The following is a 68,066-nucleotide window of genomic DNA, read 5'->3' as shown; positions in this document are numbered from 1 at the left end:
AGGCCTGACAGTGGTATACAAAAGCAGTATTGATCTCTATTTCTATGTGATCGGCAGCTCCTATGAAAACGAGGTGAGAATCCCCACACTCTGCCATCTCTGCTCTCACCTCCTGAACTGCTGGCAGGCCCTTGTGACTGGTTCTGGGCCCAAGGACTGCCGTGTGCCTTTGGCTTCTGACTGATGAAGTTGTCCGAGATCCGTGCCAGCCTCACTAACATGGCAGAGCAACTGAATCAACCTGGAATGCAAGCTTTCCCAGCTTTCTCTCTATGTCCACATAGGACACACCATCTATGTTTTGATAACACACTAACATACAGTGTCAGTGACCTTCCCTGCATAGTGATTTTTAAGATGGATTTCTGAGTTGTGATCAGGGTTCACCTGTGAATGAGCCACACCTGCCCGAGTTTGGGCCAACTAGGCAATATTCCGGGTCATATGAAGCCATATATTCTGAGTGGCTCTTTGAAGACTGGGTATAGCCCTAACCTGCTTCTCATATGTAGGAAGAACTATTTACCTCCGGTCACAACTTTGAGGAGAGTAGATAAGTAAAAATAAGCCCCCACGTAATTTGAGGCAAAACTCACAGTTTGAGAAAACCAGTTCTTACTGAATTCTTATTGCTGTAAGTGCTTTGTATAATGCATTGTTATTTAAACCTTGTAGCACTTCTATGAGTTTTGGGCACTAGTGCCCTCATTTTATAGATGATTAAACCTTGAGGAACTGTATGAAATTACTTATATTTGACCACTGTTGGACTACAGAAGTGGCTGTTTCATGTGGTTCAGCCTGATAACTTTCCCCAGGTCACACATCTAGAAATGGTTCAGCGAGGATTTAAGTCCAGATCTCTCTGACTCCAAAGTCTGTGCTGTCTGCACAACCGACTTCAGCTATTGCTTGGTTAATGATTTTTCTAAGACATAGGGTAACACATATACAGTTGGGAAATACATGCAAAAGACTGACAGGAAAGTTCTGTTTGAACAGTCTGGTCAGAGAGACCTCAAATTACGAGATCATGAAGCAGAGTTTATTTTTGTCTTCTTCCTGTTTTGCTCTCACTTCCACCATATGCTGCTGGTCTTTTGTGAAAGCCTGTGTCTTTTGATCTTTAATGAGTTAGAGGGTTTTGTTTTCAGGTAGCAGCTTTTGGGGCCTTGAACTTTATCCTTCTGCTTCTTCTGTCTCCAAATAGCTGATGCTCATGACTGTTCTGAACTGCCTCTTCGACTCATTGAGCCAGATGCTGAGGTGAGCAGGCCATTCTTGACATCTGTTTGGGAGAGAAAGTCACTATTCTTCAGGCCCAGGGATTTGTGGGGGCTCAACAGAGGCTGCAAGGAGTTGATTTACCTTGAGAAGTTGGGCTTATTATTTCAGAGTAATTTCCACTGATGGGGAGGACTGGATGGGGGAGTGTGTTACTCCTGTGGAATAATTCTCCTGAGAAAAAAGATTGGGAGGGAGCAGAATCTTTGCCTCTGTGTCTGCTGTCACATCCTGCCGTGGCTGTCAGAGCTCCAAGCACCTCACAGTGTTCTCCTGGGCTTCATTCTTTACATTCAAGATAGAGAAAGGGCAAGCATAGGGAAATGTCCCGGATATGACATCAACACCTCGGGAATGGAGGCACCACTCCTAATTTTTCATGTGCGGCCCTTAGTTGTTCCTTCTGTAGAACAGGAAGAATGTGCCTTTTACCCTCTCCTCCCCATCTGCCTCCCCGCCGTCCTCTGCTCCCCACGTAGATGGGCCATAGAAGAGATATAAGATACTTTTCCTGAAAACATCCAGGGCTCCCCAGTGAGCCCAGTACAGACATCCATCCAGACGGAGCAGAACAGCAGGCGCTCTCAGCCCCACAAAATCAGCGGGGTGAATGGCTCAGATTTCCTCAGGAAGGGGATGATTTATTTCTCAGCCAGGTGAATGAATAGGCTTCATTTCAGTGATCTAGTGAAAGAGTCAAACTGACGGATGTGACTGGCCATGTGCACCAACCACCGGATCTGAGGCTGGTGGATGCTGGGCCCTGGCGGTTCCCAGCCCCCTAGTTGGGCTTCTTTTCAAGGCCTGCGCAGAGCTGGGGAAGGAGGCCGGGGGAGGGGAGTGTGGAGCAGAGAGTCTTAGAAGGCTTGTCAGAACTTGAGTGCAAGTGGAGTTTGCACTCAGCCCCTCCTCACCTCCCGCCACCTCCAGATTGAGTGTTAGCTCTGTGTATTTCCTGTTTTCCACCCACTGATGTCAGTGTTTGTGAGCAATGTTGTAAGCAGCATCATAGCAAATAGGAAAGAAAGCGTAGCTCTGGAAATGAGCCCTCGAATAGGCAGAAATTGACTGTATGTATATTTTGAATCTCTTTCCTGGCATTCCTGATCCTTATTCAGCAAAGAAGTGTAGGAAGGGTGTTAGGATGGATTAGCCAGAAAGTTCTTATTCACTTCTTTGTGTGCGTAGTGGAGACATATATTGGTCTAGCTGAAGCTCCCCCAACTCAGACCATGTCCTAGGATTCCTTTCACACCCAAGCTGGGTTTTCTCTTCTCTTGGGGACTCAGGAAAAATGTAGAAAAGCGAGCTCTGCTGGAGAACATGGAGGGGCTCTTCTTGGCTGTGGACGAAATCGTAGATGGCGGGTGAGTTCTCTTCTCTCCCTGGACCTCCCTGGATCTGGGGTGAGGGGTGGGGCTGCTGCCCCTGTCCTGAGGCAAGGGGGCTGAGTGACCAGAGTTCCCCCACAGGAAGTTGGTCCTTCAGGACAGAGTGAACAGTGGTCTCTTCTGTGTCTCTTCAGGGTGATCCTAGAGAGCGATCCCCAGCAAGTGGTACACCGGGTGGCATTAAGGGTAAGTAGGACTGTGCCCGTCCCCCACAGCCCCCATCCACTCATCCTCCAGGACCAAACCTCCTCAGTGATCTAAAGGGTTGGGTCTGATAGAATACAGGTAACTGTCTCCTTCCCTTTCAAATTGTCCTTATCCAAGGACAGGAAGCAGAAGGAAGGTGTTTCTGCCCCTAACCTGGTACCTAGCATCTCATACAGTCTGCACAGAGTGGACATTTAATACATACTTTTAAAATCAAAGATGAAATAAAGGGAATTTGAATATTGATGGTTCTAAAATGATAAAGGAATTTGAGGTTGGCTGCTTCTTCCTGGGGGAGTGAATCCAGTCATCTGAGGCAGAGGAGTGTCTTGCCTGTCTTTTAAAGTCTTAGGAAGCTGAGGACAGCACCTCTCCATCGGGAAGGATTTATTTGTCAGAACCTCTCTGCTCTTCGGTGCCAGAGGCTTCTGAGCTAACCATAGAAAGCCTCAGTCATCGAGGTGCAGAGGGTGCCCACCAGCAAATTGCAGGGCTACAGAGAGGCCTGAGCATAGCCAGTCTTCCCCACTCACAGAATGTCCCGGCTCTGACCTCCACAGAGTGAAGGCTGACACTGCCGGGTAATGGGAAATCTTCTCTCTTAACTGCCGTGGGCTCCATTTGCATAGTTTAATCTTCTCCTTTAACATATGTCTCTGTGTGGCAAGAGAGAAGGTCCCCCCACCCCTCAACCGACTCCCTTCTTCCCTTCCCAGGCTGCTGTTGCAGCAGTTTATTTCTCAAATTAACATGCTGTCGTTACCCATCAGGCCTTGCGGGATCCATTACACTACCCCGGGCTCCCCCTCATCCTCTCCCTAGCGATATTGATATTCAGGGAAGGTCTTCTCTGACTAGGGAATCAGGTCTCCCACCCCCAAGTTGAGAATCAGATAACCTGCTGATTACCTGGAATGGAATAAATCTTAAGAAGTCCTCCTGCCTTAAAAGAGAAGATGGATGAAATGACCCTTTTTTTTTTTTTTTGCTCACAGTCCCTTTGGCCATGTAAAATTGTGGCTAGCCAGGTAAAATTGTAGCTGCACTAACTAGTCCCTGGGAGGGACTGAGAAGGTTAGGGCATGTGCCCTTCACTTCAGTTTAAAGGACTACCTCTTCCTTCCTCACTGCCCAACCTCAGTCAGGTCTTACTCCAGCTTTTTTCCACACTGAACGCTTGTCTCTCTGTGCCGTAGGGAGAAGATGTACCCCTTACGGAGCAGACCGTGTCTCAGGTATGACTTTGTTTTTTCCTCCTCTCCAGAGGGACTGGGTCAATAAAGAGGCTAGCATAGCATTCCACCCCAGCCCACCAGGCCTGAACTCAGCAGACTAGAGACTGAAGACATGTCTTCTTTAGCTCCCACTTAATCCCGAGAACTGGGGCTCGTGGCTCATACAGCCCAGTGCTCCCTACCCACCGCAACTCCTGTCCCACTTTGCTGTGAGCAGTGGCTGTCAGCCTTGCTCTGCAGCCTTCAAACCCTCCCTGCCTGATGCCTCCTTCAGTGATTTATTCCCCAGCAGAGGCTTGCCTTAAGCAGATGGTCCGTGTGCATGCACACACACACTCTTTCTCTTATTATTCAAATGAGGGCTAAGCTGGCAACGCATACTCTGGAATATGCATGCAGGTTTTGCAGATCCATCTTGCTGCGTTGCAGATAGATTGTCTACCTGATGGGGGCAGGGGTGGGGGTGCAGGGAGGGATTGTTTTCTACCCACTTGAATTCCCGCCAAGAAGTCCATCTGGATGTGGTGACCCCCTCCTGTTAACATGTGTCCAGTAACCCCCAGTTTTTTCTTCCCTCCCAGGTACACCTCTTCTCTCTTCATCCCCCCAGTGGACTTGAATTTTTTTGGAATTTCCCAAACTGACAGTCCTCTAGGGCCTTAGAGAGCTTCTTTCCATCCCTCCGCCCTTGGGGATTTTCTGTTTGCCAATCTTCCAAGGACAGGGAAGGCAGGTGAGGGGAAGGAGAGCCCCATCCCTACCCCCGGCCTGCCCCTCAGCAAGCCCCTCAGTGCTGCCCTTGTCCCTGCAGGTGCTGCAGTCAGCCAAAGAACAGATCAAGTGGTCCCTCCTGCGGTGAAGACCCCACTGTTCCTGGCTCCTCACCCCCTCGAAAAATCCACGTCGGCTGTGACTTGTCATGCAGTCCCCCAAATGATGCTCTCAGGGTCATCTCGGGGATCACAGGGATCCTTAAATCTCCATCCTATCTGTTGTTGCCTCCTCATTCCCACCCCAAACCCATATACACTTCCCGTTCCTTCTCCCTCCTTTTGGCAGTTCTTGGAGTCAGTCAGGCTCAGTGGGTTTGGACATGGGCAGGAGCAGCACCCTCTTTCTTTCTCCACTGGATTAGGCTCCCCTGTATTTTCTCCATTTCTGTGCCCTTTGCTGCAGCTACGCTTCAAAGCAGGAGAAAGAATGTGCTGAGTGTTTTCCTCCCTTTGCCTTTATCCCAACAGCCTGTATGTCCAGCAAAGGGAGGGAGAGGGAATTCTTTTCTATTGAATGAGTGAGGGTGGGGAGAGGCATATCAGGCCTGTGCCGCAGCCTGGCTGGGCTTGGTATTTTCTCCCATTTCTTACTGCCCAGGTCGCCAGCCTTGGGAAAAAAGACTGGGAACAACTCATAGGCAGGGGACAGCGTGGAAGAAGCAGTGATTTACATTTTATTGGAGAGGGCCTATAAAATTCTTTATTTCAAACACAGCTGAGTTTTTTTTTTTTTTACCCCGATCCTGGTTTGTTACTTCAAAACTGCTGTGGTCTGTGAGTGTCTCTTGTGGGAGGGTCTGTTTCTTGGGCCAGTACCTTAACTCTCCACCTTCGCTACCCGTGGGATCTCCGCCTGGCTTGTCCTCTCCGTGCCCTGGAGCAAAGCCAGTCCCTGAACTAAAACTCCATTCTAGTCTTGGAAGGAGAGTTTCTGCTCAGAACAGGGACAGGGTGGGATTTATGACTTGGGCCTCTGGGCGCTCTCAGCCCCTTCTCCCCCACATGCATCTCACTCCTCTGCCTTGGGTCTACAGTCTCTGTCTGCTGCTTAACCCTGTCCTCTCTCTGCCTCAGCCTCACATCCAGGCAGTAGGTCTGGGCACCTCCCCGCCCTCGGTCACTGAGAGAGGCACCTTTCTTCAGAAAACCTTGGGGATTTGGATTCCCCCAGGAAGACAGAGGAAGGAACAGCCACTGTGTCGTCTCATCTCTCCACCGACCCAAAACTTCCCACAAAGAGCATCTCAAGAAATCTTCCTGAGACTTTGAGTTCTGGCCCACTGACTAACTGCCAGTTCTCCAAGAGCATGGGCGGATAACTGGGCACCCGTGAGGGGGCATTTCTGTGTAAGAGATCTGTGGAGTCAGGATGGTAGCCACCTTCACATACTGCTCTGTGCAAAGAGGAATAAAACATTTCTTTTTCCAAACTGCCTTTGTGTGATGTTTGTGTTCCTCTTCCTCTCTTTTTGGCAGCTGCTCCTATTCCTCTAAACACCCCCCCTTGCTCCCCATCTTATATTTCTTCCTTCCTACCTCAGAGACTCCCCAGCATTCTGCCCCCCCAACCCTAATTTACGGGGCTGTTTGCCTCCTTGGCATCTCTCCGTCCACTCTCCTGGAAATTGGCGCCAGGGGTGGGGTGGGGATGGTATTTTCTCAGTGGGAGTCCCAGGGAACCGAGTGCTCCCCCCACCACCCTCAAAGCCAGCTGCCTGCTCCCGCCTCAGCCATTAGTAACCCGGAGACGCGCACCTGCGTGGGGGCTCGCCTGCAGCCCCGGCTCCCTTCCTGCACCTCCCTCTCCCGCTCCGAAATGGCGCTGAGCGGGTTATTTATCGGAGCCAGCACTGCTCCAGAAGGTCAGGACGGTGGTGTAAATAACCTCTCCTCGCCATTTCCCCGTCCCTCCAGAGCCTGCTCCCCACCCCCTCCTCCACCTTTATTCGCACAAATGAATGTGGCTGGGCTGGCGCAGAGCCTGGCCCTGCATCTTAATGGGGCGGTGAGCTCACAAGATGGATTTAGCTGGGGGTTTTATGGTTGCCTCGGCGACAGGAGAATGCTTTGGTTTTCTTTCCCCCTTCCTCTGCAGGATTTGAAGGGGGGGGGTGGAGTGTGGGGAGCCCTTCTCTGCACTGCAATTTTAAGGGTCTCTGCAGTCACCTCTACTACTCATGAGATGGGCCTGTAACTTCAGGATTAGGCAACAGAGACAGGAAAGGTTGAGGGAAGGAAGGTAACCAGAGGGAGAAGCCTCCCTAGCATCAGTGATGCCTGAAACATAGAGGTGTCGCCTTGCCTGCTCTTTGAGAACCTGGCAATTCAGCTCTGCCACTGTGGGACCCCTGGGCCTGGGGTCCACCTCAGCAGAGAGGGAAAAAAATGCTTGGGTATAGCACTCTGCAATCCTGAATTGAGAGTTGGGGTACAGGGGGCTGGATAAGGGCTAGGGATTTTTGTCTTGCCCGTCTGAGCTCGGGGAAAAGCAGTGTTCAGGCGTTAAGGTCACCAACCTAATCCTCTGGGCTTCCCTTGTGGCTCAGCTAGCAAAGAATCCACCTGCAATGCAGGAGACCTGGGTTTGATCCCTGGGTTGGTAAGGTCCCCTGGAGAAGGGAAAGGGTACCCACTCTAGTATTCTGGCCTGGAGAATTGTCTATGGGGTTGCACAGAGCCTGGAGAATTGTCTGTGGGATCCCAGAGAGTCAGACACGACTAAGCCACTTTCACTTTCACCCTAATCCTCCTACTCATCACCCAACATGGACCCTGCTGGAGTTGGGAGTTGCCAGACATGACTGCAATGGCAAGCCACTCCAGTACTCTTGCCTAGAAAATCCCATGGACAGAGGAGCCAGGTGGGCTACAGTCCATGGGGCCGCTACTAGTCGTACACGACTGAGCGACTTCACTTTCACTTTTCACTTTCACGCACTGGAGGAGGAAATGGCAACCCGCTCCAGTGTTCTTGCCTAGAGAATCCCAGGGATGGCGGAGCCTGGTGGGCTGCCGTCTGTGGGGTCGCACAGAGTCGGACACGACTGAAGTGACTTAGCAGCAGCAGACATGACTGAGTACACACGAGATCAGCAATGGTGTGGAGAGTAGTGTTCTATCCAGTTCTCAAACTTGGAATTCTCTGAGCTTGTTTTCCCAGCCTGGCCTGCTGTGAACTTTTCCTGCCTTCTGTTTCGCACTAGGAATGGAACTCTGGTGCCCTGGCCTACACAGTCCTCTGGCCAACAATGTTCTTTCAGGACAATGAGCAAGCCCTCCCCCAGCACTGACTGAAGCAGAGACTGAGGAGTAGGGTCTGATTCTCCCCTTCCCTTGGTCTTTTTCTGTCTGAGTCTGGGCCTCTGTCTCTGTTTGTGAGCCCTTCCCTCTTCCCCAGGGGACCCTGGGAACCCCTCCTCCCTCCTGTCTCCCCCTCCTCCCCTTTGGCTGGGAAAGTGACTAGAGCCTGAACAGTGCCAGACACCTGCCTGCCAGATGTGGCGATTCCCTATTCTTCTCCACCCCCTCCCCAAATGTCTGTCCTTTCCCCACCCCACTGAGCTCAGGCAGAGGGAGCTCCCCTGCAGGGTGATTTAGTGCCACAGCCCCTCTTCCTCGGTGCCCCTCCAGCTCCTCGCTCTCCCCCTGGTGCCCATGCTCCCACTTTTTCCAACCTGGTACAGCCTCCTCCTGCTCCCACCCTGGGGTGCTGGCTTGTGTAAGCTTCAGCTCCTGGACTGGAGAATGAATGAGGGGGCAGAGGTGACTGGCCTCTTTTTCACCCATGGGAGAGTACATCAGCTGGGCTGAGGACAGTGGCAGCCAGAGCTGATGTCATTCTCACTGGTGAGGTGGGGAGACGGGAGGGGAGGAGGGAGTGAGTGGGGAGAGAACTAGCGCTTCAAGACTGACTGCAGAGGTCTGTGAGACCTCCCCAGGTAGGCACAAGAGCTCAAAATTGTGGCTGCCTGGTAGATATCACGTCTCTGGCTGGGTCTCCAGATCTTGTCTGGATCTGGGTCTCAATATGACTCAGTAAATGCCCTTCAGCTCCTCCCCTTCCGACTTATCCAAAACACACACTTAAAGGGAGCCCTTAGTCCCTACACGTCTCTCTTCAGTGTTTGCCCTTCGGTAGCTTTTCTCTATTAATCTCTCTTCCCTCCCATTTCACCCTCCTCAATTTGTTGAATTTTTCTCCCGGTCACCTGGCCTCCCGCAACTCCATCCATCCCATATCACAACACAATATGATCCCAGACCTCCTACCAAAGCAGAGACTCATACAAAGTCACTCATTTCTCCTTTCCATCCCTCTTTGCAATCTGACAGTCCCCCTGGGCCAGACAGAGAGCTCTGAGGTGGGGGTGGGGTAAAGGATGTCTGAGTTGAAGAACAGCAGAGGCAGGACAGGCAGATGAAGGGTCCAAGGAAGTAGGAGAGGTGGAAGGAGTGGGACAGAAAGATGGAAAGACAGAAAAAGACAACTGTGACACAAAGAGGGCTGAGGGTTAGCAGAAAGCCAGCATAGCAAACTGTGTAAGAGAAATCCACACAAAGAGAGCAAAGCTGGGAGCAGGGAGAAAAGGAAGGATGGAGACAGGAAAGTCATAGCAAGAGAAGGCAGCTAGGGAGGGGCCAGGCAAGGGGCAGCCTGGCCCTCCTGGGCCCCCTCACACTGCTGGGCCATAAATCTTGTGTATGCGTGCATGTGTGTGTGTCTGTCTGTCCGTCTGTGCACCTGAATGCAGGGCACAGGCATAGAAGGGTGTCTGGTGAGGGTAGAGATGACCCCCACATTATTATTCTATTTCTTACAGCCGCCTCTTTCCTTGAGGCACCCCACACCTATACACCCTCAGCCAGCATTCCTGATGCTCCAGGAGCCATCCCCAAGGTATTGCCAGGATTCCAAGGAATCTGGGCTTTTTCACTTGGAATGCAGGCCTGCTGGAATGTGCAGTTAGGATCTGTAGCATCAAGAGGCCCCATCACCTCACTGCCCACCCCCATGCCTGCTCACCAGCTGCTCCCGTCCATCTTCTCCTCCCACTCTCCTTGTATCTCTCCCTCCTCCGCACTGACCCCTCCCCCAGCCCCTGACCCCCAGCCGCCTGGGGCTTGGGTTGGAGGGGAGACAAAGACAGGATTTATCACCAGGATAGAGAAGCAGCCAGAGACCAGGGCTGAGGGCAATGGCTGACCTCCCTGGATGGGAGGGAGTGCTTGGCCAGATGCTGGGAGGTGGAAAGCCTGGGTTCTAGCAGCTCCTGCTCACAACTCTCACCCCTTCGCCCTTTCCCCCACTAAAACCTTGCTTTCTCCTTTGTCCCTGAAGATTGAGGAAAGAGAGGATGGCCTCAGGTGATTTTAGGCCTCTGAAGAACAACCTGGGAGAAGGGAAGACGGGAGATGGATGTCTTATGAATACTGGGGAGGATCTGGAAACCAGGCAGCAGTCATGTTCCTATTATTTCCTGGACTAGAAAGGAGTTCAGGTTTAGCAATGCAACAGATGAAATGAGATGGAGAGGTATCCCCCAGTCTGGAGGGTCTTCTCCAGAGCAGGCCCTGGTTGCCCACAAACAGGGAGACAAAGGTGACTGGGGCTCTTGAAAGATGGAAGATACCATCTCACCTGAAATCAAAGGAAGAAATGAAATTCCCCAAGAGTAACTAGCTCCTGATGGCTCAGATGGTAAAGAATCTGCCTGCAATGCAGGAGACCCGGGTTCAATCCCTGGAGCTGGAAGATCCCCTGGAGAAGGGAATGGCAACCCACTGCAGTATCCTTGCCAGGAGAATTCTATGGACGAGCCTGGTGAGCTATAGTCTAAAGAGTCAGAGTTGGACACGACTGAGCAATTAACACTTGCTAGTTCCAGTCCCTTTGAGAAGACCTGCCTCCCTGAGATCCTCCACTGCCCCCTGAGAGGATGGGGAGCAGCTGGACCCTGCCTTTACAGTAAATAGACTATTGGCCCGAAATTGTCTCCACTCAGCAGGCAGGGTGTGTGCTCAAGGAGAGGGAATGGTGTGATCCAGGAGTTTCCGAGAAACTAGACCATATATCTTTCAGTGGACAGCTCCTGCAGCTTCCCTAGCCGCCCTTGGAGGCCCACTAGCCCTCCAGAATCTCAGCATGTCAGACGCCTCCAAAAACCCAACTCTGAAGCTGCACCACTTCCAACTCCTACCCCCCCGCCCCCCCCCACCCCCGACATCCTGCTTTCTGCCTTCACCCCACTGTTCCAGGAGAAGAATGCTCGAATGAATTACCTCCAAGTGAAAAAAGGATGGAGGGAAGAGAAACCAAGGCAACTGGGAGCTTCTAGTCTGTCTACCAGTCTCTCAACACAGCCCCACCAAACCATTTCTACCCAGGGGCTGATGAAGGAGACCATCTCGTGGTTTCTTTTTAAATTCTGCAAGCTGAAACCATCCTCTCAATTCTCAATGGAAAGCCCAAATTTGTAAATTTCAGTGGGAAAGGCTCATGGGTTGGGAGCAGAGACTGGGAAAGGACAAAAGAATGGTGGGGCAGGGGTTGGGGGGGGGGTGGGATTTGCACAGGGTAAGGAAAAAAACAGGGAAAGGGAGAAGTGAGCATCTCCAGCATCTCGTTTTTCCTGGCTCCCCCTTCCCCCAGTTGAGAAGGCAGATTTACAGCCCTGGTTTGGGGAGGGGGGGTAAGCATAAGGAAGACAGATCTGCAGTTCTGCCCTCTGAGTGTCTGGGTACTTAGCTTTAACTCCCCCATTAGCATCAATCCCCATCTTGCTGCCCATCCGTCTTCTGACATCAGCTCCTTCCCCTCTCTGTAGCCCAGGCTTTCTGACCCTAAGTGGCTCTTAAAGGGCCAGTCTAGACCTTTCTCTCCCCCCCTTCTCCCACTCCAGGCAGCACAGTCTGGGGTGTGTGTGTGTTTATGTGCAGCCATCCTTGCTGAGGCCAGAGTGGATGGGAGGCCCACTGTGTACATGTGGAGGGAGGGGGCAGCTCTTCCCTAGCTCCCTCTGTTCTCTTTAGGTCCCTCTGTATCAGGGACCCCTGTCTTTGTTTACTACCTTCCCGAGCCCAGAGCAAGCCCTCCAGTTGAGCTGAGGGTCACAGACATGGGTCCTAAAGCTGAGGGCTGGAGAAGTCGTGTAGATCCACAGAGAAGATCCTCTCTCCCTTTCTCATTTCCTGGAGGCCCAGGGCAAGGGGTATCCTGAATTACTGGCTGTTTTTAATTCTCAGCCAGCAGTGGGGGTGGATAGGCTGAGACTCCTAGGAGATGCCCTGAGCCCCACATTCCTGGTCTCCTTTCCCAGGGACCCAGGCTGTGGTGGTGGTGGTGGGGTGGCATTTCAAATCTTCCTCTCTCTGTGAGGGAAATGACAAGCCAGAGAAACCCGCCTCTATATTTACCGGCTCCTCTTTCTTATTCCTCAGCAACTGAGTTTAGGGGGTAACAGGGGAAACTGGCTTCTCCCCATTTCTCTCTATTTTCTGCAGAAAATGCTGTAACTGCACTCCAGGGGCTATAAGAATGCCAGGATGATTGGAAAGTTCCTCCCCCATCAGCCTTCAATCCTTTCTGCTGCAAAGCTCTGCAGTCCTCTGAGGGGCTTTCCAGGATGGTCAAAGCCCCCTCCTGATATCTGAAACCCACTCCCCACCTCACTCAGTGTTCCCTTCTCTGGCTCAGGATGAGCGAGAACTGGTAGGTGGGGGGCTTGGGAAAGTGGCCACGCTAAAAACAGGAGCCCCCAGCTGCACCCCACCCACGGCCCCTTATTTATCACCTTCCAAACCTCACTCTCAAAGAAGCATAAATATTCCTAATTCCTGAAGGCCAGCCCTGAACTCATAAATTTAACTGGGGAGGTGGGCAAGGGGAGGAGTGAGGTATGGGGAAGGGGAGCCTACTGCAGCCTTGAGGAAGCCGAACATCTCCTGGGGGCGGTGTCTGACTTATTCCCAGGCAGACGCCTGTGGGTCTTCGTTGAGAGGAGGAGGAGTTGCGGCTCTCAATATTTCCTCTAGGAATTAGCCTTTTCTCACTCCCCGCCCCGAAATAAAAAACAAACTTAGTTCTGTCTTCTCGATTAGTTCTCCATCCTTCTCCATCCCTCTTTCCTTGCTATTACCTTCTAGTTCTTTCCTGCACCCCTCTTGCGTATCTGCTGAGCTTTTCTCTACGCCTTTGCTCCTCCAAGTCTCTCCCTTTTCAGAACCATTGTCTGAAGAGGAAATTTTCATCTCTTGTTCTGTCTGGATAGTGAGGTTTGAAGAGAAAAGTCCCCCTGAGTGCCCCCATCTCCCCGCTTCTGCCCATTAGCCCCCTCAAATGCGCCCTTTTCGGTCTCCTCAGACCCTCCCTTTCGCTCCCTCGGCCTTCCTTTCTCCTCAGTCTTCCTTTTCCTCTGTCACTCACTTCGCCTCCTCAGTTTCCCCTTCAGCTCCGGATTCTCTCTCCCTCTCCAATCTCCTTTTCTCTCCCTACTGTACCCCATTCTACCCCGCGGGTTCCTCAGGTCCTATTGACCCCTTCAGACCCCGTCATCTGCTTCAGTTCCTACCACCACCACACCCCATTTCCCTCTCCCAACGGATGAAAGAGGAGGAGAAAGCTTGAGGAATAGGTATAGGGAATGCGGTTCCAGGAGGGGAGGGAGAGCAAGGAGAGAAAAATCAGGGGAGAGGGAGACGGAAGCGGTGCAGAGGGGAGGGGCGTCCTCACTCCCCAAGCGGCGCCCCCCTCTCCCCGCCGCCACTGAGCCATAAATCAGCGCTAAGGCGGTTTGGCCAATGGTAGAGTGACTCGTAAATCGGCCTGTCAAGATCAGCCAATGAGAGGCGGCGTTAAATCAAGTCCTGTCAGCGCTTGGCCAATGAAAGGCCCTGGGCTGACCATAAATCTGCCTGTAAGAGACAGAGAAAGAGAGAGAGTGTGCGTGCGAGCGAGAGCTGCCGGGGCGGGGGACAGGGGAGGGGGCGTGGGGAGAGCGGGCGGGGGGCCGGCGCGAGAGAAAGAGCTGCGGAGGGAAAAAAGGCGATAACGGAGGTACAAGCGATGAAGACAGCCCCGAGGAGAGACGGACAGATGGAGAGAGACAAAGAGAAGCCTTGAGAGATAGCGTCAGAAAGTCAGCGATAGAGCTGGGGCTCCGGCGGGAGAATGACAGAGATAAAGAAAAAAGAGAGGCCGACACTGACACCCTCAGGAGGGCCCCCGTGAAACAGTTCCCCAAGACAAATGCATACACTTCCCCGAGATACGCGTGAGCTCCGCACCACGAGGGAGCGCGTGCGTGGACACGCGCGCGCCGTGCACACACGCGCGCGAGAGAAGGAGCCTGAGGCATAGTCTTCCTTCTCTTTCCCCCTCACTCGGCGCCTATGGAGATTAGGGGTGGGGTATATGTGTGGGGCTGTTGAGGGTGAGAGAAGAGCGGATTGCTTTCTTGCTATGATGTGTCCCGTTTGGTCTCAGACTCTAGGGTTTCCCGTGTCCTCTTGAGTCATTTTTTCCAGTGACTGAGAATTGGAAAGTCCCTCCTGAGGTCTAACTTCAGTCCCTATTGCTGCTCATTTCTACTTGCCAAAGCTTTTGAATCGCCTTCAAAGTATATGAAAAGTGAAGCCTTTTACAACCCTTCAGAGAACTCTCAACTTTGAGATTCTTAGAAGGTCTGAGCAGGAAGGATTTTTAGGGGTCATCTGATCACTTGATTCTAGTTATAGAAAAGTTTCTGTCTTACTGTGGTTAGACATGTAGACGGGTACTAAAGTCAGACTTTCAGTTCTCAAATCCTGATCATATCACTTACTAACCCTTGGACTTTAGACAAATGGCTTGCCCTGTTTGTGCATTATTTATTTATTTTTTAACCGAAAGATTATAATAGATACGCTCAGATGCTCAGTTGTGTCCAACTCTTTGTGACTCCCATGGACTGTAGCCCACCAGGCTCCTCTGTTCATGGGATTTTCCAGGCAAGATTACTGGAGTGGGGTGCCATTTCCTCCTCCAGGGGATCTTCCCCACCCAGGGATCGAACTGAAGTCTCTTACATTGGCAGGTGGATTCTTTACTACTGGCACCACCTGGGAAGTTCATTATAATAGATAGCCTATGGTAAATTTTGTGAAGATTAACGCAAAATAATATATTTACAGGATTTAGGACAGTATAAGGCACATGGTAAGGGTGCACCCCCACCTGCATCTTTGTACAGATGATAAAACCTCAGGTCCAAAATGATTCAGGCTCCTGCTCTGATTCACAGAACAAATTATTAGAGGGCCTTGACTGGAGCCCTGGTATCTATACTCCCAGGCCAATGATCTTTATTGGTCTTGCTGTTCACCCCACCTGTCTGGACCCCCAGCTCAGTCACCTGAACTTGATTCAGTACAGACTGCTGTGATTTTTGTGGAAGGAGGACACTCAAAAATACATGTTCCTTATTAGGAAGCAGGACTTTTGGGCCCCGGAGGTGTGTTGAACGTGAGGGTATCAATTTGTCCACCCTGACTATGGTTCTTTCTGCTCTCATCATCTTCTCTCTGGACTTTGTTTTCTCAAACCATGGACTTAAGGGTAGGGAAGGGATACATGCAGCCAGAGCAATGTCACCATCAACTTGTCTCTCACATTCTATCCACAGTGCCCACTCTTTTCCCCCAACCCCAGCTAGGTAGACAGTAAATATCTCATGAATAATAAGTGTCTAATTTTTCACTTTTCTTCCTAAGCTTTGGGCAAAAAGGAGGGGTGGGGATTCCTGGATCTCCGCCCTTGCTGGCCAGGAGGGTGGTAGTATCTCTGGACTCTGTCTTGCTGATACCTTCTGTCCTCACAGGGAAGCCAGAGAGGAAACACAGAGAACCAGCGTCACCTGGTGGCCACAGGTGCTTTGAATTCATGCATGTGCAGGCACGTGCGCACGGATGACAGGATGTCGGTCATACATACTGGAGGAAGGGAGTGGTGTGACCTCCCCTTAGCCTTCTGCGCCTTCTTAACTAGAGTCTTTTTTTAACTTTTGTAACCCAGGATGACAAGACCAAGTCTGAGGGAAGAGAAGGGGCCAGGACCCAGGTGAATTAACTCCAAGCAGCATGACCCTGGAGAAGGCAATGGCAAGCCACTCAAGTACTCTTGCTTAGAAAATCCCATGGATGGAGGAGCCTGGTAGGCTGCAGTCCGTGGGGTCACTGAGGGTCGGACACGACTGAGCGACTTCACTTTCACTTTTCATTTTCATACATTGGAGAAGGAAATGGCAGCCCACTCCAGTGTTCTTGCCTGGAGAATCCCAGGGACGGGGGAGCCTGGTGGGCTTCCGTCTATGGGGTCACACAGAGTCGGACATGACTGAAGTGACTTAGCAGCAGCAGCATGACCCTGCTAGGGCAGCTAGAATGCCTGCCTGCCACTGCCTTGGTTAAGCTCAGTTCCATTTCCACAGAGAGAGGAGTTCTTCCCCATGTCCATTCTCTTTGGACTGGGCAAGGGTCAGGGGGCTGGACTCACTGGAGTGGCTATCAAAGCTGGATTTCAAAATTTTTTTGTGTTGAAAGAAAACCTGTTTATTGTGATGGGTCATCCTGGCAGCAGTAGCTAGAGGTGGGGGTCATTTCTGGGAAGTTAGATCAGTTCAGTTGTTCCATTGTGTCCGACTCTGTGACCCCAATAACGGAAGCACACCAGGCCTCCCTGTCCATTACCAACTCCTGGAATTTACCCAAACTCATGTCCATTGAGTCGGTGATGCCATCCAACCATCTCATCCTCTGGCATCCCCTTTTTCTCCTTCCTTCAATCTTTCCCAACATCAGGGTCTTTTCAAATGAGTCAGCTCTTCGTATCAGGTGGCCAAAATATTAGAGTTTCAGTTAAACAAAAAGGCAGGCTAATAGGGACTTCCCTGGTGCTCCAGTAGTTAAGAATCCACCTTGTAATAATGCAGGGGACACAAGGTCGATCCCTGTTCAGGGAACTAAGATCCTGCAAGCTGCAGAGCTCACTACAGCTAGAGAGTCCGAGCACCACAAGGAGAGATCCTTCATGCTGCAACTAAGATCGGTGGCAACCAAATAAAAAAATATTTTTTTTAAAAAAAAAGAAGAATTGGTTGTCTGGCATCCGCTAAGGGTGTGTGTGCATGCTCAGTCTCTTCAGTCGTGTCCAACTCTTTGCAACCCTATGGACTGTAGCCCACCAGGCTCCTCCGTCCATTCTTGTCTCCTCCAGGCAAGAATACTGGAGTGGGTTGCCATGCCCTCCTCCAGGGGATCTTCCTGACCCAGGGATTGAACTGGTGTCTCTTATGTCTCCTGTATTTGCAAGTCGGTTCTTTACTGCTAGCGCCACCTGGGAAGCTAATGGTAATTGTTTTTTTTTTTTTTTCTAAAAAGAGGCAGGCTAGTCCTCTTAAACCAACTCACATGATTTATACCTGGAAACCCCTCAGCTGAAGGCTGTCCCAGGTCTTCTGCTTCCTGCCCCTGCTCTGACTTATGTTCCCCCAAACCCTCAACTATTAGGTTCCAGCTGCAAACCAACCCTGGCCTATTTTCTTCTTCCCCACAGATCACACCTGAACATGAAGAGGATATAATTCATTTATTAATAATTAATAATGCATCTTGAGCAGCCTAGGGCTGAAATGTTGAGTGATGGGTGGAGAGGCTGGGTTTGGGGAGTTTGGGGGTGGTTGTCCATGAAAATTCCCACAGGTCTCACTTTCACATATTTCTATAACAGCTGGCCACCTTAGTTCTAGAAGAGACAATCCCAGATTCTGGTGACTGGGGACACAGTTCTAATGGAACCTATGGAAACTCCGGGGCCCTCGTTTCAGGAGGGAGCCATAGGCTTGGCGGAACTGGCGGTTCATGGCTGCGTACAGCACAGGGTTGATGCAGCCATTAAGCCAGGTGAGGTTGGCAGCCAGCATGTGGACAACTCGGGGAGCCTGGACCTTGGTATCCAGGATGTTGAGTAGCAAGAAAGGGATGTAGCTCAGGGTGAAGCAGAGGAACACAGCAAAACACATCCGGGTCACCTTCCCAAACTCTGATGGAGAGTCCTGAGCTCTCTGGGCTCCTTTAGTTGTCCTGGCCTTGGCAGCCACTCCTGGAGGGTTTTTCTCTGCCATCTGCTCAGCTGCCTTACTGTTGCTCTGGTCCCTGACTTCTGATGAGTCTCCTTCCAGGGTCTGGGTGGTGGCAGCACTGACTGGCTCAGATGAAATCCCCTCACTGGGTCCTCCTGATGCCAGCCCACTGTCTAGCTCCTTGAAATGACCAGGCACAGCCTTATCTGCCCCAGCCACATGGTTGGAGCGGATGCTGGCCTGGCGCAGCTTGTACTGATCCAGGGTCTGTGCTGCTCGCTTCACCTGCTGGTGGATGAGGCAATAGAAGATGGCGACACTGCTGAGCCCAACCACAAAATAGATGCCCAGGAGGATGGTGGTGTAGGGCTGGCCTCGGATGCGATCAAAGCTGCAGGTGCAGACCACGGGCACCAAGATATAGATTGGCCAGAGGGGAGCGAAGCTGGCTACAGCCACCACCCAGGTGCTCACCAGTGCCAGTGCTATGCCCTTGGCACTGAAAACTTGGGGAAAGAGCTTAGGGTGGGCAATGAGGAGATAGCGTCCCAGAGCGATGAGGCAGAGGGTGAGGATGGAGACAGAGTTGGATGCGAAAAGGAGGAACCCAAAGACCCGGCAGAAGGTGGCACCGGTGCGCCAGTGCAGGTGGAGGTAGGTGTCCACCGAGAAGGGCTGGAGAAGGGTGCAGTAGAGCAGATCAGCCACCGTGAGGTTGGCGATGAGCAGGTTGAAGCGGGTACGGAGCTTGGGCTGGATGGCCAAGGCCAGCAGCGTGAGCACATTGCCCACGGTGCCCGTCACGGCCACCACAATTCCCCAGCTAACTGCCACGTAACGATAGCCCAGCACAGACTCATGGTAGCATGAGAAGTTCACATCAGAAACGTTCCACATGATGGAAGCTGAAAGGGGTGGAGAGAAGAGGAGTCAGAACCTGAACTTGAACTCAGATCTCTTGAATAACTCTGGGCTTCTAGGCACCTGAACTGTTCCAGGAGCTCCAGAGCCATTCCCAAGCCTTTTCATCCCAAGATCCCCAACCTCTTTCCCATTCTCAAAGATTTTCCCAAATGTTTATCTATTTTATCTATGAAGTTTTTGTCTACTCCCATCTCCAGGCCTTTTCAATATCCATCTAAATACTCTCCCCTGTCCTTTAAGACCACCCAGGAGTCCCCTCTCCTCTGTATTCAGAATAGTCCTATCTGTCTGTAGCCCTTTCTGCCACACACACATAACAGGCCTCAGTTTTTTTATTGTTTGTTTTTACCACCTGGGAGATGAGGAGACAGAGAATGTAAAAGTATGTCCACCACAAAAGTACTCACCTGAATCTCCCAGCCTTCAAATCTCTTCAGCGGAAGAAGTTCAACTCACTCACAGCACAGTCCTTTCTGGTGGGCAGTCAGGCTTCGAACAGGAGGTGCTCTGCCTCTATTATACTGGCCTGAAAGAACAAGAAACTCCCCAGTTACCCAACCTCAGCCACTTCCTCCCTTGCCTCCGGTCCTACTCATTTGGCTTTAACTAGTGAAATATGGGCTTCTCTGTTGAAATTTCCTTACTACTTACCACACTGGACACCACAAATGATGTAGCCAGTCCTGGTTAGGACCGTGGTTGTGGGAATTGAGAACAATGATCAGGATCCACAGGTTACTGAGAGGCACCGGGCTCCTCCATCCATGGGATTCTCCAGGCAAGAGTACTGGAGTGGGTTGCCATTTCCTACTCCAGGGATCTTCCCAACCCAGGGATCGAACCCGGGTCTCTGGCATTGGAGGCAGACGCTTTAACCTCTGAGCCACCAGGGAAGCCCTTACTGAGAGGCAGATAGGATTTATTTAATGACTCATAGGAAAAAGGATTAGAAGGAGGGAAGACTAGGAGGAGGCCCACTTTTCCAGGTGGGAGTGGTTCTCTTAATCAATGAGATAGGGAATGTGGGAAGCATAACAGGCTTAGGAAGAGGGTAAATAATGAATTCAGTTTTATACCAGATTTGAGGTACCTGAGGGATATGTTAACATCCTAGATCCTCTAACCCAAATTTCTTCCAGCTCCCCCTCCCTCCACATGTGATCCAGCCCTATTTTTCTCCACTGATTTTCCTATTTGGCCACTTCTGCCCCTCAGATTTCTAGATCTCTAGGCTCTTTTTTGAGCTAGATCAACCTGAAAACAAAACAAATACACACACACAAAAAACCCCTCAAACTCCTGTTGGGTTCTATTTATGAACCTATAGCAAACTCCCACCGCCAACTTCGTAACTAACTCAGGAGGCCCGATTTCCCTCATCTTCCTCTTTAGCAGTCCTCATCCCACTCTCCCTCCCGCTTTCTTCCCCAAGACTGGGAAGTCGGTAGAGAGGTGGAAGTGAGCAAAGAAGATGCAACTCAGGTTGAGCCCACATGGAGGCTGGATTCTGGTCTGGCCTTTTTTGTTGACCTTCTTGCTGCCCTGCTGGGCTAGAGAGTGGGGGCTCACAGAATCACTGGCTGCTCTTGGGAGTGTGTGGCTGAACCGAATTCTGAAGATGAAGAGACCCCCTCCCCACAACATCATGTGAGAGGCAGCTAGTGAAGTGCGCCTTCCTGTCCTTCAGACCATTTAGGGAACCAGATGAGAAGGCATTCTAGTATCATTGTAAACAGCACGGTCCCAGCTCTTTAGCTGTTGATCCATGAAATCAAACAAACTTTTTTAAGAGACCCAAACTTGCTCATTTTGCAGATGGGGAAGTTGAGGACTAACCGCAAGGTCACTATTTATTTGGAGCCAAGCAAAGCCTAGAGCTCAGATTCCCAGGTCCCTCCTCCCATCTCCCCGTGCTTTGAGTGTCGCTGGCGTGGGTTTCCCACTGGAGGCACAAAAGTCTGGATCCTTTCTTTGTCTGAGACCGAGTCTGACACCTGTCTCCCTAGGGCCTCGAGACACTGACACTGCACTGGAGCGTCTTAGCCCCGCGGTTTTCTTTTCCATGTCGTTGTCGCCGCCTGGTGGAGTTGCGACGAATTCTCAACAGCCGTTGCTGCAGTCCTGGACTCGAAATGATTCCCCAGGGCCAAGTTGACACTTGAGCTGGGCCGGAGTAGGGGTGAGCCGGATGGGGAGTATTGCTCGCTTTGCGCAAGCCTCGAATCTTGCCTCCTCCCAGCCCGGTTTTCCCGTCCCCCTCCTCCTCCTGGCTCTCTTTCCTGTGTGCCGTTCCCCGCCCCCCACCCCCCATCATACACACACACACACACACACACACACACACACACCCCTTCTGATGGAATTGCTCCCCAGAACAGCGAGCAAAGATTGAGAGTCTGAATCTGGGGGACGGAGGGCAACGAATCCAGATTTTATTGTCAGGGACTGGGAAAAGGGGAAGACGTGGGTGGGGGGCCGGGGTTGCTACATCGTCAAGCAGAAAGAGTTGATGTGGAGGGGAAGGCCAGTGGGGCCCGTCCCTCTCCCGGGTCGGTGCTGGAAGGGCTGACGATACGGAAAGCACAGGGGGTGGAGGGAGGGAAGGTCACGACCCCGCCCGAATTGTGCCGTGGAGGTGTCTGGTGGGAGGGGACAGCATGAGGTCTAGGAACTGGGGTGGGGGAGGCTACAGACTGCAAATCCTGCGGAAAGGGGCGGGGCGGGGGCGAGGCTTCTATTGCTTTTTGCTCACAGTTTTGCGGAAGGCGAGGCGGGGGTGGGCTTGGACTGGACACCCCTTGCCCCCCTTGGTACCCCTTGGGCGATGGGTGCTGGTGAAAAGAATGGAATCCGGACTGGGAAGGAAGAAGGTGAGGGAATGGGTCTATAGGGGCATCTACTTGGTCCCACCCAAATGCCAGAGATGCCCCTAAGTGCTGCCCGTGGGCCCGGCTAGACCTGGGCTCGGGCATGATGCGGGGCGGGCACAGTGAGGTTGCAGGCGGTAAAACCAAAGTGCTTATGAGGGACCCAGGATCCCGCCTGCTCCCCTCCCCCTGCGGAGGACAGGGGTGTTCACGGAAGCGCTTCAGTTTGGGGGTAGGGGGCGCCGGAGTCCTAGAGTCCGCTTATTGCCAAGAAAATCCATTTCTGCCCCCTGGACCCCGACCATGGCTTGTGAACCCCGTTTTGTGCTAGGTTGGGGGAGAAGGGCTGGATGGACATGGCTTTTGGGAGGGGGGGTGTCTCCAAGGGGGCTCGGGGGTGAGACGGCCCCCCCTTTTCTAGGGGAGAGGGAAGGGCAGGGGGCGGGGTTCCCTGAGATCTGGGGTGTTCCCCCCCTTCTGAAGCCCCCCTCCCCCGCTACCCCTCCCCTTTCCTGGAACCCCGTACCTCGGGGTGGGGGGGAGGGAGAGAGATCATTCAGGGAGTGCCGGGAGGAGGGGCGGGCTGGGCGCCCGGAGGCCTGGGTCCCGGCTGGAGGTGGGGGGGGGGTTGAATGGGAGGGGGTTCAGGGTTCAGGTTTCAGGTCAGTAGGGGGAGAAGAGAATGGGTCCGTGCGCAGTTCGGATGGGCCCGGGGGCGGGGTGGAGCAGGGGATGGGTGATCGGCGGTCCCTGGAGAAGAGGTGCGGCTGGAGCCGGGCGCAGAGACAGCGGGGAGCCTGCTGCCGCTGCCATCACCGCAGCCACCGCCAGGGGGCTGGGGAGCAGGCCGCCGGCCAGGGACTTGGGCAGTTCCTTGGAGAAAGTCAGCGTGCCCTGCAGGGGGAAGAGGGCGGGGAGGGGAGAGGGAATAGTCATTCTGTGGCCTGGCCAACTGCACCTCTCCCAGGGCAGCCGGCATCCTCTCTCCTCCCCGCCCCCCGCTCGGGTCCCCCAGCTTTGGCCAAATTTTTCATCGTCCAGGCCTCACCGCTAGTTCTCCGACGCCCCTAGCCTTCTTGTGACGGCTCAGTAGCGGGTTGGGCTTCCCGGCCACGCCATCTCGGTGCCGCCGGCTGGAAATGTGCTGTAAGGACCAGTGGATGGGGGACCGTGAGCCACGGGGAAAGGAGCCACCGCCAGGGAGCAGGGTACTCACACCTCAGCACCTGGGCCTGCCCCTTCTGTGGCAAAGGAGGACCCTGAGGAAATACCCTTGTTGACTCACTGGAAAAGACTCTGATGCTGGGAAAGGTTGGGGGCGGGAGGAGAAGGGGACAACCGAGAATGAGATGGCTGGATGGCATCACCGACTCTGTGGACATGAGTTGGAGTGAACTCCGGGAGTTGGTGATGGACAGGGAGGCCTGGCGGGCTGTGATTCATGGGGTCGCGGAGAGTCGGACACGACTGAGCGACTGAACTGAACTGAACTGAAAGCTCCCTGTCTTCCCTCCCCCTTAGCAAGTGCCCTCCCGAGAATTCTGGGGAAGGGCCTCAGACCCACCTGTTTCAGTTGGACCTCCGAGTTGACCTTGACATTGCAGATCTCACAGTGGAAGGTTCGGTCCTGGGCAGGGGCCTCTGGTTCCCCAGGAGTGGGAGGCCCCAGCCGAGGATAAGCTTTAATGGGGCCCAGTCCACTTCGGGCCTCCAGAATTGTCTTGTGCTTAGTACCTGGAGCCCACAGAGGGCAGGGGGTTAGGGGTGGATAAAAATTCTCCAGGCCTACTAAGCTTCAAATACCCACATTTCCAATTACAATACTGAGGGGCTGCGTCAGGTGTGGGGGTTGGCCAAGCCCCTAGTGGCCCTTTCAAAGGTGGGTCAGGGGAGGGTCATAATTACAAGAAATAAGGTAGGGATGGGGTGGGGAGGAAACTGAGGAGGCAAGGGGCTAAGGAATGAGGGAGATGCTTAGGGAGGGAGACAGGCTGGTGAGTCTTAAGGGTCAGGCATGTTGGAAACCGGGGAGTTGGAGGTAGGGGGCAGTAGTGGGCTGTGGACAGGGCAGTGGGGGTGCGGGAGGGGAGTCCATACCTTTGTTATGTGCCTCCAGCTGGGACAGGGAGTTCACGGCCACCTTGCACAGAGCACAGTAGAGCAGCCGCTTTGCCTTCTCCTCCTCTTCCTTGCTACCCCCAGGCAGGGAAGCTGGGGCTGGAGTCCCCCCTTCACCCTTGGTCACACCCTGACCAGTCTCCGGAACGCTGGGAGGGGATGGGGAGCCAGGCTGTTTCTCTGGGGATCCTGGGGCTGGACCCACTCCATTCTCCATGGAAACTGTCATTGGGGGAGAAACATAGGGATCATCCCAGATAGATTTCGGAGAAGATTCTTTATGTGGAGGAGACCTACCCCCATTTCCTGAAGGGCAGGGGCCCAGGAGTCCCCACCCCGTGACAACATGCATGCACTCATGCCCTGGACCAGAGCCACATGTGGTCCAGCTGTTGCATGCTGGGTGTGAGACTCCAACGCCTGGCTCACTCTCCATAAGCTGGGAGGCTGACGGGTCCGGACCCACCAGCCTCCCGTTCAGCCAGGGTGAAGCTGGCAGCCAGTCCAGCCATGGGGAGAGGGGCATGGAGCAAAGAATCTCCCCTCCAAGGCCTGCCAGCCAGCCTGGGCTTTCTGCCAGGCCAGCCCCCTCTCAGAGGCCTGCCCAGTCCCTGGGGAGGCATGCCAAAGAACTCTAGGAAGGGGCCGAAGCGAGGTGAGGAGAGCCTGGGAGAGACAGACACAGACATGGCGAAAGGGAAACAGAAACAGCAGAACCGGAGAGGGAAGAAACAGGGATGTGGCCTGCTCTATAATTCATGGCTCGATTAAAGATGCACAGGCCCCAGTCCTCAGCGCCGGGTTCTGGCCTCTTTACAGGGGAAACTCAAGCGCTCCCATTCTTGCTCCAGTGGCCGATCCAGTTTCCGGGTCAGGGAGAGGCCGGGGGTGGAAGTAGGGGTGGGGATGGGGGACTGGTGGGAGGGGACCCCCCTGAGCCACGCAGATGTCCATTTCTTGGTCCATCCTGGGATCTTTCTCATTTTTTTCCCCTCTCTTCCTCATTTCTGCCATCCTTTATCTCCATCCCAATCCAGACAGCACACTCATATCTCAATCTGGACAGGCCCTCCTGGCTTTCAAAGCAGGACAGGTTTCCTTATCTTTTTAGAGAGGTACCCCAGGAACTCAGTGAGGTAGTATACATTAAGCATCGAGAATGGTGCTGACAGGCAGTGTTAGCTACATCACCACCATCATCAGCCCCCTTTGACAGAGACATTACCATATGATCACAAGATGTTCAGGTTAAGAAGCAGCTAGAACACAATTAGAACTCAGCTCACCTGCTTGCCCTATCCGTGCATCCCTGAGGACACTGTGTGTGTGTGTGTGTGTGTGTGTGTGTGGTGTGTGTGTGTATGTGTGTGTGTGGTGACAGTGGGGACCTGTTTCCCAGCTCTCATTCTTAGGGTGGGGCAGGAAGGACAGGCAAGGACAAGGAGGGCATGGGGTTGCTGAGTCTCCCTGGAGTTGGCCTTGACTGACATCTGATGTGGTAATCCTGGGATGGGGGTGGCTCAGATCTTCCTGTCTTGATATTCCTTCTTTCCAGTTTCTTGGCTGGGAATATGGTTGAGGATGGCCATCAGCCATGAGGGAGAAAGAATCTCACAGATCTTCAAGTCTCAGTCCCTCATGTCCCCAGAAAGAAAATTCTGGCCTAGAGAGGTCAAAAGATTCACCCAGGATCACCCAGGGAGTTGCCTGGGTTTCCTGGGCTCAGTCCTCCCCGGTGGAGCGGGGCGCCTCCGTGGGCAGGCCCTCAGCTATCTTGATTCTTTCCCCTGCTCCTCTGCCCAAGATGAAGGGGCCTCTCCCTGCATTTGATGGTTCTCTTTTTCTTGAGGAAGTCTGCCAGGTGGCCTCACCCTAGCCCCTCTCTGAGTCACTGGGCAGTGGGGAGGACAGAGTGGGGACTCTGCTGAGAGGAGCCGGGGCGGGCGTGGGGGTGACAGGATGGAAATTTTGCATCACTGTGTTTGGCTGCAGGACTCACCTTGGGTGGGGGTGGGGTGGGGGCTGAGAAGGAGAGAGATGAAAGCAAAGGAGAGTTCTGGGAGTGGGGACAGAATGGAGGAGACAAGATCCGTTGAAGGGTGTGGGGGTGTTGGACTTACCTGGACGGGGGGCTACACCATCTCCATTTGGGGGGCTGCTGCCTGGGGGAGCTGGGTCTCCTGGTTCCCGAACGCCGGGCTCCCTGCCTCGGGTCTTGGCAGCCTCAATGCCTTTGACTCTTCGGGCATGGCGATTGCCCTTGTAGTGTGCCTCAGCCTGGCTCTTTAGGGATGGAGGAAGAGAAGGGAATCTGAGATCACCTTTCATCCGAATATTCTCCCCACGGATCTATCAGATCCTGGGGTGGTCTCAGCGGGCTACAGTAAAAATGCTCTCCCCACACCAGGGATATGTAAAACCCCATGCCGAGGAGCCCTGATTATTCCTGCAGCTCAGTCGTGGGGAACCTGGGTCCCCATCTAGCCTGGGCTCTACCCCAACACCTCACCCAGGGCCTGGCTGCTGACTCAGGCTTCCCACCTTGTCCAGGGCTGAGGGAAAGGGAACTCACATCTATGTGTGCTAAATCGCTTCAGTCGTGTCCGATTCTGTGACCCCATAGACTGTAGCCAGCCAGGGTCCTTTGTCCATGGGATTCTCCAGGCAAGAATACTGCAGTGTGTTGCCATGCCCTTTTCCAGGGGATCTTCCCAACCCAGGGAAGAGACATAACCTAAGTCTCTTATGTCTCTTGCATTGGTAGGCGGGTTCTTTACCACTAGTACCACCCGGGAAGCCCACTGGCACCAATAGGGGAAATGGGAGGGGCCGAGCAATCCAGCCAGTTTGCATCTCCTTTGGCCCCGGGGCTTTCTGCACCTGTGTCCCCTGGCCCCAGCATCCAGCTTTGCTGCTTCCACGCTCAAGCTGGGAGTTCCAGGAGCGTTGAAGCCTGGGCTCTACCCTGAATACTTTCCCCTGGTCTCATTTTCCCTGAGGCCTCTGTGGACACCCTGGAGGACCCTGGCCCCCAGCCCAGCTCTGGAGACAGAGACAGCAACAGAGACAGCTGTCAAAACAGAGCTGCTTGGTCAGGAGTGGGGGTGAGGGGATGAGGGAGGGCAGAAAGAGGGGAGTTCTGCCTACCACTGGCAGAGGCCCTGGCCCCTCCAGTCTCACAGTGAGTGGAGCCAGGGTTGGGAGAGGGGGTTCTTGCGGTCAAGGTCAAGGTGAAGTCTAAATCTGAGTTGGTCCTGGCTCCACCCCCACCCTGCGTGCACCCTCTGCTAAGAATACACAATCCTGGAACCACAAGAACATCCAGACAGCGTAAAGTAGAAATAAAAGGTGTGGATAGGCAGGAAAAGATTGCCAGCCCAGGGTGGGGCAGTGGTGTGCAGAGTCTGGCAGCATGGTGTGTGTGTGTGTGTACTGGGGAGAGAAATAGAACATGCTTTCTTTTCCCCTACTCAGCAGAATGGGGCTGTGCTTTTTTTCTCCAAAAGCTCTCAGAACCTGTACCCCACAGAGTACCCTACAGACCCATAGAAAAGGGAGCCTCAGAGGGGGATAATCTGGGAGGCCAGATACCTCGGTTCTGACACCTAGGTTTGGGCGGCTTCTCCCATGGGAGAGACTTTCCCACAGGAGAGCAGTAGGGGCCAGGCCTTGGGTGTGATTTGGAGAGAGAAGGTAACTAGGAGGTTAGAGGGAAGTGGAGAGTGCTGGGAGGAGTTTAGCAGAGGCCAAGGAGGGCACTGGGCTTCCCTGGTGGCTCAGTGGTAAAGAACCTGCAACCTGCCTGCCAGTGCAGGAGCCTCAGGTTTGATCCCTGGGTCGGGAAGAACCCCTGGAGGAGGAAATGGCAACCCACTCCAGTATTCTTGCCTGGGAAATCCCATGGACAGAGGAGCCTAGTAGGCTTCAGTCCTTGCGATCGCAAAGAGTCGGACACAACTGAGGGACTAAACAACAACAAGGAGGGTACACAGACTCTGCAGGGGGGCCAGTGACACAAGTCAGCCCTGCACCCAAGATCAGCGGGCCAGAGGCCACACTCCCACCTGGACACAGATGACCACCTGTGTTCTAAGAAGCTCTGAGGCAGCAATGCCTCAGTCCCTGAGGTAGGAAGTTACAGGGCAAGGGAAGACTGTCTGGAAACATTATGAGTTGAATTGAGTCCCCCAAGAAAGATCTCTGGTCTCTCTGGAGGGCTTCCATCATTCCCGGCCCTCCTGCAGTATCCTCTGAAACCCCCTTAATCCCCATCCCTCACCCAGAGCGCCCAGCCCCGACCCTCCCACAAGATGCCCCGCAGCCCCTGTTCCACTGCCCCAGCCACTGGATGCATGAGTGGCTGGGTATCTTACCTGAGAGTTGAAGCGGATCTGACAGACATTGCAGGAGATGATGGGCCGCTTGGTCTTGAGCAAGGGTCCCCCAAAAGTGTGGGAGAGTACAGCCTTCTGCACAGGGTCCATCTGTGGAGGCAGGCTGGGGTAAGCCAGGGACCCCAGCACAAGCTCATGTCCATTATAACCCCAGTGGCAGCAGCTGGGCTGAAACAAAGTACCCAGAGCTTCCTCCCCACTCCTCAGTGGGCCAGAAGGCCCTGAGCCTTGGTTCCCTGATTCTCTCCCAGCCCAATCTTCATAGCACTGGAAGGGCCGTGAGAGAGCCACTGGCACAAAGCTCCCATTTGACAGAAAGTAGAAGTGGCTTGCCCAAGGTCACAGCATGCGTTAGTAGCAGAGCTGGGACTTGAACCTGGACTCCTGCATCTATCTGTTATACCATGAAGATTGAATCCTGTCACAATGATCTTTTTCCTGAGCTAATCCACCAGAGGCCCACTTAGGAAGTCCCCAAAGCATCCCAGATCCTAGGGCCTTCAGCTGAAGCCTTTTCCAGCCTTTCAACCAAGCCAAGCCAAGGAGACAGATGTTCCTAGCTTCCCATCTCTGGGCCCCAGGCTGCCCTAACATGCTCACTCCCTGGACCTCTTAAGAGTAGCAGTTTCTAGAGGGAGTAAAAGAACTCAGGCGAGAGTAGGTGGCTCCAGTGAATAACGGGGAATAAGGGGAAGCTAAGAAGGCGGGCTGGCCTGAGGAAGCCCAGGCATCTTCTGAACTCCCTCTCTCTGGTCACAGGGCTCCTAGGGCAGGGCTGTGGGGCTGGGCAGGATTAGGAACGGCCTCTGCCCCCACCCTGTATCAGCAGATGTCTTTGCAGTGTCCTGCCAAGAGTTCACATGAGGAGGGAAGAGAATGGGAGTTTCTCTCTGAGGCTTTCTGCTATCAGGGGATGAAGCCAGGGGCCCAGAGGCATGAAAACTGCCTCCCTGCTCTTCCTCCTCCCTTCTGGCCCCTCAGTGGCCGGGGAGAGGCGAGCCTGGAATGCAGATGAGGTTGTGCAGGACTGGGTGATCTCTCATAAGCTTAGAACCAAATGAGAGCTGAAACCTTATCTCCTAGGATTAAGTGGGAAAAAACGTTGCTGGGGACTGGGGGGGTCCATAGGCCCTTAGGCGAGGCCCTCCCTGTGCCCAGGTCTTCATGATTCCCAAGGAGGCAGTGGTGAGAGACAGGAACACGGAGCAGGGTGAAGAAGGCAGTCTGGAGAGCCCGCACATCCTGGCTCCTCTCTGCTCCCCTCAGTTGTCTCACTGGCTGCTTGGGGTTAATGTCAAGAAAGGGGCTTCAGCATCCCTGTGAAATAGGCCACCCGACTTGGCAGTAGCAGAGGCAGGAGCCAGGTTCAGATAACCAGGCTGACAGACAGATGTCCATTGCATGGCCTGCCCATGGCTGGAAGCAGCCCCTCTCAGGGGCTTACTCTTCACCTCCTGGAAGCCTGGGTCCTTTCTGGGGAAAAGCCAAACAGGGGAAGACTGGGTGTGTCTGTGTGTGTCTAGGCAGGCTGTGATCAATCTGTGCAGGGGTGGAGTGTGAAGGCGTGTCACGTGCTGTGTGTACATCATTTATGGATCAACATTTCCGTGTTGGGGGCTCTGCCGAAGCCATGAATGGTCAGGTTGTGCAATCTTCAGCTGTGTGTTTATCACTGTGAATGTACGATGTGTTTGGCAGAAAGATAGACAGACCAAGTTGGAGACAGGCTTTAATCACAAAGAGGAGACACATGACTGCACTCGACTCTCAGCCCCTAGTCAACAGACCTCCCTAATCAGGGACCCCCAACCCTGCCCCAGGGACCCCCTCAGCTCCCAGATGTCCTCGCATGCTGGGTGGGGAATGGAATTCAGCCCAAACAGAAACCCAATCTGGGCCAGGAAACCCAAGTCAAAGAAAACCATAGAGAGAGGGAAGTGGGAAGGAGAGGGGGACACAGAGGCCCCGGGTTCTGTCTGTGCCCACCCTGCACCTCAGCCTGCTCCCCAGGGTGGCTGAGGACCAGAGCCCTGTGGATGACCTGGGGGCTGACCGTCCCAACATCCATCCCCTGCCAATAGTCCCTCCCCAACTTGGGTCCTTCCTGCAGAGCGAGAGCCTTTTCCTTTGCACACCCCACTCCTCAGGTTTAAGTCCATGAACACCATCTAGGGCTGGGGGTAAGCAGAGAAGAGGGCAGCAACCCAGCCAGGTGGATCCTTCCCACCCTGTCCTCCAGGAAGTGAGGAGACACCGGGCTGAAGGTGAAGGCTCCTGGGCCCAATCCCTGCGCAGGTGGAATGTGAACCACTGAAGTGCTGCTCCAGGCCAAGGTCAAGAGGCCCTGGTGACCTAGATGAGGGCTCTCTGGGGAGGGTGGAGGCCAGCGTCTCCCAGAGCCCATCCCACTCCACAGCCCCTTCTCTAGGATTTTGGCCTAGACACTGTCTGGAAAAGTCCACAGAACAGTCCCCTCCCACCTGCCCTCCAACAGCAGACATGAAAGGGAATCGCTCCACTAAGCTGGGGCAAAATGAATCAGGAAGGGCAAGGGGGAGGGAAGGGGGAAACCAGATCAGGAACACGAGGGGGGGGCTCTGATTATATTTCCTTCCATTGCCCTTTATCTGATGGCACCGCTGCCCCTGTTTGACCACCCCACTTCCCCATCCCCCCCAAATAAAGGCAAAAAAGGGAAGGGGGTGGAATCTCGGGGATGGGGAGACCTGAGGGGCAGGAAGGATGAAATAGGAAAAAGAGGGGGCTAGAGGATGTCCAAAGAGCAGGTGGAAGCTGTGGGGGAGGGATGCTTAGAAGAGGACTAAGGCTGAGATGGGGTCAGGGCTGCATTAGGGATCTGAGCAGCGGCGTGGCAATCGGAGGGTAGGTGTAGGACCTGATGGGAAGTCTTAAGATTTGGGGGACTTCGAGGATCTGAGAAACAGAGGCCGGGGTATCCAGTATGGTGGCAGCAGGCTGGGGGGCGCCAGAAGGGATCTGGAGATTGGTTAGGGCCGCGTCGGTCGTGGGGGATGGGCCGGATAACCCGAGGACCAGGCGAAGGGAGAGGTAGGCAGTCGGGCAGGGGCGGGCGGGCGGGGATTGGGGTGGGGGGGCCGCTGCGGCAGCGGCGGGAGCCAGGGAGAGAGGAGGGGCCGGGTGGCTTACCCTGCGGGACCCCGGGGGACGCGGCTCCATGGCCCGGGTTGGTGGACCCGGGCGGGGAGGCCGAGCCAGGCCGGGCCGGGCAGGCCGGGGACGCGGCGCTCGTTGCCCGGGTGGCTCGGGGCTGTGCGGCCGGGCCGGCCGGGAGAAGGGGAGGCGGCGCCGGCCCGGCCCGGAGCCCGCCCCAGAGGCGGGGCCGTGGGAGGGCCGAGCACGGGGGCGGGGATAGGGAGTTCCGGAGGGATAAAGGGGCGCTAGGGCGAAAAGAGGACGGCGTGTCCATGTCCAGACACTCGTTCCAGGAAGACCTGGTCCTGGGGAGCGGCATGGGCCACATGCCCCATTGGGCTTCCTCCACTGGGGACCTTGCTGGGGCTTATATCCCTACGAATCCCATGGCCGACCCTGTTTCTTTAGCTTGGACCTTTCTCCTTTCCGTCACCCCTTCCACCCTCGCTCTTCTGCTCACAGCTTCTCTTTCGAGTCCCCAGACGACCCTTCTCCTGCTCCTTCTGCACACGGCCCCCGTGCCCCTTTTACATGTCACTTCCCCTGCTAGGGATGGGAGACGGAGCCCAGGTACCCAGGTGCCAGGCCCTGCTCTCCTAGTGACTCCTCTGGATGGTGGAGCTGGGGTCGCCCAGGGCAGAAGCGACCTCAGGCTGGGGACATCATCCCTAATCTCTTCCCACCTGCTCCCCTCGCCCGCCACCTGCTGGAGAACCAGCGTCCCGAAGAGCTTATGCTTCGTGCACTTGCTGCCCTCTGGCGGTCGAGTGGGGACAGCACTGGGGGACGAGGGCCAGGAGGGCAGAGCAGCCCACTCCCCCAAACACTTCCTTATCTTTTCCTGGATAAATCCTAGGAAACTCCGCTCTCTCATCCCTGGATCTCTCTTCCCCTCCGTTCCACCTAGGGCCGAGAGATGAGCGAAGCAGGGGCCAGGATGCGAAGAGAGAGAGGCTGTCTTTGGGAGACAGTGAGCGATATTCAAGGGCAGAGGGGTGAGCAATGCAGGGGGGGTTTTTAAAGAGTAAGAACTGCCCCGGTAGGAGAGAGCTGGAAGCATTAGAGCTGCGAAGGAGAGACTCTGCCATGAATAACAATATCACCACCACCATTTAATGTTGATTGAGCCCTTGGAATGTGCCAGCCTGTGGACTGAACTCTCTGCATGGATTATCTAATTTAATCTTCACAACCACTGTTGGAAGTAAGTACTATTATTATCTTCATTTTATAGATGAGGGAACTGAGGTTTAGAGAGGCTAAATAATTTGCCCAAGGTCATAATCTAGTAAGTGGCTGAACTGGGATTTGAATTTAAACCTGGGCAGCCTGACTCCAAAGCCCTGTGCTTAACTGCTGCACACCACTGCCAAGGCCTGTCTGCAGCTTTTCTGCAGTCCTTGTTCCCCTGCAGAATTTGACACTATTGATGCAGCCTGCCACACTCTCTCGCTTGGCTTCTTCAACTCTACAAAAACCCAATTCTGTCCCCACCCCCTCCTGTGGCTCCTCCATTTCCTTTGCTGGAGCCTCCTCCTGTTACCACTGCCTACTTCTGCATATTCCCCAAGGCTTGGGCCTTGGCCAAACTACCTTTCTCTCTCTGATCATCTATAAAATAAAAACAATAGAAATAACAGAATAATCATAGCAGCTTACCTTGAAAACTTACTTCATGCTAGGCATTATGATTATGTAATACAATTCTCACAATAACTTGTGAGTTGGTACTATTGCGGTTTTATTTTACAGCTGATAAAATTGAGATTTAGAGTGGTTAAGTAATTTGCCTAAGTCACACAGCCAGTACTCTCAGAACATAGATTTGAAGCCTGTCAGTCTGATGCCAAAGGTGGTGTTGCTCAAAACCTGGTCACACTCTCTCCAAGCTTATCCATCTCCTGGCTTTAAATGGCTCGTCCCCACCAGAGGCCGTGGAACCATGAACCCAGGGAGTCAGAAACCTGGGATTATCCAAGTGAATAGACTAAGTAGCTTTGTGACCTTGGGCAAGTCACTTAACCTCTCTGGGTCTGTGTTTCCTCATCTATAAAATGGGGACAAAGGGGACTTCCCTGGCTGTCCAGTGGTGAAGACTCTATGCTCCCAATGCAGGGGACATGGGTTTGATCCCTGGTTGGGGAACTAAGATCCTGCATGCTGCATGATGTGGCAAAAAATAAAAAATAAATGGGGACGATGATAGGAGACCTGAGGTTAAGTGTCAATCAGGTATGCAGATTGGGGGGAAAGTATTCTCAGCACCTTCTGCTCCAGTCACACCCAATCAACTGCAGTTTCTCAAATGCTCTTTTCTAGTCCTTGTTTCAGTCTGGAATATTCTCTGAGGCCCCTTTTTAAATCCTACTAATAATCTTCAAAGCCCAAATCATAACGTCACCTGCTCCAGCTTCAATCCCTTTTTCCTCCACTGTTTTTTTTTTTCCTGCTCAGCTCCAGTTGGTCCCTCACTACATCCAGCAAGTCTTTTCTGATACTCCTTTGGGCTGCCCTACAAGCTGCATGCCTCCGGCACAGCTCTTCTCACACTACAGTGTAAATGCTAACTTGTTATCTTTCCTACCACACTGTGAGCTCTCCAAGAAGACTGAGTCCTGTGTCCCTGACGCCCGGTGCAGTGCCTGGCACATAGTAGGTGCTCAAAAAGTTTTTCATTCAATTGACAGTCAAAAGACTGTCTCTTTTGCCATATTTCTAACCCTTCCTCTGTTTTACACTGTAGATCATTTCATGCACATCTATACTTCTTCCCTGAATATAAGCATCTTTAGGACTGGGGAATGTTATATTTACCCTCACATCTCCATCATGTCTAGGACAGCACCCTGCTTATAGTGAGTATTCAGTTTTCTTGTCTCTAAAACATGGATAAAGTGGCAGCGACCCCATAGGGTTGCTATAAAGATTGAGATATGAAAAATGCTTTGTAAACTTCAAAGTGCAATGCAAACGTTGATTTGGATTCTCTGAGAAGAGTTTGGAGGGAACAGCAGGTATAAAGAGAACTCTTTTGGAGTTAGATGCTCTGGGTTCAAATCATACCTTAGGCACGTACTGTGTCAACTTAGATACATTCCTTCAGGGCCTCAGTTTCTGTCTTCTTATATGTCAAACTGGAATAATACTGTCTATTTTGTTGGGTAGTGATGAAGATTAAATGAGATCACATATAAAGTATTCATTGGAAGGACTGATGCTAAAGCTGAAACTGCAATACTTTGGCCACCTCATGCGATGAGTTGACTCACTGGAAAAGACTCTGATGCTAGGAAAGGTTGGGGGCGGGAGGAGAAGGGGACGACAGAGAATGAGATGGCTGGATGGCATCACCGACTCTGTGGACATGAGTTTGAGTGAACTCCGGGAGTTGGTGATGGACAGGGAGGCCTGGCGTGCTGTGATTTATGGGGTCGCGGAGAGTCGGACACGACTGAGCGACTGAACTGAACTGAGCTGAACTGGTTAGGACTCGCTTTTTCACTGCTGAGGACCCAGGTTCAATTCCTGGTTAGGGAACTAAGATCCCATAAGTCACCCAGTGTGGCCAAAGCAACAACAACAATGACGACAGAACCATTCACTGCAGCGCCTGATGCATAGTTGATGCTCAATATGCTCATAACTGGATACGGTTTGATGGTGGGTTACTTGAGTTGAATAAAGCTGAACTTTCCCCAAACCTTTAGCTCCAGCCAACTCTCCAGGCCCCAAGTTGCAACTGTCTGCTGGACATTTTTGGCTCAGTGTCCCACCGGTCCACCAACTCACCATGTCTTCAAGTGAGTTCAACAGCCTCACAACAGGGCAGCCTCCTCCTCTGACCCCCTGCCCCTAGCAAGGTAACTTCTTTCTCTCAGTCACCGAGGCCTGAAACCGGGAGTCATCCTTGACTCATCCTCTCTCTTCTCCCCAGATTCCCAAACCCTGGTTGGTCACCGTAGCCTGTCAACATTTCCTTGGAAACACCTCCCCCCTCCCCTGCTCCTCTGCTTGCTCTGCTGCTGTCATGGGCCCAGTCTGGCTCTCCAGGCTCCCCTGCAGGCTCTGGACAGCACCTTGTTTATAGTCAGTACTCTGTTTTCTTATCTGTAAAACGAGGGTAAAATGGCAGCTACCCCATAAGGTTGCTATAAAGACTGAGATATGCAAAATGCTTTGTAAACCTCAAAGTGCAATGCAAATGTTGGTATTGCGGGGCCAGGCTCCTGACTGGCCACTGTCCTTCAGCCATTGCTCTCTTCCCTCCTGCCCCACTCACCTGCCTCAAACACTGCTTCTCCAGCTTACTCTCCTCCTCAGGAATGGATGATGTCTCCCTATTTCATATTGTATTAAATCTGGACAACTTAGCTGGCCCTTCAAGCCCTACCGCACTAACCCTCCCCTCCCCAGCTGTGGGCTCCAGAGAGACGGAGCTTACAGACAGACTGCCTATGCCCTTGTGGAGTCTCTCTTTCCATCTCTTTGTCGTCACTGCCCCCAGTCGAGGTCTAATGACTTCTCTCGAAGGTGGACTGAACGAGATGATTCACATAAAACACCCAGCACAGTGTCTGGCCCGGAGCCGAACTTCAGCGATTATTAGCTATTATGGATATTGTTGTCAATAGTATACCAGAAAGTCAACGATGCTTGCAGCTGACTAGAAGTGAGGGATGGGGCTCTGAGATAAGGAATTAGAATAGGGGAAGAAGGCAGGGATGGAGCCGAGGGAGAGGAGCCGGGTGGTGGGAGGGTGGCGAAGGCAGACAGGCAGGTTGCTACTCACAGCGCTGTAATTGTTGAAGAGGCCCAGGGTGGGTGCCGGCTCCAGTGGGAAGGGCAGGATCTGCTTGAGGTCCAGTGGGGGCTGCATGATCGGGGGCTGCCGTAGCAGAGGGAGGGGCCCTGCCCGGCTCAAGCTGCCTAAAGGGCAGAGAAAACATTATGTTGGGCAGGAAGATTGACACTTGGGAGCCCCACCCAAGCCTGGCAGTCCCAATCCCCAGCTGGGGCCCCCAACCTCAGAAGTGCGACCGACCCCCATCACACACACTTCCCCCTGCTGACTGGCTCCGGAGCAATGGAGCAAGGTGCCCTGTGGGCCTGGGGGAGGGTGCAGATCTGTGGTTCTTCCCTTGGGGTGATTTTCACTTCCCCCTTCTCCAGCCTCCCTCCGCCAAGAGCTTCAGGCATTTTACAAACCCAGGAAGATCACAGGCCTTATCTGCAGGCCGCCTGACAGACCAGCAGGACTGGGAGTCCCAGACCCCTGGCCACTCCCTTCTTCTGGTTTTGCTGTCCCCCCAGGGAATCCCAAAGGCTTACCCCAGGGAGAACAGTCAGGTGAGTCATTCATCCCACTGCTTAGAGGGGAATATTGAGACCTGGATTTGAAGGAGGGCTGCTGAATCTTTCAGGCTCCCCAAAGTTATGATTTTGCCCCAATTGTAATTCTGAATGAACTGTCGATGTCCGGGGTCAGCAAGTGGCATTTGCTCTGGGAGGCGGGCTGCCTGGGACCATTCTCAGAGCCCCTTCTCCCAACTGGTCTGTCTTCCCCAGGCACCTCTGTTGGTCGCTGCCGGAATGTTTGCCCTGGCTCTGCAGGAGGAACTGTGACTGGCCTCTGGGAGGGGAATGCCTGGGTTTGACCCTAAGGGGAAATGAAAGTCCAGGCCAGCCACGCCACTACCCTTCCTGAAACCTTCTCCTCCCCCAGAGCCATGGGAGGAGCCCTGCCAGGCTCCACGGGGTGGTCCCCAAGGCCTTAAGGACCCCTCTGGGCTTCCGCTGGCCCAGCTCCCTTCTGCAATCTCACTGTCCACCGGTCAGGGAACTCTGGCTGCCCTTCACGGCTCCAGCAACCCCCTGCCAGCACCAGGGGTTCCCAGGAACAAAGGCAAACCCAGGAGGCTGCAAGCTTAGCCCCGTCCTCCCTTGACCTCACTGGGGCAGAGGGTCCCCCCTCACCCGGATCCTTTCCTGCTCCCTTCAGAGAAGGCTCCCTTTCATACCTTCAGTGTCTGGTGCCCTCTGCCCCCAGGCAGTGGCCTGGCCCTGGCCCCCCAGGGGCCTGGGCCTGACAGCGTCCCCTTCCCTTGGTTCTGCCCCCGGCCCCAACCCTTGCCAGCCCCCCCACCAGTCCAGTCAGTAGAACCAGCCAATCAGAGTCCTGGAAAAGTGGGGCAGAGGGGAGGGCGGGGGAGCAGGGATTAGGGGAATCAGAGGCAAGAGGGAGGGGGTGGGGAGGGCTCAGGCACAGCTGGGGGCAGGGAGCTGGTCCAGGAAGGTTGGAGGGGTCTGCCTTTTTCACCCACTGCTATGACTGTGTGGCCAAGGGGCCTGTGGCTGAGAGGGGTCAAGGCTGCTGGGAGCTCGGGCGGCAGACAACTAAGGGCTGAAGGAGAAGGGTGGGATGCTTAGCCTTGGCCTTTGGGCAGCTGGGGGTCTGTAAGTCATGTCCATTCCCTCTTCACTTTGAGGTTGAGAGGGGGTAGGGGGGCAGGAGAGAGACAGACAGACAGGCAGACAAAAGTGAGTGGGAGAACGGGAAAGACTGACAGAAGCAGGAACAGGTGACTGAGAAAAGGGACACGGACTCTGAGAGCGAGGAGGATAGGGGGCACTGGAGAGGTGAAGAGAGTAGAATGAGGGAGAAACGGAGCACCGCAGAGCGGCTGGACACAGCTAGGGCCAAGGGCAGGCAGACCAGAAAGCAGAGAGCGAGAGAGGAGACGGAGGGGCAGACGGGCTGGTGGCGCAGGGCGCCAGCTCCCCTTCCCCTCTGTTCCCCCCGGGGCTTCTCCCTTCTGTGCCCACCCCCTCCTGCCTGGCACACAAGGCCAGGGCAGCCTTAACGAGCCCAGGGCGGCATCAGGAATGGTGAGAGAAACCTGAGCGCTCCCAGAGTCCCCGGCACCCAGCACCCACCCCGAGCAGCTGGTTCGGGGCTGGCACTTGCCCCTGCCCCAGAGAGGGCAGCAGCTCAGCTCCCTGACCCTTTCCCTGGCTCAGGACTCTCCAGGTCCCCGCCCCTCAAACACCCATCTCAGAGGAGAGAGGTGAGTTCCGCAAAAGGCAACAGAAAAACAAATACATCCAGGCGTTCTGAGTATTAGCACATTTCATCTCTGAGGGAACCGTTCTATGCGGTAGCTAATACTAGGTTTTAACCATTTGACATATGAAGAAGCTGAGGCTCGGAAGAGTTACAAAGACTTGGTTGATGTTCCATAGCCTGTAAGTATCAGGGCTGAGATTGCAGTGAAGATCTGTCACCCTCTGTAGCAAATTCTTCCTCTGCTACATAACCCCGAAGTGCTCCAGTCTAACTCTGAATCCAGCAAAGATATGAGCAAGGCTTCCATCTTGTCCAAGGAGAGGAAACGGAGAACAAGTTCCATGCACCTCCTGGGGCTGGAGGAAAAGAGGTAGCCACCGCTTGGTTTCCTCTGGCCAGCATCTCATCTTTTCCACCGACATGAGCCCAAGGGTGGGGGGAGGGAAAGGGAAGTGGGAGGAAGGAACAAAGGATGGAATGAAGTAAGGAAACAAAATGGGCGGCTAGAGATTCATGTGTCTCCTTCCCAGAGACCTGGGCCCACTCCACTGAGATCTGGGGTGGAGGCGGGGCAGACGGCAGCTTATGGACCCAGTGAGCAGAAACAGGGCCCTCGGTCTGGTAGCCCAAGCCTGTCCTTTCCTCTCCTTCTTGGGAATAATAACTTTATTAATAACTTGCCACTTTCTGAGGGTCCTCTGTATGCCAGGTACTGTATATACACGCCCCCCTGTGGATGGCTCCACTGCTCACTAGCTGGGTGACTAGCTTGTTTCCCGAACTCTCTCTGTCTCACTTCTCTATCAAAAGAGAGCAATGGTATCTTGAGTTGTGGAACTGTTGAAAAGATAGAACAAATCCACGTACAGTGCTGGCCTGCCACAAAGAAAGGTCAACGAATGTTTGCTAAATAAACAAATCCTCATCTTGTAGATGACGGCCATCAGATCAGAGAGGGGGAGTTACTTGACCAAGGTCACACGGCTAGTGAGGCATTTGAATCTGGCTGGCTGGCTCCAGACAGGGTCTTTCAGGCACCACACTTTACTAGGGGTGGAAGAGGGAAAGGCAGGAATATAAAGAGGGCTTCGCAGGAGGAAATGAAGCAGGAAATCCAGGGCTCCTGATGGCTGGTTAGGTGAGGGCTTCAGGGGGGTTTGGAGGAGGAGGAGGTGGACAGCACATTGGAGTGTGAGTGTGTGCGCTAGTGCACAGGCCTGGGGCGTGCACACCATGTCAGGCAGGGCAGGGAGGAGCTGGGGCCTGGCTGGGACAGGCCAATCTCCAGAGGGAAACTCATTAGAGTAATTACCTCCCGCAGATACAGCCCCACCCAACTCTGCTGGGAGAAGCCGAATGCTTCATTAAAGACTGTTCCCAACCACTTTAGGGGGTGAGGTCTCAGTCCCTTGGACGCACATCCATCTGTCCATTTCTGCGCCCTACCTAGCCCTAGGCACTTTGACCTTGTTCAGGTTTCCCCTCCAGCACCAAGCCACAACCAAGCCAGGTCTGACTCCTCCCATCCCACTCAGGGCTGGTCTTTTCCTTCCTCTCTTCCCCAGAAACTCTGACCAGGTGGGAGTCCCAGCCCTGGACTCTCTTAGGTGGGCCTGGGGCCTGAAGCTCCTGTGGCGAAGAATGGGAGTGTCTGACATGAGCTGGCTGTGGGAGTGGCAGCGTCTGGTAGGAACACCATCCAGGAAGGGTGCTAGGGTAGGGTAGGGCTGCAGGTTAGTGTTGGTCTGGAGATTAGACTGGGCTGAGATTCAAATCAGAGAGAGGATTTGGGGTTAGGGTGGCAATTGTGTTAGGGCCTGTGGTCATGAAAAACAAGGGATCAACACCATGTCAAAGTGGGAATTATGCTATGGGGCCAAAGGAGAAATGAGATTGGCGTCTGGACTTGAATCTCATCTCTAATCCATTTTTTTCTCTTTAGGCGTTTGGTCTCTTCTAAACCCCAGACATTTTTAAAACTGGGGGTTGGGGGGTTGGGGGGAGAGCCTGGAACCCCTGGATCTTGCTTTCTTGACCAGCTCTCAGGTATCTGTCTGCTGCTTCAGTTTCCCCCGTCTTGGCAGGAGGCAGGCTGAGTGCTGGGAAGGCTTTGAAGTCAGAGATGAAAGCAACAAGGGGATGATTATGAACAACTACTCAAAACATCATCCCTAATAACCCTGGGGTGGATGTGGGCGGGGGCAGGGCCTAAAGGGAGGAGGTGGCCAGGAAAGGAAGACCCCTGGAAAATTTTCCCCAACCTGACTGGAAAGGCCTCCTTCAATGCCCCCAACCCCCACAACACCACACTAAGGGCCCAGTTGCAGAGGGGCGTCAGAAAAGCTCAGAATAAGGAACCTGAGCCCAGAATCACCACCTTAAACCTGGGCCCACAGTTTAGTTATTGAGCAGGCAGGCTGGGCCTTGCCTGCTGGGCAGGACACCCACACACAGCTTCAGTGGACCTCAGCATTTAGAACCTGAAAGTCTTAGAATGGGCCTCAGGCCCAGCTGGCAGCTTCCTCCCTCTTTCTTTCCTTGTCTAAGAGAGCTAAGGTGTGTGGCCCACCAGGCTTCCCACTGCTCTATGGGCTTGGCACAAGGAGGGAGTTAATTACAGCGTCTGTCCTCAGGGAGATGTGGTAGGGGTCCAACTGGTGGCCCCTGGCATTCCTCCTGTGGTGGGGTCTTGGTCTGGTACTGGCAGAGGTCCTCTCCAGGGCCTACTGACCAGGAGAAGCACAGCTCCACCTGGCCTGTCCCAGACAAGCGTGATGCTGCCTCTGGGGTTCGTGCCCAGGGTGGGGCCAGGGTGTGGGGGATTGCACAGGTTGGAGGAATGTAGAGCCTGTGCTCTGGGGACCTGAGTCCAAGTGTGTTGGTGGGGGTCACACAAGGGTAGGGATTGTCTAGATGGGAGGGGAGTCTCTTCCCTGCTAGAGATCCTCTTGGGAAGGAAGGCAAGCAACCAGTCATTCGTGCCTCTGTTGGGCTCATTCATTTAATGGATTTGATGGAGTGCCAGGTGGAGGGAGGGGTGAGAGTGAGGAGATACAGGAGGGGCAGAGAAAGATGGAAGGAGGGCAGGAGGGGAGAGAGACCCCTAGTGGGAGTCAACAGGGGTCAGGCCAGAGAAGAAAAGCGCAAGAGCCAAGGAGGCACCAGCAGAGGGCTGAGGCGGGAGCCAGGCAAGCCCTGGAGCGCCAGCATGGAGCCAGGCCGCTGGGGGCAGGGAGCCCACAGGTGCCTGACCTGGTGGGCAGTCTCCCATCACAAACAGGGCCCAGGAACCGGCCTAGCCAGGGCAGAGGTCAGAGGACAGAGCACAGAAGGCAGACTATTGTGGAGACAGGGGCCTGGAGCCGGGATCTTGAGAGCCCTCTCCTCCCCCACTCGGGGCTCCCTTCCCAAGTAGGTCATGAGGCTGGGGTGGCTGTGGTTGAAGGGATGGCGGCGCCCCGCGGGAGCCTCCCTCCCCCATCCTGATGCTCTCCGTTGCCCCTTCCTCTGAAGGTGCCCCTCGGCCCAAGGCAGGGGTGGGGGTGGGGTGGGGGAGGAAGGAAGAAGGAAGCCGGGAAGGAAGGGCCCGGGCCGCCAGAGCTGGGAGAGAGAGGGGCAGGTCCCGGCGTGTTGGGGCAGGATCCTGCGGAGGCAGGATCCGAGCCGCAGGGGCCCTGGGATGGACAGTTTCCACCCCTGCTTCTCCCCAGACCCCGTATCTTCAGCCCTCAGGTTCCCACCGCCCACCACACACACCTCGAAGCTACACCCACCATCTGCTCCCCCCGCCCGCCCCCCCACTTCCTCCTTTCCCGCTTATCCTGGGCCCAGAAGGGGGTCGGAGTGTTTGAGCTGAGGGTGGGGGAAGGCGCTGGGGGTGAGCGGGGGTGCGGGTCAGAACCTTTCGCTCAACTCCACCAGGCCAAGGCCAGCCCCCTCCCCCAGCCGCTCGTAGACAGTCATATAATATTCATGAGGCTCATGAATACGCAATGTGCTCATCGTGGGGCTGGGGTCTCACTCGGCTCTGCCTCCCCCTTTACCGCTCCCAGGATTACCGGGAGAAGCAGCGGTAGTTTGGGGAAGGAGGGGGCCCCAGATGTGGAGCCAGATGAAGGGGGAGGGGGGAACCGGTCCCTGACGGGCGGCTGCAGTCACCGCGGTGCGGGAGGTTGGGGGGTGACCTACTGAGAGGGACCCAGGAGCCTGGAGCCGCAGAGCCCACTCACCGAGGATCATGCTGGGGACCCAGGCGCCCGGGGGTTCCGCGTCGCTCTGTCCCGGGGGCCGTTCTGGCCGGGCTGGGGGTACGGGGGGTGGAGTCGGGGGAGGAGCAGAGGCCGGCCGGGGCGGAGCGGGGGCGGAGCCCGCAGCAGGTGAAGACGGGAGGAGGGGGGACCCGGGCACCCAGGGCTCCAGGAAGGGGCGTCCCGGCGGCTCCTCGCCCTCTCCCGCTTTTTCTTCTACTTGCCGCCCCAAGTCTTCTGGATTTACGGTGACACTGCAGCCAGGGCTGGGGGAACGAGACATCTAGAGGACGGTGTGTGCTGACACAGGAAGCTGGAAACTAAGATGCCTGGGATCCCGGGAAGGGCTGAGTCTGAGGGCGGGAAGTCTGGCCATGGGTTGATATGGGGTGGGGGTGGGGTGCCTAAATACTGTGGGGAGGGATGGGGCCAGGGTGGATGGGACACCTGAGTCCTCTCCAGAGTGATGGACTGGGCGGAAGCGGAGGGTGGAGGCAGAGAATATTTGGGTCCTTGTTTGTTTCTCTGGCTCTACAGCAGGATGCCTGGGGGCTGGGTCTCAGAGGTGAAATGTGGGTTGAAGATGGATCCTGGGTTGATCTCTGGCTGGGATCTGAATGCCTGGGTCCTAGGGAAGGTCTGAGGGAAGAGACTGCAATCAATGGACCCAAAGAGGTGGAAATAGATGCTTGCAACTGAAATCATTAGGGCAGCCAGAGGTGACATGAGATCCAGAAGTGAGGCTCAACCTTGTAGATATGGCCTGGATTGGTGTGGGGATGTAGATATGGCCTGGATTGGTGTGGGCATTCCCCACTAAGGTGAGCTTGGGCTAAAGAGGCCTAGTGGGGGGTCTTTGATAAGGTGGAGGAAAGGATGGAGGATAGAACAGACTGTTTGTGCTGGGGAGAATGTGGGGGTGGCAGGGCAGAGTACAGGACACTGGATGTATTCTAAGCACCAACAGGATGTATTCTAAGACAGGCAACTAGGACTGCAGCATGAGGCTGGAGTCTGGGAGTCTGCGAGGTGTCTGGAGAAGATGCAGCTGCTGCAGCCTGGACCTGTCGGTACCTGCCCCAGGAGGGAGGGCAGGAGGATTTCCCAGAATGCCAAGCAGCCAGCTTCAGGCCAGCCCCAGCCAGAGGGAAAGTAGGTGTGACTAGGAACCAGAACACTTGGGATTTAGGGAGAGTGGAGGCGGGGAGGAAGAGGTCGGGAGGAGGGTGGGGGGACTGGAGTCTTGGAATAGTCTAGAAAAGAGGAAGGGGACTGGAGAGTGGATTCCTGGGTTCTGCAGGAAATTTAGGACTATATGGCTAATTAAGGTACAGGAAGTTTAAGTTCCTGTTTCTAGGCCTCAGCAGTTTCTTGTCCTCACCCCACTGATCTGGTTTGAAAAAAAATATCTGTTTCTGTACCTGCCCAGATGCTCCAGCTCAAGGGCAAGTGAATTCTGGGGGTCGTAATGCCTTTGTCTTGTTCTGATCCAGGGGCCCAGAGATCTAGAGGGACTGTGGTTTTGTGCCTAAATCTGACCTTGGGGGAGAAGGTAGGGTCTCCTAGCCCATCAGAGTTTGTCCTTGTGGTGGCCCAGATCTGACCTACCACTATGCTGTTCCAGCCTCACATCACCAAGCTTGCTCTTCCCAGTTCTTGTTATCCACCCCCCCACACACACATACACTCCCTCCTTGCCTCTTGCTATTCTTTCTCCTCCTGGGCGGACTCCCGAGAACAAACAAACCAGAGTCAGCATCAGACGTCAGACGTAGTTGATTAGTGATAAAGACCCCTTTGCCCTCAGCTTTGTCCACCCTCCCACTCTGTACCCCCCAGGACCCTGAATTAGAGGGATCTCAGAAGAGGGGTTGCTTAGCTCGCCAAGGGGAGGCAGCTGGCTGGAGGGCGGGGTGACCTTGCAGGCAGCTGGAGGGGGGCAGTGTGGGGGGTGAATTCATTATTGATGAGCCCTGCACCCCGGGCTACTAATGAGCCCAGGCCGGCTGCTCTAATTGATGTCAAGAAACTTGAGACCCCCAGATCAGTTTCCCGCCTGCCAGCTGCCTCTCCTAAGCCCCCTCCCCCTTACGCGCCCCCAGCTGCTCTGTTCCCTTCCCAGGCCTCCTTTCCATCTCCACTGACACAGACAGGGCTAGGACTCAGGCCTTCCCCCTACTCTCTTGTCTCTCTGCATCACTCAAGTCTCAAGGTGAGAGGCAGACATGCTTTGGAGGGGCTGGGAGATTCGGAAGGGGAAACATACCAGAGCCTGAGAATTACAGTTCGGCGACAGAGAGACTGGTGCTCGGTTACATCTGCAGCACTGCTGAGCCCAAGGAATTCCTACCTTGTCTTGTGCCTCCTTGAGAGAGACCTTGTCACTCTCAGAGACTCAAAGGTACAGGCACTAACTACACAGACACACCCATGATACCAGCCCAATACAGCCCACTTCCCCTCCTCATTTCTTCCTCGTCATAAGAAATCTCAGATTTGGCCCCTGGAGTATGGCTGTTGCCATTCCCACCCATCCCCCAAGAAGGCGAGTATGGGATTTCATTCTTGGAGAAGTCTCAGTGTCTTGCTATGCCACAGCTGTCATCCTTGGAAATACTGGGTAGCTCTTTCTTTGCCTCATCAGGTCTTGCTCTCCCTATAGTCCTTAATTTATGGGTTCTGGGAAGAAGTTTCTGAGTTACAGAATTATTAAGAAGATGAAGATTGGAGTGTGGAGCAGGTTTGAACTCCCAGGAGAGATATTTTGAGATCATGCTGGAACTGCGAGGCAGGAGCCTAAGTTAATAAGAAGTGCCTTGTTGATGGGGAAGAGGGTGAGGAGGACCTCATACATAGCCTCCCTTCCCCAAATTCCCATAAATTTGTGAGTGTGCTGCCCTCTGGTGGCTGACCTCAGTCTAGCAGGACATAGACACCTTTGCCTCTAACAATCCTATTTGAATTTCAGCACCCCTCCCCATGCTCTTGCTGGACATTAGTTTAGGATAGGCCTCCAGGAGACATAGGATGCTGAGGGGTTCCCTCACTTTAATTTATCTTCAAAGACCTGAACCGTCTGTCATGTCGGTTAAGAATATGGGCTTTCACAGTCAGGCAAGGCTTAATTAGACTCTGTGACCTTGGGCAAGTTACATAACTTCTCTGGACCTCAATTTCCCCTCATGTAAATGCGGTTAATTGTGCCTGCCTTGCACATTTAATTTGATAGAAATTAAATGAGATAATGTATGTAAACTATTTAACATTCCCTCCACCCATCGGAATACAATGGGTAATGAAAACAAAACACAAATCCAACTGGCTTTCTTCTGATTTAGTTCTGTGGCCTTTTCTCTCAACCGTTTTCATTATTCTAATTTTGGGAAGCCCAAGTGAGTCTTGTGGGCCATCTTCCTCCACCTTCATCTCTGACCTCTCCCTTTCTTAGTATTCTTCCCTAACCCTCAAATCCAAAGAGAAGGAATTCCTCTCCCTGTTCTCCATGAGGTGTTGGGATCAGATCTGGTGGGGCTGGGGGATGGACAGGAGTCAAGCTCTGCTTTCACCCCTTCCATCATCTCTTCCATGTAAGAAAAGGTAACCCCAAAACTAGTTCCACAGTTCCTGGGGTTCATACTCCTGACTCCCAGTGGAAAGAAACTGCAAGAAACATTTCCTATCCACCAAGAGGTCTGGTTCCAGGAATGATCTGGAAAGAGTAGGGAGAAGACAGATTCCAGCTCTGATCAGTGGGGGCACCGGGCCGGGTTTATTGCACTTGCAACAGAGTTTAAATAAGTCCCGGGTGTCCGGAGCTGAGGTGAGGGGAGGGTTGGGTAGGGAGAGGAGGGGCAGCGTCAGTGCAGCTGGCGGGCAGAACCCAAACCCGCAGGCCTGGGACAGCAGGCTCCCCCTTTCTGCGGAGGATTGAGAGGGCCTATGTCCAGCCAGGGTTAAGGTTCCAGATCTGTTATCATCATGGCCCCTTCAGGGTCCTGGGCAATTCCTGACTTCTCCTGAGTCAGAGGTGGATTTGGTCTCCAGACCCAGGTCTGGAGCAGGCTCAAATGTCCTGGATCTGCCTAGTTAGGTTACCAACGTCTGAGTCTGGGTCCCAGATGAACTTCAGGCCCCAGAGGCCGCAGGTTCCATCTGGCCCTGTGAAAGTTCCGGTTCCCCTTGGAGCTGCATCTGGGCCAGCGTGGATCCTGGTGTGGGATCTGTCCTGAGCTGGGCCTGGGGTGCCATCCATGGTTAGTGTTTTTGTTGGCCCACCGGGGTGGGGGCTGTCCAGAGCTGCCATGTCTCGCTCCCCAGGTTCCAGGCTGTTAGCTGGGGGCTTCCTGTGGATCTCTGGCAAGGCCAACGACAGATCTCTGCGGGGTTGGAGCTGGACAGGAAGTCCTGGTGCCACATCTGAGCCGGAGAACTGGGATTGGATCCCCTAGTTCTGGTTCCAAGGTGTTTCCAGGAAATTCTCCAAAATGCAAAGGTGGCAGGGAGGCTGGGGCCTCTGTCCCTGGATCTGAGCTCCCTCATCCATGAGGAGGGCATGTGTAAACGAGGGTCCTTCACAGTGCATGGGGGGAGGGGGTCCCTGGCTCCTCACCTCCCGGCTCTGGCCCTTCAAGTATGTCTCTGGGCTGGGGAGAGGAGCTTCTCCCTGGCCCTCAGCACCTTCAGGAAGCACCTAGCCCCTTCCCTGTCAGTAGACTGACAGTGGGGGACTAGGCCTTCAAGATTGGGAGGAATCAGGCATCGGAGGTGGCTGGAGGCTTGAGCTGAGCTTTTTCCATGGCAGTGCCATACGGGAGGGAGCGTTTGAAGAATCCGAGCTAATGAGAAGAAAGCAGGGAGAATGGAGTCACTTCTCTGCAGGTCTTATCCCAGGAAGGGGTGAAGATGACTTCAGTGCTCCCAATCTCCCCATCTTGCAAAAGTGGCCCAAATTCAGGCTGTGGAGACTACCTCTCCAAGAGGTCTAATAGGCCAGGAGGGCTTAGGCTGGGGTGCTCTGGTGTTGTAAAAATGCCCCCAGTTAAGCCAGGGATGGCAAACAGACTTGAAGTCTCGCTGCCTAGAAGTGGTTGCCTCTTGAGAAGGATTCTGAGGCTATTGCTAGAGTATGACCAATTAGTGATGGCTACCGTGGGTTTCTGGGGGAGGTGACACACACATATGCCACACACTGGCCACTTGTGAGTCACCTTGATTTTTGAAAGTATGGTAAACTTTTCAGTTGAGTCAAGAGAACTCTTTCTAAGCTAGGGGCTGTAGAATGAAAGAAGGTACGGTATAGGGAGTGTCCAGAGGGGATGCATGTGGCTGGAAAACTGGTCTGGAGGCAGATACTAGGGAGTGTGCTGGGTCAAGGGCAGAACCTGGTGAGAGAAGGCCACGTTGAGTAGGATGTGGCTGACCTTGTAGAGGATGTAGATGAGCAGACCGAGGAGCAGGAGGCCAACGAGGATGGCTAAGATAATGATCCAGAGAGGGACTCCGTGGCTGCCTTCTGCCTTGATCCACTGCACAGCCGTGGCCACCTGGGAGCAAGCCAGGAGAGGTCACTGAAAAGCCATTAGTTCTTCCCACCCTACACTTGGCTCCCACTTGCCACTGGACTTAGACCCTCTCTCCCCTCCCATTTTAGGCTAACAGAATTCTGAACTTCAAATTTCTAAAATGTGTGTTATTGTTTCTTTCGGACCTTCACACCTGCTCATTTCCTCTTCCCAGAAAAGACTCCTTTCCTGACCGGTGAGCCTGGTAGATCCCATGGATTCTTCAGGTCTTGCTTAAACATCACTTCTTCCAGACAGCCTTTCCCAATTCTGCAAGTCTGTGTTCAAGTGTCCCTATGATGTGGTCCCACAAACATGCTGACCCTTGTCACATTGTCTTTTCACTGCCCTGTCCATCTTGCTTATCATTGTATTCCCAGGACTTATAGCACAGTGCCTGGCACATAGTAGATACTCAGTCAATGTTTGTTACCATAATCAGGCCAGTCCCCGTCCTCATGCTAGGCCCAGAACTCTGTCTTCTATGGCCCAGCCTGCTGGCCTTAGACTTACCTGCAGCTCCTTTTGGGGAAGCTGCCGAGGCAGGATTTTATAGGGCATCTTCAGGGCTTCATACACGGCCTCACACTGCAGGCTAAATGGCTGGTGCTCCCGCTGTGGGTGGGGGAAAGGTGTTCAGGGTGGCCCCTCTTGGCATTTGGAGGACATAGGACTCCCCAGTTTCTGGTTCTGGTTATAATCTTTCCCTATTTTGAACTCATTCTCTGAATCTCTCTCTACATTCCTTATAAGAGAAAATAAATATGTAGCTAAATAGTTATAACTGAATAGTGGATAATTAGATAACGGCATGTTCAATAGAAAAAAATTTTCTTGAGTCATTAATATGGGCTAAGCACCTAGGACAATGTTTAGCCCATAGTGCGCACTCAACAAATGACTACTGTTTCCTGTTTATACATCTTGCTGGCCTCTCCACGATGGATTCACGCTCCGTCTCCGTCTCTGGTTTTCTGTCCTTATTTGCCGGCTGGTCTCCCTCCAGCCCTCCCCTCCTCTGAATGGGCCAGAAAAGGGAGGCTGTCGGTCCCAGTGTGGCCACTAGGTGTCGCCAAGGACACACAGCCCTGTCCAAACAACGGTGAGGGAGGGGAGCGGGGCTGCCTGGATCCCAGTCACCAAAGCGGGTGGCTAGGGCAGTGGGGAAAGCGGGGGTCAGTCCAGCAGACCTGAAGGTCAGGGGTCAGGACTGAGATGAGGCTCCCTCACCTGTAGGAAGGTCTTGGCCCATACGCGGAAATGCAGTTGCAGACTTCGGCTCTCTTGCCGGTGTAGGGGTCCCAGCTCGCAACGTAGCTTGAAACACTCTGCCTCTGGGCATTTCTGGGAAGAAATAGGAGGCTTGAACAGTGAGTTTTGCCCTTCTGGTGGCTCTGAGGACCCAGAGAGGTACTCAACACTTGGGCCCAGACCTCATTCCCAGGACAACTTACCAGAATCTGAGGCCCTGAGGAGGCAGGGCTCCGACCTGGAACATCCCGTCTTTGCAGCCGGTGGTGCTGGGAAACCTCAGGATCCAACTGGAAGAGGAAAGAGACCATTAGCTGCCTCTCCCACCTCATTACAGCATCTGAGTCAGCCTGCATCTGGGGTCTGCAGCAGCTTTGACCTGGTCTTCCATCCATGCAACTGACCACCTCCTATGGTAAGGCAGCAAACTTGTTGAAATATGGAAACGAGTAAGATTTGGTCCCCGGAGTTTAGGAGGAGGCGATGTGTCAATAAATAATTAGGGCACTGTCTCTGCCTTGAGGCCTTTGCACTGGCTGTTCCCTCTGGAATACTCTTTCTTGAGTCTTCACAAGCAGTTTCATCCTTATCTTTCATACTCAATTCACCTGTTCCCTCCTCAGGAGGTTTTCCCTGATGATTCAACTCAAACAGGCTCCCGGCTCCACCCCACCCCAGCATGTTAGCACTGCACTTCCATCACTTTTCAATGTCTGTTTCTCTCTCTTCTTAATTTTTATTGTTTATCGTGTGCATGCTCAGTCGCTCAGTCATGTCTGACTCTTTGTGACCCCATGGACTGTGGTCCATCAGGCTCCTCTACCTATGGGATTTCCCAGGCAAGAAAACTGGAGTGGGTCGCCATTTCCTACCCCAGGGGATCTTCCCGATCCAGGGATAGAACTCTCATCTCTTGCATCTCCTGCATTGACAGGAAGATTCTTTACCACCGTACCACCTGGGAAGCCTTATTGTTTATTACCCTCCTCTAACTCCATGAGAGTAGGGACCTTGTGAATTTTGGTTACTGTGATATTTCCTGAGCCGGTAACATGGTTCTGTACAGTCATTCATTTAATTTAAATGTTGTCTATGAATAAAATGAACTTTAAAACAGACACTGGAGTCTAGGGGAGTGGGTCTGAAGAAGGCTTTCCAGAGGGGGTGATGCTGAGCTGGGCCCTGGGAGTATGCCAGGGCATGGAGTCAGGGAAGGATACTTCAGGCAGAAGGACAGAAGTGCAGTGCTTAAAACAATCTTTTCCCCTCCCAGGGCCTCAAGGCATCTGTGGGACTTCTGACTGCCTTCCAGTGGTCTAAGTCCTAGCTCCAGGCACATCCTCATTAGCTCTTACAGGTCCCTGCGACCTTCCACAGCTACCCTCGACTTGGTGCTCCCCACCTCCCGGCCAGTCCCCAGGCCCCTCACCTCCAGGCCCTCTGGGTTGGGGGGGTGACTGGTGGTGCAGTTGTTGAGTCCTGTGACCCTGGTCACGTAGAGGAGCTGCTGGCCATCCAGAGCATGGGGACAGCTGAGTTCCAACACGCCCTGGCTAATGGAGCTGGGGCCTAGGTTGATGAGCTGAGGAGAGGAAGGCACAGGCATCGTGGGAAGGGAGGGAGTGATTCTGCCCTGTTGAGACCCGGGTCCCAGTGGCCCACTCTTCCCTGCTCTAAGTCTCAGGAGTGAGGCAGGAAATCAACGGGCAGAGAAGAAATCCTTTCCAGCCAACTCTCCTGGAAGTGGCTCCATCCTCCCCTTCTAAGTCACTCAGCTGGCCAGTCTCTCACTGATCCCGTTCAGGCCTTTACCTCTCCCTTCCCCCTCTTCCCCTCAGGCTGACCCCAGCCATCTGTCACTCATACTAGCTCCCCTTCCCTGTCATTCATTCTAGCCCCGCCCTCCATTCCCAGCAGCCCGCTCACCTCATAGACATGGTGGACAGCAGGGCCCACATCACCCTCCTCCTGCGGCTGGTCTTGGGGATGCCAGTCGCTCACCGGAAATAGCACTGCTTCAGGCTTGGAGACACTGCAGAGGAGGGTGATTTAGAGGACAGTGGAAGGGACCCCATTTCATATGCCTCATTTGCCAGAAGTCCATCTCCCCTCCCAGAGATGCCCCATTTTGCCCCCACTGACCCGTTAAGAGAGACCTGGGCCTGAGCCTCCACGGAGAGCCGGAAGGAAACCACATCACTTTGTGAGTTGTTGAGATTCTTGCTGTGGGACGGAGGAGAGACTGATGGTACTAGAGCCCAGCCAGAATGTCACCTGCACGACTTCACCCCTGCCCTGCCCCGTCCCTACCTGAGGATCTGGAAGTCAAACTGGATGGTTTTCTTCGTGTCCCTGAGGTGAGGGACTGTGAACCGAAGGCCACCCCAGAGCTGCAGGACAGGGAGGACGGACAAGTGGGCTGTTAGAAGGGGCATCTGCCAAACACTGACTGCAGCCCTCCTTCCCTTCCCTCCAGCTCAGAGCAGGGTGAGATGGTCCCAGACTTACATTGGCCCCGGCCTTCATGGGGTTGCCCAGGTCACACACCAGCAGACGGCTCTGGTTCACAGCAAAGTAGTCACAGCTCAGGCTGGAGAAGTTCTGGAGGTGGGGTGGGTGCAGGTAAGGCTTCGGTGTCCCTCTGGCAGGGTCTCCTCCCAAGCCCCTCCTGTGGGTCCTCACTCACCCCTGGGTGTCTGACGAGTCCCGAGTACTCAGCCTCTGGAGGGGCTGTGACCCAAAGCTCTGCCTCGTAGGCACCACCCTCACCCACGTTCTGGGCGTGGAAAGTGAGGTTCAGAGAATTCTTGTCACCCAGGTATACGTGATTCTGCTCCCTGGAAGGGACACACAGGGGTCAAGGACACTGGAGAATTAATCCCCGAGCCAGACAATGGGCCATAACGATAATAATACAATAATAGTAGACACTGTTCACTGACTTCCAGCCTTATGGCAGGCACTTGGCTAGATGCTTTATGTAGATTATTTCATTTAATCCTTCCAAAAAGCTAGAGAAATAGATGCTGTTATTCCCACTACACAAAGAAGTTGCATAATTTCCCAAGGTCACAGCTGATATGCTCCTCTTCTCCTTTTCCATGTGCCAGGTGCTTCCAAGCTCCATGTGTCCTGCTAGGCGACTTCAGCATCTGGAACCCCCCGGCCTGACGTCAGCCTTCACTCACCCAAATACTTCCAGCTGTAGGTCTGGCACACAGATATTGTCTTCTCCACAGTCCAGCAAGATCTGAGCCTGGGGAGCGGGGCAGCCTTGAGAGGGGGAGTTGCGACTGCCTCCCAAGCTGTCGGCTCCCCGCTCCAGGGCCCCATCCCCGGGGGCCCAGGCCCCTCTCCTCCCAGCCCATCTCCCCACCCTGCCCTCACCTTGTCCTCTATGCGGCTCTTGCTCTGGTAGTGGAGGACTGGCCGGAGGCCGTGGCTGTCCACTGGGGCTTGAGGGTCCAGGGAGAAATTGAGGGCGATGTGAATCGGGGAGAGTTTATCTCGAAACTCTGACTCGTTCTGGGGCGGGGTGGGGGGTCACAGAGTCAGGGGACGCAGGGGACTTGGCAGCCCTGCTCCTCATCCTTTCACATCTCCCTTTGTCCATGCGAGACCCTCAAGAATTTAGGTGTCCAAACGACCATGCTCATTGCTTCTGAGGCAGCCTGGTTCCCAGCTCCTCGGACAGAAAGGCACCCTTCCCCAGCCTCCCAAAGTTCCAGGACCTTCATTGGAATCTCCTAGTCCTCTTCCCTTCAGGAGGGGTCCCCAGTTCTTTGTGGCCACCCTCCCCAAGCCAGTTCATGCCCCGCCCTCCTGTCCCTACCCTGAGGTAGATCTTCATCTCTCTGCAGTCCTCCCGGGCCCCGTTCTGGATGAGCAGGGTCTGGGTCAGGGTGGCCTGTCGGGAGGCCAGGAACAGTGCCCGCCGCACCCCGCCCTTCTGCTTCTGCCAGTCCAACTGGAGCTCCACCGTGAAGCCTGTGGCCACGCATGTACGTTAAGGAGCATCTTCCCCTCCCTCCTAATTTATCCAGAGAGAAAAGAGGTCCCCAAGTCCCCAGCCCCTCCACCCCTGCCCCAGTTCCTGAAAGGCAGTCTCCCTCACCGATGGAGTCAGGAACATGTTTTCCAGAAGCATTGAGGCAGAAGCTGAGGTTGATGCTAGAGGACCAAAAGGAAAGCTGGTGTATTCACCTGGAACAGGCATCGTATTCTCTGCCTGCCTCCCAGACAGACACAGATGAGGTACCCCCAGACTCCATCCTGCAATCTCCCGCCCCCACCCCCCCACTCACCAAGTCACTGGGTTTCCCTCCAAGCTGCAGCTGTGCTCCTCTGGGTTGAACATGGCGGGAAAGATGGTGAGGGAGGCACTGGCAGACACGATGGGACGACCCCTGCCAAGAGTGAACATGGGGGTCAAAGAACTAAGGCTCCTCAGGAAGCTGGGCACAGGAAGCCGATGGCCAAGCCACAGGATCCCAGTTTGTACACTTTCCCAAACTCAGCCCTATTGAGAAATCCCCCAGTTCCCGTGTCTCCCAGGCTGCCCCCTGCCCGAGTTCATACCTGTATACCACAGCCTTGTCTACACCAAAGGACCCCACAATCAGATCTGCAAGAAATGAAAACAAACTACCCCTTACAGCAGGCCCCCAAACAGAATTCTTCCCAACCCCTTCTAGCTGCATTGTTCAAGGAGACTGAAGTGAGGGGGCATCGCCATCTGGTGGCACCATCCTCGAACTGCACCCAGGAGCTTAGGCAACTACGTTAGAGAGGCTAGGGGGTCTATGACCAGGGAATTCTCAGGTGAAAGGGGCCTCGGGCACCACTCACCAGGGTATCCATTGCCATCTAGGTCTCGGCCTCCTCGAAGGGCAGAGCCAAAGAAGTCCGGCGTGTGGCCAGCTGCCCACAGGGGCAGCAGAACCTGGGAAGGCTTAGACGCCAGACCCCTTGGGCCCCCAGGGAATATAAACACCACTCCCTGCCGGTTCTCCCCACCAAAGGCAGCCCCAACGGCTACATCTGCAAAACACACAACACACACCAGTCAGCAGGCCAGGAGTCCAAATCTCTACCACCAGACCCCAGGACCCAGGATCCTATTCTTCCCATCTGTCATTCCCAGTATGCTAAACTCTTCAAGCCTCAAGATCTAGACGTTGGGATTAACATCCTCCAGGAGACGCTGGGAGGTCTTGGTTATCTTATCTGACAGTCACCTCTCCCCAGATCCCTTCTGACTCAGGCCCCTGGCTCCTCCTCAGCCACTCGAGCCCACGGTGCTCACCATTGTAGCCATCCTGGTCTAGGTCCCCCAGCGGGGTCAGGGAGCTGCCGAACCGGCCAAACTCATCCTGACCAGTGAGGGTCAGGCTGGGCGTGGGCTCCATGCCAGCCAGGCGCTGCAGGTAGATGTAGACCCTGCCCACCTCCTGCGGCCGCCCGTCGGCTGTCCGCTCCATGAGCAGGGGCGCCCCTACCAGCAAGTCGTCCAGCCTGAGGATGGGGGAAACACCGGCATCCTGAGACCCTGCCCTTCCCCGTCCCCTCCTCAGTCCCAGTGCCAGCAAAGCCCAGGTATCCTGGATTCCCGGCTCTTTCCCACCCAAGGGAGAGACCTGAGATCTGGCCTTTGGCGCTCAGCGCTCTCCCTGCCCCTGGGCCGGGGGTATGCAGGCAGGAGGAGAATCCAGGGAGGAACTCTCCTTGCATCTTTCTGTCCCTCACCCCTGGGGAGGGCACCACTGTGCCTTCTCCACTGCTTACCCATCCCCGTTGATGTCTGTGGCAGCCACTGCGTAGCCAAAGTAGGAGGCCATCTGGCGGGGGGACAGAGCAGCAGCAGCGGGTCAGTACCAGGGAGTCAATCAACAAGGGCTGCGGGGGGAAGTCAGGGACTCCAGGGAGCCTGAGAAGTTGGGCCGAGCTTACTGACCCCTCAGGGCCAGGGCTTGGTTGGCATAGTGCTAAGCTGGGTTGGAGAGGGAGAGTCCTCACCTGTTCCCCTGAAAAGTTGTAGAGGGACCGGATGTCTGAGCCATTAAGGATGGTGACCTGGGGATGAGGAGATACACCCATTGGTCCCAGACTCAGAAGGATGGAGGACAAATGGGTGCAGGATACCCGGGGCAGTCATTCCTTGGAGACACAGACCACTTGTCTGTCCCATAATTCCCTTTGTTTTGCCTTTGCCATGGTCTTATCTCTATACTGGCAGCTCCATCTCAGGTGGACGTCATTATCTTCCTCCACGTCACCTATCAACCACTGCTGACAGATTCCAGACTTATCTGTCTGTTGTGCATCTGGTCTGTCTACTAGAATGTGAGATCAGTGAAGGCAAGAGCTGTTTTGTTCTTTGCTTTCTCCCCAGAGCTTAAAGTCATGCTTGGTGAGAGCTGACACTCACTAATTATCAGCTGAATGACTGCCCTCCCAAACCACACACGCTCATGTCTCCCCATGTCGCATCTCAGTGATGGGCTCTACTGGTCTCTTGACTCCTCGTTCTCTTCCCCAGTCTTGCTGCTGTTCCTCTGGTGTGAGTCCTCCCCAAGGAATGCTGGAGAAAGCCCTGGTCTCCCCTTGACTTGGACATGCCCTTCCCCATGGCACCCAGACTGATCATCCTAGAGCTGGTCCAGGAGGGACACTGCTGGCTTGAAAATTCACAGTGGTTCCCCGCAGCCATGGGCCAGCCTCAGCTTACTGGTTGGTCCTCTGAGGCCCTGGAGAACCTGGACCCAACCTATCTCTTTTTGCCCAGCCTCTCTTTTCTTCGTTTATTTGGCTGCACTGGGTCTTCGTTGTGGCATAAGGGATCTAGTTCCCTTATGTTCCGGGATTGAACCCAGACCCCTTGCCCTGGAAGTATGGATTCCTAACCACTGGAGCACCAAGGAATCCCCCAATCTCTCTTTAGTCTCTCCACTGTCAATCAGCCCATGCTGAACTGGCCTGCATTGCTTCCCTTTTCTTCCAAGCCTTTCTCATGCTCCTGTCTAGGATGCTCTCTTTCGTCATCTCTGGTCTTTCACAGAACCTTTTCTGATCCACCCCCACCCTAGAAAGGAGGTTATTGCTGCTAAGTCACTTCAGTCGTGTCCGACTCTGTGCGACCCCACAGACGGAAGCCCACCAGGCTCTCCCGTCCCTGGGATTCTCCAGGCAAGAACACTGGAGTGGGTTGCCATTTCCTTCTCCAATGTGTGAAAGTGAAAAGTGAAAGTTAAGTTGCTCAGTCGTGTCTGACCCTTAGCGACCCCACAGACTGCAGCTACCAGGTTCCTCCATCCATGGGATTTTCTAGGCAAGAGAACTGGAGTGGCTTGCCATTGCCTTCTCCAAGGAGGTTATTACTCCCCCTAAACTGCTGTACCATCTTAACCACTTTTCTGAAATTTAGTGCAGAAAGAATGCTGACTTTGGAATAAGACAGGTCTGGTTTTAAATCTCTATCCAGCCACTTACTAACTGGGTGATCTTAAACAACTTACTTGGTCTCTTTGAGTCTCAGCTTGCTCATGTGTAAAATGTGACTGGTAATATCTCCCCCGATAAGCTTGTTGGGAAGAATAGAAATCATGAGTGGACAGCGCCCGAAGCACTGAGGGGCTTATGCATAGGAGCTGCACACTAGATTACCATCATATGTATGTCTTATCTTACATACTTGATTAGAAGCCGGACAAGATGGGGGGTGATGTCTTATTCATCTTTTTATCTCATACCTTGCCCTAATAAATGTTGGTAATTGAATGGACTCCTATGGCATTCTTATCTATACCCTTTTTAAAGCACTCGCCATGGTCTAATAATAACAACTACAGTTGTACCCTGCCTAAGAGTTCACTAAGTACTTTCACGTGCCTTATCTCACTTCATCCTTACAAGAGCCTTGTGAGGTCAGAACTATTATTATCCCATTATTTAGAGAAGAGTGAGGCTCAGAGAGGTTAAGCAGACTCAAGATTTTTACGGAATGAAGTGGGATAGGAATAAATCAGATTCATCCAGAGTAAGTGCCAGAACTTGAACCCTGGTCTGACCCAAGAGCCTGTGTTCTGATCCACTTTTTGAACCCTCCCAAATCACCATGCATGGTTCTTTGTGATTAAGCAGGGGAGAGGGGTGAGGGGAGGGAGGGTCAGGCTGGGCCTTACATAGCCGTAGGTGAGGTTCCCTTTGGGCACACCAGCAACGAAGTCTGGAAAGGGAAGAGAAGGTTGCAGGCTAAGGGCAGGGGAAGGGGAGTCGACAAAAATGTCTCAGTCCTTGGGGCTCGAGATCTGGGGTCTCCACATGCCCCCTCCCTTGGCCCCAGCCTGGGGACACACTCACCTTCTCTATCATCACCACTGAATTCACCCACAGCCACAGAGTATCCTGGGGGACAGGTGGATGGATATTAGGTTTCTTGCTTTGGGGCCCCCTCTGTCCTGGCCCATCCTCAATCCCTTCCTCACCCCTACTGAGCCTTCACAGTCAGCCCGCACATGACACATGAGGTGGGGGGCTGGGGACGCCAGGGTAGGAGAAGGGAGGCGAGGGGTGAGTGAGGACACGGGCCCCCCGAGGTTCTCCCCTGCAGCTCCCACACCATTTGCTCACTTACCCAAGTAACTGTCATCGTAGATGGAACTGGCCTGGCGAGTCTGCAGCTGCCCCCGAACTGGATTGATCAGGTACCCGGGATAATAGGATTCTGCAATCTGCTCCTGGGTGGCGGACAGGATCTGGCCTGGAGAAGGGGATAAGGAGGGGATGGCCGGAGGAGGAGGTGGCAGGGAGTGGGGCCCTGGGGGCTGACTGGGGAGATATTCAGGAGTCTGGTTCAAGGAGGGGAAGCTTTTGGAGGGTGGAGGGAAAGGACAGATAAGTCTCAGAGGATAGGAAGAGGAGTGTCGGGACAGGGGCAGAGGAAGGAAGGATGGTGATCTTGGGCTGGGAGAGGGATGAGAGGCCGGGTGCGGGAGAGGGACGCAGGGACAGTGGGGGAAGGACTCACCTTGCCAGAAATAGCTCCCTGGCCCACCGAGGACCACACGCCCAGTCTGCGCAGGGGAAGAAGGCGAGTCTGTGTCTGGTCCTGATTCCCCTGCGTCCACCACCCACAGCCAGGCTCCTCCCAGACCCCTCTCACCTTGGTGAGCTCGGCACTGAAGCCCCCTTGGCAGTAACCCTGTCCTGCTTCTTGGCTGAAATCTGCAGGAGGAGAAGGTGGTGGGAAGACGTTCTGCACAGACGGGTCAGACAGGAAAAAGCGGAGAGTCTGGGGAAGGCAGGGGGAGGGGTGGCCCTAGGAAGGACCTTCCTGGGCCGACAGTGGGCTATCGAGGCTGTTAGGGGGTAGGGGACTGTGGGGACTCAGACAAGGCAGATGCAGGACTCACGCCACCCCTGCCCTACCTGAGCGGCAGGGTGCATACTCCAGAATCCGGGTGAAGTTGTCTGTGGAGAGGTAGCACGTGCCCACGGGATCACTCTGCGGCTCCTTCTCGGTGCGCCAGCTGTAGAGGGGGGCGCAGGCCTGGGAGGGCCCAGGAGGAGAAGGCGCCAGGTTTATCCAACAGGGCCTCTCTTCCCTCCCTCCTCACTATGCTGTTATCCCCAGCCACCACCCCTCCTGCCCATCGCGGCAATCAGCCTGCTGGGCCCTCACCAAGATGGAGGAGCCATGCGCTCGCACTGTGGCTCCAAACCACTGCAGGGACTTGTACTCCACAGGCTCCTCTCTCTCTGGGCTGGACGTTGAGGACTCCAAGATCCGAGAGCCTGGGGGAAGTGAGAAAGTGGGGTCATGCCAGCTGTAGGCAGCCGAGCCTTAGAGCAGCCCCTGCCCTCAGCCTGGGGGTACCTCAGCACTTGCAAGCCCTGAGCCCATGACTCATGGGAGGGGAAGTGAGGAAGGGTCTTTACGATCTGCTTGTCGTGGCCTGACTCACCTGCTGCTGCACGTGTGCACATATGCATGCGTGCACACACACAGAACCCGGGGTTTCTAGAGCTGCAGTCCCCTGATGTGCTTGCCTCCTCACCCAGCTGGGACAAGGATGCTTGTGACAAGGTGGGAACGAATGGCTATTTCCTGAGAGGGCAACCCTCTGGGTGCACTTCTGTCTACACCTGGGCTTATGCCTCAGCACCTGTTCTATGTCCTTGACCTTTTTTCTTACAGCTCTGGATCTCTGCCCTATGTCTGTCTGTGTGTGCATCTGTCTGTCTGTCTGTCTCTATCCTTCCAAGCCCTCTCTGCCTTTCTTAAGACAGCCTTTCTTATTCCCTTGCTTCTCACCTGTCTTTCAGATTAAAAGAATAATAATAATCAGGGACTTCCCTGGTGACTCAGTGGTGAAGAATCCACTTTACAATGCAGGGGACATAGGTTCCATCCTGGGTCAGGGAACTAAGATCTCACACACTTCAGAGCAACTAAGCCTGTGCACCACAACTAGAGTGTCCGCGTACCTTGATGAAAGATCTACCCGAATGCCACAACCAAGACTGGATGCAGCCACATAAATAAATATACACTTAAAAAAAAATCAATTGGTTTTGTGCTCTTACACCACCCCTCCCTCACTGTCTCTGCCTTCTGATGCTCCGTTTTGTCCCCTCACCCCAGCTGACCTATGGAGCCAGACTGCTCAAGTTCATGTCCACGCTCCACCTTTTACTAGCTATGTGACCTTAGACAAGTTACTTAACCCATTTCCTATAAAATGGGGATAATAATACCTCATGCCCTCATTCAAAGGATGAAGTGCATTAATATGTGTAAAGTGCCGACAACAGTGCCCAGCGCATAGCAAGTGCTCTTGAAGTGTTAGCTGTTATTACTATTTCTCAGCCTGTCTCCCTTGGTCCATCTCTGCATCTACTTGGGACCTTAAGCTCCTTGAGGTCGGTGGCTTAATCATGTTTCAATCCCCCGCAGCACACAGCACAGAGCCTGGCACGCATTATCACTTAGTCAGTGCTTAGTTAAAAGAACGGAATAGGTTCTGTGACTCTCCCGGTCTTTGTCTGGGTTACTGCCCCGGCCTCCCAGAGTGTGGGTGATTCAGGGAAAATGAGAGCCACATGTTTCTGAATCATGCCCGCCCTCCTTGGGCTGGGCTGGGCTGGACTGGGAACGTGGTGTGAGTGCCACGGGGAGCCGCTGCACCGCTGCTGCGCTGAGCTGGAGTCCCAGAGCCGGGGAGCACGTGGCCCTGGAACTGGTTAGGCTCCGCCCCGCACTCCAGATCCCGCCCGGGCCCCGCCCCCCAGCCTCAGTCCCACCCTTTAGTCCCTCCCCGACCTGCGAAGCGGGTTACCTTTGCTGTCAAATTCAATGGGGGTGCACTGTGCCGGGCTGGCGCCCCAGGGACAGAGGTAGACGGCACCGCCCTGCAGCACTCCCGGCTGGCTGGTGTTAGCCTTGGGCGCCCCCACCAGCACGCTGACCCTGCGGAGGGGAAAGGAGAGGCATTTCAGGGGGGCTCCTAACTATTCTACAGTCTCCCCAGGCGGGGAGGGGCTGGCTGGGGATGGGATAGATGCCCCCCGAGTTGTATTTATATCTCAGAAGATGCCACAGATGCCAGAGGCACAGGCTGGAGTCAGGCGGTCCCCATGTGCCGCTGTCACTAACACAGCCCCTCCCCCCCTCCCCCCACCCTCTCCTTTCCTACCTTCCCCTGTCATTAGAAGGAGGAACCAGAGTCAATTCTGGGAAGGGGTTGGGGCCAGAGGGCCTGGACCCCAACTTCCCCATCTCCCCTATGGACCTGCGAAGACTGGAGGTGCAGCCCCTGGAACCCCAGAGTCCTTTTACCTACCCTCTGCTCCCAAGCCAAAGCCCTTCTCTGGGCAAGACCCAGGCGTCCGGCTGCCCAGCCCTGGGGTGTGTAGGAGGAAAATGTGAGACTTGGAAATCAGGCAGTAGAAGTGGAGAGAGGCCCTGGAGGATGGTGAAAACAGATTGTTCCCCGGGGCCTGGGCCTGCTCTCACCCTGGGCTCTGGTGGGACCTCCCCATCCTGGCTGGATCTGTCTCAGCCTCTTAACACCTTTCCCATACACCATCCCTCGAATCTGAATTCAGATCTCGCTCTGCTGGGTCTTAGTTCTGGACATGGTGCCTCGTTCCCCCTGAGATGACGAGGAGAAGGTTGCCTTTGCTGGGGGTCCTCTGTAATGGGGTGGTGTCAGCGAAGGTCCTGGGTAATCTTCCTGCCTCTGGCTCTGCCTCTACCACTTCTGGGTCCTTTGCCTCCAAGGCCTCAGTGCAGCTGGCAGCCCTCTGGGATTTCTCTTTCAGAGTCTCCCATGAGGACTGCATCTGGCAGCCGGGGCCACTGACCCAGTGTCCCTGCCAGCCTTGGCCTCTGCTCTCCTCCCATATCTGCCTCTGGCACTGCTTCTCAATCTGTTCCTCTGCCCTATGACTGCTTGTTCTCTTGCTTTTGGTTTTAGGTCTGTCCCCCTTTGTTTTTCTACCTCACATCTTGGGCTTCTCTATCTCTGTTGGATTCTGGCCCCTTTCAGCTCTCAGCACCAACACCCACCCTTTTCCTGATATTTGGATTCCTTCATCAGCCTTTCTTACCAGGAGTCCCCAAGTCTGAGATTATGACAGAGATCACAAAATCAGGGGTGTGTGAGACAGGGGGATGGGCTGGGAGACAGGATGGATGACAATGGCAGACACACTGAGTAGGGAGGGATGAAGGGGTGGTGTTCAAGAGGAATAGGAATGGGAACACCAGAGGAAGCGGCTCCAAGGGACTGAAGTGAGGGTGGCTGGACCAGAGGATGAGGATGGAGGAGGGAGAAGAAAGGGTCCAGAGGAACAGGAGGGGAGGCCTGGAGTGAGAGTTCCTGGAGTGATGGGGGGTGGAGTGCCAGCCTCGGTTACCCTGGGGACAGGAAATGTTTACTGCCTGTGGCTTCCTGTCTGTTTCCAACCTCTCACTTCTCCGTTTGTCTCCCACCCGCCTGCTGGGCCCCACCCCTCTCACTCAGGCGGTACAGCCAGCTGGGGGTGGGTGAGAGCTGGCTACTCAGAGGCACAGTGACCTGGTTGGCTGCCAGGCCTAGTAGGTGAGGTTGGTGATGGGGACAGATTGCCTTGCCCCAGGCCTGGGGGAGGAGAGAGGGGTGAAACCCTCCATAGCAGAGGCAGCTCCAGAAAACAGCAGTTGTACAGGAGTTCTGGGTCAGGCACTAGCTCAGTGGAGACTTGGGAATATCCTTTCCTGCTTCCTCTGGGTGAAGAGATTGCAATGGTTACCTCAAAGTCTTCCGGAGCTCTGATACTCTTCCAGGCCTTGGCCAAGGGACCCTACTCCCCACTTGATTTTCCGACCACTTCCCTGGGTGGGGGATGCAAAGCCTGAGTGTTCCTGGGTTGGCCTGAGGAAGAAGCCTGGAGTTTGTGGCGGGGCGGGAAGGTGTAAGAGGGGCCTTACAAGGTTAATAAATCCCACAGGCTTGTGGGACAGGGGCCTAGGCTGTGGCTGAGTGAAGGTTCAAGGGGTCTGGCACGCAAGTGATGGACACAGATCCCAACCCAGACCTGCCCTGCGCCGCCTGTGGCTTACAACTGAGGATGCAGTGGCCCTTCCTTCCCATCTCCTCCAAGTCCAATAAATAGTGCCCTCCACCTTTGCCGAGCAAGGCACCCGGTGTCCAGGGTGGCGCCTCACATAGCTTATCCTTATTCTCCCTCTCCTAATTCCTGTTTCCTAAATCCTAGAGCAGATGGCTCCTACTAGGGGTCCAAGAAGGTAACAACGGAGGGTCCTTGGGCTATTTTCATTATTTCAGAAAGCCTAACGGAAATCATGCATTTACCTGATAAGGCAGCCCAGGCTAATTAAAACCTCAAGTGTATTTGCTTTGGGCTGTAATTATATCAACTCCTGTGGGGAACCTGGTTATCTCATATTGGTCAGAAGCTCTGATTGGCAGCTATGGATGTCTTCTTGTTCTAACTTCTAGTTGATAAAAAACAGGAAAAAGGAATTAATTATTCCTTCCTCAGTGCAGCTTGGCAGATAAACTCTTCTAAACTATGGAGACCACAGGAAAAAGCAATTGACATAATTTATTCTGAAGCCTCAGAACCCTGGTATTCTAGAGTTGGTTCTTGGAGACACAGGCTGCCCCAGCTGGAAGGCACCGAGGAGGGCATCTCCGGGATTGAAGACTTTCTTGTAGAAGCCTCAGGGCTGCCACATGGAGTAAGTGGAAGCCAGTTTAGTCCTGACACTGCTCCCCTTCTTTCAGAGCAATCTCTTGTCTCTGTTTCATGTAGAATGCCCTGGTAAGATGTCATCTTAATTAGAAAGAAAAAGAAAGGAACGAAGGAAGTAAAGAAAAAAGAAAGAGAGGAAGGAAGATGGAAAAGGAGAAAGAAAATTTTAACAAAAAATACAGCTTATCCAGTCCCATGTCCTCATTGTACAGAGGGGGAAACTAAGTCCCAGAGAAGTTAAGTCACATGGCCAGGATCACTCAGAATCTTTTCCAATGGAAGAGCCAGAAGCCGTGAGTCCTGTTACCGGGTCTACCCTGTTGCCAATTTGTCCCCTCCTCTCCACTATCTCGCCAGTCAGGCTTCTGATTAACCAAGTTCCTGTTCAATACATGGTTACTGTTTGACTCTGATGGCCTAACAAGGTCGGGGGTGGAGAGTAGCAAATGGACCGGACTCAGCTCCTGCAGGTCCTACAGCAGCCCTGGCCAGGCCAGAGGAAACACCTGGTTCTGGGTCCCCAAGTGTACTCTCCAGGGAGATGCCTGGCTGGCTGAGGAGGAAGGGTTGCCTCTACTTGCGGCAGTACTACAAAGGGCTAAGGAGCTAGGCTAAGGCTGGTGCACCTCTGAAGTGCACGTCTTGGGCCAAGTTACTGACTTCCTCTTTCCAAGACCTGAATTCTCTACCTGTAAGATGATGGGTTGCCCTTGGATGGTCTCTAAACAAACTTCTAGTTCTAACCTTCTATGACTCCTGAAGCTTCAGTTCATATATATATATACATATATATACACACAATGGGGACAATAAAGCTTCATCTGTCTAAGGCAAGGATTTTTGTAATGATCCAACAGAAAATTGGTATGAAAATGCAAAGAAATGTGCTTAGAGCTATCACTGCTATAAGCAAATACTAAAGGCCAGGAAGAAATGGTGAAAAGCTTAGACAAAGAACTAGGTGGTGTCCAGGGAGGAGGGAACCAGAAACAGAAAATAGGTACCTCATAAAAGTCATGCCTCCCATGTATATTGATCACCCTCTGTGGACCAGGTCCCTTTATATATATTGTCTCAATTAGTCCTCGGAACAGCCTCATAAGGTAGGTGCCTGATTTTCAGGAGAAGATCAGGTTCCAAGATTTAAGTCTTAAGTCTTAAGCTCACCCCAGGTCACACAAAGAACAAGTAAGAGGTGGGGCCTGGACCCACACCCAGCTCAACCTGACTTAGAGCCTGGACCTTTCCTACCGTGGAACTTCTCTCGGTGCTTACCCTGCCCTCTGAGGCTGTTTCGGTTTCCACCGTGAGAGGTGAGGGAGGGGGCCGAGAACACCGAGGCCCTCCCTCTCCAGCGATGGCCCCAGGTGAGGGGCTATGTTTGTCTGCTGCAGGGAGGAGGGCTTGGAGGCCCAGCTGTGGTGGGGAGGGAGGTCACTGGGGAGGTGGAATGTTCCAAGGCCTATTCTAAGAGTGCTTTGTACAGACAAAACGAGAGGGGGAGGTGTGCGAGCTGGACACCTGGGTTCTCCTGGGAGGAGAGATGAGCAGAAGGGGAGGGGCAGGGGTTGAGAATGCTGGGTCCTGCTCTAGAAAAGGGCTTTGGGGACTGCAGGATTAGGCCAGGGGCCAAACAGACAGCTAGGGAACCTGGCATGTGTGAAAGTCCAGAAGTTTCAGAGGCGTGTTTTAAAAGGGAGATGACACTCTTGTTAGGTGGGGGTTGGGTAAGAGGAAGGTAAAGAGCCAGATAACTGACCCCAGCCCCTGGTGCCCTGATGTGGGGAAGGATCCCATCCCCTCCCTCCCTTTTCTCTACTCCATTAGGGTTGTGGTAAGCAGTTTGAGGGGGCCTGGGGGAGGCCAGGCCTGGCAGAGACTCCAGGCCAGGGTGATGCAATGGGGTTTGGGCAAGAGGCCAGGGGGGTGGGGTGGGGGTTGGGTGGGGACCTTGAATAGTCCAGAACCAACAGCTGGAGCCTAACCATCTTTCTGTTTCCCCATCCTCAGGTCCTCCAGACAAAGGAGACATTTGTCCCTGTACCCAAGTGGAATTACCTAGATTAACCCCTTTTCTCCAAAGGGAAACGAAATGAGTAGATACCAGCTAACTGTATGTGTAAAAACAGCTCACCTCTGACAGAGAGCCTATCAAACTCAAGCCTATATACCAGGGGTGGTTGTGGTGGTGGTGAAGGGCGATGGTGAGGAGCAGTGGCGGGCTCAGAGCCCAGAGATGTAGAAAGAGGACTTCTCCAGAAGTCGAGGATCAGTCACCTGGCACCCCGGAGTTCCTGTCCCAGCCCCGGAGCAGCTTCCTTCCCCTCTTACTACCCCTCACTCTCCACATTTAAGCAAACACCCTTGTTTTTATGTTGCCTAGCTTGTCTCCCCAAGCCTGTGGGCTCCCCGTTTTCCTGGCACACAGGATCCAGGCTGCTTGTTACCCTGCTGAGTTGGGAACCGGGATCCTCCTTGGAGACTTCCCGGCCTCTGAGGTCCTGTGTTCTGACGGTCTTGGGCCCTCGGAGCCTACGTCTCCCCAGCTTCCGAACCCAGCCCCGTAAGTCCCGGTCTCAGTTCAGCTCCAGCCGACTAGCTACAGGAAATCAGCTTTTCTCTTCCTCCCCAGAGCTAGAGGAAGAGGGAAACCGCCCACCCCCCTTCACGCGCGCGCACACACACCCCTCCCGACACATCCCAATACCCGCCCTTGGCTGAGCCAGCCCCCAGCCCCAGCGCCCCCCAGAACCTGAGTCCCGGGACTTTCCCAACTTCCCGGGTCCCCGCGTCTGAACAGAGATGGGGTCGGGGGTGGCGGGCGGAGTAGAAGACCGAGGAGGAAGGAGAGGGAGCCACCATCCCCCTCCCGGGTCTTTCCCAGTCTGAGTTGAGGGGGGAGGGGAGGATGAGGCCGGCCCCCATTTAACCTCCGGGACCCCTTCAGCCTCCGACTTCCTTCCTACTACACACACACACACACACACACACCATACAGCTCATTCTGCTTCGTCTCGTCCTCTCTGGACACAATGGCCCTCAGGGGTCCCGGGGTTCCCCAGCGCTCCAAAGAGTCTCCTGGCCTCCGCGCCCGCTCTCCGTCCCCATCCACCTCCGGTCCCCGCAGTTCTCCAGTCTCAACCGGAGACCCTCTGCTCTCCTTTCCCGCGCCCTCCTCTCTCTTGGCCGCAAGACCCCTGCCCAGACTTCTCCAGCTTGCAGCTTCGTGTCCTCTCCCCACCCCACACATGTCTCTTCGCTGATCGCTCTCAAACTCCTGCCCCCCCACCACGCCGGCCACTGTCCCCTCCCTACTCCAGCGCGGGCCCCCAACTTTAGCGCGGGCCCCCAACTCCAGCCCCAGTTCCTCCAAACTCCGCCTCCCAAACTCAAGCCTCGGTCCCCTCCAGACTCCAGCCGCGCCCCCAGTCTCCAGGCGCGCACCCCCGCCCTCCGCCAGCCCGCCGCCAGCCCTCCTCAACTCACCCGTCCGTCCCCGGCCGGTAGAACTCCACCGAGAAGCCGAAGAAGGAGTCCGGGGGCCCGGAGAGCACTGCCGGGGCCTCCGCGTCTAAATTGAAGCCCCCGACCCGGGGCGGCGGCGGCAGCAGCAGCAGCAGCAGCGGCAACAACGGCAGCAGCCGGGGTCCGCGCCGGGCGCCCCGGCGCAGCTGCACGGCGTGGAGAGAGGACCCTGGCGTCCGGCTCCCCATAGCGCCCGCTCTTCCCTGTCCTGGGGCCACCGACCCGGAGCCGCTTCCTAAACCTCCCAGAGGCGAATGACTCAACGCGGGGAGGAGTTTGCCAAACTCCCGGCTGAGCCCTCCCCCCGCCTGCCGGGGGGGCGGGCGGGGGGGCATTCCTGGGTCCCTGGAACGCTGAGCCCGCGCCCCCCACCCCGAAGGGGCGTGGGGGGGCCGCACCTCTCCACTTCCCTCGCCCCAGCCCCAGCTGGAGGCCGGTCGTCTGGACTGGGTCAGACTGGGCGGGTTTGGGCTCTCCCCCTCCTTCTCTCTGCTTCCCCCTCCTTCCTCTCGCATCCTTTCCAGATGTACAACGTAAACGCTCGGAAAAGGAGTCGGAAAAAGGGAGTGGAGAATTTCCTAATGAGGAAAGGAATCACCTCTGGAGGGCGGAGGGAGTGTGAAATATGTGTGTGGGGTCTCTCCCACTAATTCAGGGAGGAGACTCCGGGGTCTAAAGAGA

General features: G+C 54.4%; 4 protein-coding genes across 16 annotated transcripts in view; 1 reads left to right on the top strand and 3 right to left on the bottom strand.

Moving 5' to 3' along the window:
• COPZ1 (coat protein complex I subunit zeta 1) overlaps positions 1–6,323 on the top strand; it is a 20,211-nt gene extending 13,888 nt beyond the window's left edge. For 2 of the 7 annotated variants that reach the window (XM_055395448.2, XM_055395446.2), the window contains exons 4-9: positions 1–73; positions 1,211–1,266; positions 2,574–2,651; positions 2,810–2,861; positions 4,079–4,117; positions 4,929–5,115. The exon at positions 1–73 is cut by the window's left edge and continues 19 nt beyond it. In XM_055395448.2, coding sequence (XP_055251423.1) covers positions 1–73; positions 1,211–1,266; positions 2,574–2,651; positions 2,810–2,861; positions 4,079–4,117; positions 4,929–4,976 — 346 coding nt within the window. In that variant the 3' untranslated portion in view covers positions 4,977–5,115. The other 5 variants (XM_088836876.1, XM_088836875.1, XM_088836877.1 and 2 more) reach the window with 4 other exon arrangements.
• An 11,171-nt stretch (positions 6,324–17,494) lies between these two features.
• On the bottom strand, positions 17,495–19,493 carry GPR84 (G protein-coupled receptor 84). The gene is made up of 2 exons (XM_055395445.2): positions 19,334–19,493; positions 17,495–18,907 (listed from the first exon to the last, which is right to left on the bottom strand). Exon 2 carries the CDS (start codon positions 18,897–18,899, stop codon positions 17,709–17,711), a length of 1,191 nt encoding a protein of 396 aa, XP_055251420.1. The 5' UTR covers positions 18,900–18,907; positions 19,334–19,493; the 3' UTR covers positions 17,495–17,708.
• A 1,842-nt stretch (positions 19,494–21,335) lies between these two features.
• Positions 21,336–43,046, bottom strand: ZNF385A (zinc finger protein 385A). 7 transcript variants are annotated; one of them, XM_055394516.2, is made up of 8 exons: positions 42,772–43,046; positions 36,269–36,405; positions 28,285–28,395; positions 26,032–26,194; positions 23,891–24,133; positions 23,358–23,527; positions 22,842–22,937; positions 21,336–22,687 (listed from the first exon to the last, which is right to left on the bottom strand). In XM_055394516.2, the coding sequence occupies exons 1-8, from the start codon at positions 42,779–42,781 to the stop codon at positions 22,457–22,459; spliced, it is 1,161 nt and encodes a 386-aa protein (XP_055250491.2). In that variant the 5' UTR covers positions 42,782–43,046; the 3' UTR covers positions 21,336–22,456. The 7 variants fall into 7 exon arrangements, with proteins under 7 accessions (XP_055250491.2, XP_055250493.2, XP_055250494.2 ...); XM_055394518.2 differs by lacking the exon at positions 42,772–43,046 and adding an exon at positions 37,497–37,618; XM_055394519.2 differs by lacking the exon at positions 42,772–43,046 and adding an exon at positions 37,453–37,587.
• A 3,477-nt stretch (positions 43,047–46,523) lies between these two features.
• Positions 46,524–67,846, bottom strand: ITGA5 (integrin subunit alpha 5). The gene is made up of 30 exons (XM_055394515.2): positions 67,347–67,846; positions 60,938–61,068; positions 59,281–59,393; positions 59,028–59,148; positions 58,762–58,823; positions 58,627–58,672; positions 58,234–58,359; positions 57,960–58,004; positions 57,782–57,825; positions 55,617–55,673; positions 55,386–55,438; positions 54,907–55,115; positions 54,450–54,641; positions 54,180–54,225; positions 53,906–54,007; positions 53,716–53,771; positions 53,434–53,588; positions 52,989–53,126; positions 52,790–52,857; positions 52,288–52,438; positions 52,110–52,202; positions 51,912–51,991; positions 51,744–51,824; positions 51,528–51,633; positions 51,031–51,183; positions 49,805–49,891; positions 49,581–49,694; positions 48,864–48,965; positions 48,210–48,332; positions 46,524–47,624 (listed from the first exon to the last, which is right to left on the bottom strand). The coding sequence occupies exons 1-30, from the start codon at positions 67,718–67,720 to the stop codon at positions 47,541–47,543; spliced, it is 3,312 nt and encodes a 1,103-aa protein (XP_055250490.2). The 5' UTR covers positions 67,721–67,846; the 3' UTR covers positions 46,524–47,540.
• Positions 67,847–68,066: the final 220 nt, after the last annotated feature.

Source organism: Moschus berezovskii, chromosome 6, assembly GCF_049115385.1.
Source record: "Moschus berezovskii isolate FMDL1 chromosome 6, NW_MosBer_1.0, whole genome shotgun sequence".
NCBI lineage: Eukaryota > Metazoa > Chordata > Mammalia > Artiodactyla > Moschidae > Moschus > Moschus berezovskii.
Note: the sequence above shows the minus strand (reverse complement) of the source record. Positions and strands in the feature narration are given on the sequence as shown.

What these genes read in the sequence shown, in the direction of transcription:
- ZNF385A (XM_055394517.2), bottom strand. Translation starts at nt 36,838, where the DNA reads ATGAATGACTCACCTGACTGTTCTCCCTGGG. An exon ending in TCTTCAACAATTACAGCGCT is followed by an intron (nt 28,396 to 36,268) that starts GTGAGTAGCAAC and finishes CTGCCTCCACAG; the next exon opens with ATGGACCCTGTGCAGAAGGC. An exon ending in AGATCCGCTTCAACTCTCAG is followed by an intron (nt 26,195 to 28,284) that starts GTAAGATACCCA and finishes CCATCCCTAAAG; the next exon opens with AGCCAGGCTGAGGCACACTA.
- GPR84 (XM_055395445.2), bottom strand. Translation starts at nt 18,899, where the DNA reads ATGTGGAACGTTTCTGATGTGAACTTCTCATGCTACCATGAGTCTGTG.
- ITGA5 (XM_055394515.2), bottom strand. Translation starts at nt 67,720, where the DNA reads ATGCCCCCCCGCCCGCCCCCCCGGCAGGCGGGGGGAGGGCTCAGCCGG. An exon ending in ACAACTTTTCAGGGGAACAG is followed by an intron (nt 55,439 to 55,616) that starts GTGAGGACTCTC and finishes TCCCCCCGCCAG; the next exon opens with ATGGCCTCCTACTTTGGCTA. An exon ending in TTCCCCAAAAGGAGCTGCAG is followed by an intron (nt 48,333 to 48,863) that starts GTAAGTCTAAGG and finishes GCTTGCTCCCAG; the next exon opens with GTGGCCACGGCTGTGCAGTG.